Here is a 72,089-nt window from a genome sequence, read left to right on the forward strand (position 1 = left end):
GGAGGGTGGGTAGGGCATTCACTATTTTAAACCTCACTGCCAAAGATTTAACCTCGAGATGAATCAAAGTTACGTTGTAAAGGTATATATATATACCCAATACACAAATGCACGATAAGCACGAGACTATTCCCGCCAACCTGAATTACTGTAGAGACTGTTAAATTAGCGATACTGTAAAGACTGTTATTATCGTACCGAGAATAATTTCATTTGTAAAACAATCAAAACACGAGATTTTCGTGTTAGAAATAGATCAGTAAAGTACATGTATGTCCATTAAATACAGTCAATATCAATTTAGTTAACTAAAAATATTTTCCTTGAATAAAACAATAACTTTTAGCCCGCTTGTGGCTGGTGAGTGTGCCTCTGCGACCAGTGCAGACGTCGGTGCAGGCTGATCATGATCTGCACTGTTCGCTATTCAGTCTGTAAATTTTCAGTGAACACCCCTTTGAATAATAAGTGATACTGCCCAAACTGATGTCTTTCAAAATCCCGAAACTTTACATCTATCAAAACGAACTTTACTCATTTAATCCCCGCCTGTGTCACTGCATGCAAACTCAAGAGGATTATTAGAAAATTGCAATCTAATTCTACATTTGTTTGAATCAAACGCTATCTTGATATATGTTAAAGATGTAAATAATGATATAATTGAGCCTTGCCATGAGAAAACCAACATAGTCTGGTTAGGATCCCTGCTGTTCGCTAACAGTTTCTCTTTGTAATAGACTTTGAAAGCGAACAGCATGGATCCTGACCAGACTGCGCGGATGCGCATGCTGGTCTGGATCCATGCTGGTCGCAAACCCACTATGTTTATTTTCTCATGGTGCGGCTCATATCTTTCTCTAATTCCATCGCATTTGCACATTTTACTTTGACTTTCCATGTAATACAGTCAGGCTCTTTGTTACTTTTTTTTTTCGCAGTTTTCATTCTTGTAAATTAGCCTCGATTCAAGTGCCAGTGAAAGGCCCAATCTTTTCTCTACACAGTCCAACCGTTATAACTATCCAGTCATGTTTCTACCATGAAATATGATTCTTCAAGTGTCTTTGGATACGGGTAATGTTAACATACGTATGACCAACATACCCATACTGTGCCCCTGGGAAGCAATTACATAAATAGATGCATGCTTGATCGCACGTGCATCTTTCACGGCCTAAGTTAATGCAAAGTTATTGTTCCGAAGGGTTTAGAGAATATTTGTTTGTTTTGGGGGAAGATCTAATTTTATTTCACGAGTGAGCAATTAGTCTAATAATTTACTGAAATAAAATATAAAGTATGGTCTTCACGAGAGGTTAAGCTTAAAACAAGACTATTGTCCAGCAATTATGTTTGCTATCGGTTGTGACATAAATATATAATTAATACTGTAGCTCCAATTTGTTCTATGAAACTCTGTGACAGGCTATGGGACGTACGGGTTCAAGTGTTCCTCTTAAACTCCAGTAAGAAATATTGTTTAATAATGTAAAACAGAAAAAGTTCATGATTGGAATATGACTAAATACGCACGTGTATCCAGATACCTGATACTTTCAGCATTTCAAACTGTTAGAACCTAGAAATCAGGAATAGATTAAGTACTAGTATTCAACACGATTTTATCAGCTTCCTACAAATTATTCATGGACATAATCAATTGATAAAAATTTAGTGAATGAGCCGCTTTTAGTTTCAGTGTTAGAACAATATCCATTTGTAAAGTTTAAAAGGATTTTATCAGCTTTTCATGATTGTTTTTCATCAATATATGTTTTTCTTATTACTCTAGGGGGTTATAATAATTTGTCACTAGTTGCAGATGTAGATGAGAATATTGGTTCGAAGGTAATTGTTTTGGCGGTAAAGAGGTTCTGCCGAGTTGTCTCAAAAACAGCTACCCGCGAGCCGGATGTTCTCAAGTGCATCTACAACCAATGGTAGATTGTGTTCCTTGACTACAATATTTTACAAATTACAGAATTAAACGAGCACAATGAGATACTTTCTTTGTACCACTATTTTTTATAGTAACAAATTTAAACAAAGCAAAGGAAAAATGTCCGTAAACGAAAATGACGGCATGCCGTTTTTCGAAGTTCTGACTTAGTTTTATCAATATGTTTTTCCGTACAATAACTTTTATTAATTAAAAACATACTATACAGGGAACAAAGTGTACCAATCAAGACATTTGATTTTGATCAAGTTTTACCTTTTCAACATATTACAAATGCTGAAATCGTTAGTTGTAATTAACGGCACGAGAACATCTTGTAAGGGGCAAAATGGGTTTTGCTGGCATAGGTGAAGTCACCGGAAACGCCAGTCTAGTGTGTAAAAATATTTTTAACTTTTCCAGATAAATACTGGCTATTATATATACAAATTAACCTTTTTGAACAAAGCTAGTCAGGGTCCCGTTTATTATGCTGATGGTCAAGATAACTGAGACTGAAAGACCTGTTCATTATGATACTATCTCGATCTGGGATGCTGTATTCGGCTCGAGTGGATTTTGCCAGATAGGATCTCACGAGGCGCGCAAGCGCCAAGTGTGATCCGTCCTTGCAAAATCGACGAGAGCCAAATACAAAATCCCAGACCCAGCTACTGTTGTAAAGCCCAGTTTATTATATACCTCCACCTTTTTTATTTTTGTTTTGATATCGAACGAACTCTTCATTATTTGTCTTTGTCAAAATAGAAATGAGTGAAGTTTTTGTGTGTGCTATTTATAAAACTGCGTCAGGCCATGCACATTAAATGAATAGTACGGCAACATACAATACAAAAGGTACAATACAGAGTTTTTTCTGCCTGTTCATTTACTTGTGGAATACAAGCAGTATTTACAACAGAATTTATATAGGTATCTAACAAACTGGTATACCATCCAGCAGCAGAAGGAAGCAATTTTAATTTAGAAAGTGTCTCTCGGCGATATATGACAATTTTGTGTCGATTCGCCGTAAAACCCAACTCACTCACTCACTATAGGTTAATATATTGCAATAGCTGACAGCCTGCTAATGCATTGGCAATTGCTTACACAGGAAGCAAGATAAAAAAGCTTCCATCGGATTTGAAAGCTTTGTTGTTTTACTTTGTTTTTAAAGAAAAAAAAATCTTAATACCGAACCGTCGAGACGTACCGAAATAACTTGATCAGCATGACAGAAAGATAAGTAATGAAGAAATCTCAAAGTTCGTTAGTTATCATTAAAATAACTTATAGTCAGGCACATTTCTAACTTACCAGCGTGTCTCGGTTGCTAAGTGTAATGTATGGTCCAAATTAGTTTTGTTTCCATTATATTTATCATAGTAACAATTTGTTGGAAACACATTATGAAATTCAAGACTGAGTCATATTCGATTTCTTTGTTTGTAGACAGAATATTTTTTATTTATTGATGCGTTTATATAGCACTTTTTATTCGTGATACAATATTCAGAATTCAGTTATGTCGTGAAAGATTTTCCTACTGGTTTTTAAGGCGAACACTTTTGAATCCATCGCCTGCTATAGTATTTCATAAAACAAATGGGTCAACCTGAAATTATACCGCATTCACAATTAAGTTTCAACTGATTTGTAGAAAACATCATGGTACTTTTGAAATTGTTTAGTCCTTGTACAAACCTAAATACAGTAGCATTGGAAAACAATAAACAAATAACAAATGCTCACCAATGTTGTTTCACAGAATGACGGTAACGAACAGATCGGGTATTTCTTTCACAGAAGTTTTCATAGCAAAACGATCAGAAAGAAATGTGTATGTAAAGAAGCTTCATACAAATAATACCACAGTTTGTCCATTGCAAGAGACATGTGATGTTGATATTGACAACTGATTTTCCTTTAATCCGAGGAAAATTCCATTTTCAAGTTGATTCAGTATTGATCTTTACCGTGGGGAAAAGGAGTTAAGTTGTCGTTGAATGTTCTTTTTGAAATTTTAATATCCGATTTTCAAAGTTTTCTTTTTTGAAAGACGCCAACTTGTTTATAATTTGTTCAGATCACACGTTCAATGTCGGGGAAAAGGTCACCCTTGAAATTATTACACCAATGTTGTCTACAGGAAATTCTAACACGATCCTATTCATTTTCCTATTAAACAAAGAAGGCTGAAACAGTGGATTTTTATACAACATTTCACTGTTCTACCGTCACAATTATGACGTCATAGCGTCAAACGGCATAGCGGCGCGCTGGAAAAGAAGCCGACTGAAAACGGGCAACTATTTAATGAATGCCGTCAAGGATGTACTTTAAAGTCCTTGGTAACGTGTTAGAATCGAAATAATATATCTCATTTAAAGATTTGCTCTTGAATAAAACCATTGTTTGTCGTTCAAATGCTGCGCCCTCGTGATATAATTCCTTCGCATCTGAACTCCAAACAATGATTTATTCAACGACAAATCACTAAATGAGATATATCATATAAATGCTATTTATTTCACTCGGAATTTAAGGTGAATTCCCGTCCTTTTCTAGCTGCATCAAATAATTACTGAAACGTGATTTAAAGATATCTTTAAGCGACAATTTTGTACTTTAACTCTCACGGTATCATAACAACAAGTTCAAATTGTATGACATATATTTTTTTTTATCCCAGCGCGCTCATCCGAGGCCTGAATTTGCCTATACCCTTATTAATCCACGGGTTATCATTCCAAAGCGTTTATTTACGCGGCCTAGAATACGGACTTTATACAAACATGGCTTATTCTATTATGTTAACAACGTAAGTTGCTTAAATTTTTAATTTTGTTTTTCATATTTGTCATAAGCCACTGAAAAAAAAATTCACTTCTTCATATCCTACCTACCGACTGTTTTGTTGAAAGCTCTTGTTTTGTTTGTTTTGGGGTTTAACGCCGTTTTTCAACAGTATTTCAGTCATCATAACGGCAGGCAGTTAACCTAACCAGTGTTCCTGGATTCTGTACCAGTACAAACCTGTTCTCCGCATGTAACTGCCAACTTCCCCACATGAATTACCAGTGGTGGAGGACGAATGATGTCAGACACAATGTCTTTTATCAAATCGTCACGGAGAACATGCGCCCCGCCCGGGGATTGAACTCGCGACCCCGCGATCCGTAGACAAACGCTCTCCCTACTGAGCTAAGCGGGCGGAGAAAATTACTTAAAGACCGCTTTAGAGGTCTGTAATAGCTTACAGGTCACAGATCTGTCCTACTTCTGTTATTCACAAACATCTAAGTTTTTCGTCAACAGTTAATTAAATATTAGTAAATCATACAAAAATACATTCGTTGCTAAAAGTATTTGTAGATATACATATTTTAAATAATCTACAGAACATGTAGCGATTTCACAAATAAAACGAACTCATTTTTCTAATCACTTTGCCCATATTATTATAAAATTATAACCCCACCCCACCCCTACTTTCACCCTTTGAAGAAGAGAGGTATGGGTACGCTAAATGATACAGCCTCGCAACCTGCGCTTAATAATATAAAACGAGACTTCCTAAATATGATATAAAATTAAATCTTAATCATACAACCTTTAAAGGCTCCCAAAATTTTAAACGCCGACGTTAAAAGATACAGAAGTCGTTTATGGAGGAACTTGACCTTTACGAACCGTACTGAGGAGCTTTACAGAATTAGTAGTTGTTCCTTTCTGATATCAGTAGATTTTTGTCATCTTATTTTATTTATTTATTTTTTTTTTTTTTGATTTTCAAAGTTAACATACAATACTGTTCAGACAACTTCTCAGTTTCTCTTCATAGGTTTTTAAAACACAGCATGTGTCCATGTAAAGTTTTATCCACCCTCGCGTAAGTTTTATAAACCCTCGCGTATGAAAGAGATTCTGTGTCCAATTAATCTATATCTCGGCCTTATATTTTTTTTTGAGATATAGTTTGATGTAAGTTTGATATAAGCGTTCGTGTATACAGGGTCATGAGTTCAATTCAAGGACAGTCACTTCTTCCGTGACAAATCATATTTCGTCTTTCACTCCTGTTTCAAGAGCAAAATACGACATAGGCTGGTTAGTTTACTGACCGCTCGTACATAATTACATGCACTGTTGACAAAATGGAGTAAAATAATAAAAAAAAACGTTTGTGAGAACACTTGCACCTTAATATGCTATGACTAGTATGTTGCATGTTAACAGAATGCTCTACGTACACAGCTTGCCCTGAAGATAGTTTGTCATAAACTTGATAATGTCATAACAGCGGGTCTGTCATACACATGATTTTTTATTTAGTTTGAGTTTGGTCTTCACTGTGGGTCAGTCATACACTTCATAATGTTCTTTTTTAATTTTGAGTCTTCCCTGCAAAGCGGATCTGCCTTGCATTCGAAGTTGTTGTTTTAGTTTAAATTTGGTCTTCACAGCGGGTCTGTCATACCCTTGATAATGAATTTGCTCTTCACAGCGGGTCTGTCATACCCTTGATAATGAATTTGCTTTAGTTTCAAGTTTGTCCGGCACAGCGGGTCTGTTGCACACTTGACGATCTCTTGCGATGAGCAACAAAGCGTAAGACTCCGTGATGCTCACAAAATACGGACGGAGGGATTGGAATTTTGTCTTGCAACTTGCTTAGTCGGGCCCTGAACAGTTAGGTTCTTAGTGGTTTGACTCCACATAAGTTGTTGAGTACTTGGTGTACTTAAACCTTAGACTTACCCTTTTTAATATTATATGTTTTACATACATTTATGTTTTATATATACACACAATCTGGTATTATCTCCCTAATCTTAGAGCCTTTCTCAGCGGGGAGTTACTTTATTTATTTATATATTTACAGGTGCTCCTATTTTCAAATTGCTTTTTGTCCGTTTCGTATTGTCTGTTATGTAAGATATCTTGTCTTATATCTTGGTGGTGCTACTTTTCTACTCCCCCCCCCCCCCCCCCACCAACCCCACCTCAACATTTACACCCCCTCTTTTTACTATGAGTGAGGTTAAACACTAAAACATATGCTGGCTGGAGCTCTCAACTGGTGATTTTGCCTCCGGCAGTACCAGAGTGGTGCTTGTCTGACTACTTGTCTGGTTCCTTTGCTTTATCTGTGTGTGTATTGCTTGCATATGTATGTGTTTGTGCGTGCGTGCGTGCGAGCGTAGGTGCATGCGTTGGTAGGTGTGCTGGTCTTCTACGCATCCGTGCTTACACTGCTGTGGTTTGTAGTCTTTGGAGGTTGCGTTTTTAGAACGTGGACTTCCCTTTTAAATAGTCCCTGTTTTATGCCCTTCCCCTAACACCCTTACACTTTCTGTACCCATCCCCAACTTAGTATCTTGCACATAACTAAAATATACATGTCGGATTTTTTATGCAGCCCATCTGATATATTTTACACTACAGCTTCCATTTTTTGCGGGCCTACTTTGCGATGTTTGGCGCTGGCGGTGTATGATGTCCTCTTGCTCCCAGGAAATCAACCCTAACCACTTACATTTTTTGTTTAGTTTGTGTTTGCTGTGTACAGCAAGTCTGTTATATACTTGATAATGTCATTTTTAGTTTTGAGTTTGCTTTGTCCAGCTGGTCTGTCATACCCTGGTCAGTGCCATTTTAGGCTGAGTTTGCTTTGTCCAGCGAATCTGTCAAACACTTGATATTTTTTGTTTTAGTTTCAGTTTGCTCTGCACAGTAAGTCTGCTGAACCTGGTGCATAGCTTTGCAATCTTCCGGGAGCATATTCCAAATGGTGAGATCTTCCGGGAGCATATTCCAAATGGTGAGAAAGTCCTTGCAACCCCAACCATATATTGCAAGGGGTCGGACATCAAGTTAAAGGTGGTGGAGGACCGAGAAATCCCTTTGGTTTACTCTTCGCGGAGCAGGGTTTTGTAAGATTCTTTTATTTTTTTAGATAATTTAAAGGATACTTTTTCAGGGTCATGTGTGTGTGTGTGTGTATGTGCGTGTGTGTGCGTGCGTGCTTGCGTGCGTGTGTGTTTCTGTGTTCTCTGGCAAGACAAAATCGTGCTCCCAGACAAGTTATCTATAGATACGTATTTAATTATATGTGTATATAAATTTGCCCGAGTTTGGATTATTTCATAAATAAACGCATAAAAGTACAAATTAGAAACTGCTCATCAAATGGTTCACTGAAACTAATAAGGAAAGATGAGAGAGGCTGTCCATCTATCAATTTAGTAGGGGGTCAAACAAAGAAATGGATCCGTACTTCGTTTGAAATAAAAAAAATATGACAAATTTCTTAAATTCAGATTTAAACTAGGCCTAGAAGAATGTATCAGAAATAGATTAACACTGAACTTCTGAAAAGATGATATAAAAATATTAAACTTAGAAATAAGAGTTTCAACCGAGGCGCCAGAAACGCAGCATCGACGTTCTCATTTTCTGTAAAAATTCAATGGTTCTTGAAACCGTTTTTAAATGTTAAATTTCAAAGTGGCTTTAGTGCAGATTTACAGGTGTGTATAAAATAAAGATTAAATATGACACGTGTTTTAAAAGTAATAAAGCCAAGCAAACTGTTATAATACGAATATGTTAAAAAGTTTAAAGATTATTCCATGTTAATATTATAGATTTGGACGGACAGTTTGTAGGGCGGACTCAGATGAAGACGGTCAAACTAACGGTGAAGAACTGGGTGATCCAAACTGCACTTGAAGCATGGGGTTAACACCTGAAAGAAGCATTGGAATTTCGCATCCAGGTAGGCTATCGGTCACAACCACTTAACTGAAGCTAACAAATCTGAAATTATTGTTGCCGATTGTGCTTTGTGAGATTGAATTTGTCAATCAGAATTTACTTTTATATCTTTATGAACGTTCTCCTAACGTTAAGTACTTCGTAAAACAGATGTGTAACTATGATAGTGTCCATATTTAGTGACACTGAATAGCAAAGAAACATATGGTACGCCATAATTGTCTTCTGATACTGATACAGCACTAGAATTATATGTTGTACCTATATCAGTATATGAAGTGCCTCTACCATATCAGCAGTTCATGTACATGTATATAATGCGCTTAAATACTCTAAACGAGGTGCTTTTATCAGTATGTGCGGTGGTTTTAACTTTATATGCGGTTCTTTCAAATGTATATGCGGTGGTTCAATTGATTGTGCGGTATATTTAACTTTATATGCAGTCGTTTAAACGGTTTGTACGGTGCTTTCAACTTTATGTGCGTAGCATGCTGTACTTTTAACTTTGTATACTATGTTTTTAACTTTATTCGGATATGACTGTATCCGGAGTGCTTTTATCTATATATACGGCAATTTTAACTTTAAATGTTGTACTTCTAAATTTTCATGCGATACTTTAAACTACGTGTACCGTTCTTTTAACCTCATATGATACGCTTTCTACTGTATACGTTGACTCCAGTGTGATTTAAATAAGCCCCGAGCTTTCGTAACAGTCGAGCTCAAATAAGCTTCATTCTATAAATAGTAACATGTATTGCCATACTATTACAGTTTGTCATTTCTATCGTCAGGTATCTGCGAACCATACGATAGCCCGGAGTGTTTGGAGATGAACGCTTTCCTAAATTGTTCTGCAACGGTGTTTCAATGCAATGCCCTTGACAACAATGATACAGGTGAGATTAAATGAGTCAATCTCTTCAAAAGGAACACAACGAACGACAATTAAATGAAAAGCACTTATGAAAATCTGAAAGTGTACCGTAAAGGAAGAAAAGACTTAGTTTTCGCTGTAAAGAAAAACAAAAAAACAAAAAACCTATGGAGGCATATTTCTGCATACGATAATTTTTATGAGAATTTTATGAACTTTCGAGAAAAAAAAAACAATATTTATTTATTTGAATTTAGAAGAACGTTTTCGTGAAAGTATTTTCTGGTTATCGAGACTTTATATCAAGTACGTGCCCAGTACTGCATAAAGATAACTCTGTAAAGACAACTTCTGTACTCATGAAACGAAAACCTTTTCATGATTTTCGTGAAAACAACGTTTTGTTGCCATATTTCTGTAAACACTTTAGCAGATAATTTTCGAGTAAAGTTTTACGGTTTTCCTGAAAATAAACAATCTTTCATGTAATCTTTTTAAATTTTTCGCGATATTCTTTTTCTTTCTTCAAAGTTTATAAGACTTTCGTGATATTTTCAAGATTGTACGCAGAAAAAAAAACTTGTTTTCAAAATGATTCATTTTTCAGGAAAACCGGCATGGTTTCAAAAAATATCTTAATCATTTATTTATTATTGCATGCAGGAGTTGGCACAATCGTGATTTTTTTACTTAGAACAAGAGTTTCTTTTCATGAAAGGTTTTTAAATTTTCACGAAAACTATACGAATTTTCACGAAAACTATCTGCTTAAGAGGATGCAGAAATATGTCACCATAAACCCCTCCCCAAATTCTGAAGATACTTCAAAGCTTTTATATTCAGTTTTTCGGCGACGCCGTCTAAATTCGGTTTCGTTACCTATGCCACGTGAATTCAGTTTGCAAATCAAACTACTTGATAACGCATTATAGATAATTTATCAAAATGGAAGATTTATGCAACACTCTGCCTGATTGGACGAGAGTGTCAATTTCTTTCACTCTGTTAATTGCGCTACGCTGAGTGAAATGTAGACAAAGCGTTTATCCTAAACGACGCTGTTCACAATTTTAAAGCTAACTTTGGCTCAGTATATTTAGCAAGAAAATTGATATATCTCAAAATGATAAGTAAGTTTAATAAATATGATAAAAACCTGTTCAAATACCAACATATATCAAATTAAAGAAAGAGCTGAATACGGTCTGCGTATCACATGAATAAGGGTGTGATAAGAGTCTTTTATGTAGAGAAGTGCTTTTTAAAAGATTTTCCTTGTTACAATTGTCGTCTGTATATGAAAAGGTTTCTTGCTTTTGTGACTTATTAAGATTGAATATTAAAATGAGTACTTGTTTGCTTTGATATATTTGTTATAAATTATTTAACTGATTTATTATATATGAATATTTTTCTTTAGTATGGTATGCAAATATTGAACTCAGTTGAAATCTGTTTTATTATATATATGCTATATAATGACTGTATCTCATTACAGTTTATCTATGTGATATGGCTACGGTCAAACTTTGCTTATGAAACAGAAATATTGAAATAATTACAATTGTATGTTTTGCTTGACCTTCACTTTTTTATAGGTGTGACGTCATTGTCCAAAGATTCATGAATAGCGAATATGCTATTTGTTAAAGCTGGATCAGTTGGCCTATTTTAGAAATAAATAAAAATAATAAATAAAAAAATCCTTTAATTGATTTTTTCTCATGTATTCTAATCAAACTTGATTTGTAGTATCTTTATTAGGCCCGAGTAGTTAGAAACATGATGTTTTTGAGCCCTATTTAACCTAATTTAACGTTCAATCCTCGGTCCGAACCAACTAATGTCGGACAATTTAAAATCCACAGGTTTCAACCCAGTAAAAACCAACTAAAAAGTTTTAAAGTTAAATTTAAACACATATAATATAAATGAGTTTAATGAGTTTACAAAATAAAATATATTGTTTGAAAGAAAGAAAATTTACTGATAATATAAATCCTCACTATGTTACAGCAAAAAACGGGAAAAGAATGATAATGGCCACCTGTTCGTCTTGTGGAAAAATGAAATCAAAGTTTGTTAAAAGTACTATCACAGCAGGTAATTTAGATATTCATAAAGCAATGTTACCTTTATTACCTAAGAAAGGTTTAACACTCCCAGGATATAATTATTGTGGACCAGGAAATCCTTTAGATAACGGACCTCCTGTCAACGAACTGGATGCAGTATGTATGGACCATGACTTTTGCTATGATAGTGGTGTAAAAAAGGGTACATGCGACAAAAAAATGCTTTCCAACTTAAATAAAACTAAATCAAAAACATTTGGAGAAAAGATTGCAAAACATTTAGTTGTAAAACCTGTAATTAAAACGAAATACAAACTTGGGTTGGGACAAAAATCAAAAAACGGGAAAAGGGGGTAGAGCAAACTTTTACTACCCTCGAAATAAATTGGAGCGATGAATTAGCAGAAGAATTACACAAACCAATTAAAAGAAAATTTAGGAAACGAAGAGTGATAGTTAATGATATTGATGATACTTGGTCAGCTGATTTAGTTGACATGCAAGCCTTTTAAAAATACCATAAAGGAGTAAAGTACTTGTTAACCGTTATTGATATATTTAGTAAATATGCTTGGGTTATTCCATTAAAGAATAAAACTGGAGAATCTGTTACAGAAGCATTTGAAAAAATAGTTTCAGAAGATAAAATTCAGGGACGAAAGTCCCCGAAGACTGCAAGGATTCCAACAAATTTATGGGTGGATGAAGGAAAAGAATTTTATAATAAAAAGTTTGAATCATTTTTGAATAAAAATAAAATTAACATGTACCATACATTTAATGAAGGCAAAGCTGTAGTAATTGAAAGATTCAATAGAACTTTAAAAAGAATAATGTGGAAATATTTTACAGCAAATAATACTTATACTTTTTTAGATAATTTGCAGGATATGGTTGATAAATATAACAAAACAAAACATTCTAGTATAAAAATGACACCAACCGAAGCCAGTAAAAACTTAAATAAAGGTACGGTTTACTTTAATTTATACGGGGGATTAAAGACACCAAAAGAAAAAAGAAAAATTTAAAAATTTGGGCGATCGGTTCGTTTTAAGAAAAACTTAAAAAAAATTTAAAAAAGGATAACACCAAACGGGACAGGGGAAATATTTAAATTAAATAAAATTAAAAATACAAATCCCAGAACTTACACATTAAAGTTTTAAAATAAAGGAAAAAATTAAAGGGTTCTTTTTATGAAAAAGAATTTTTTTCCCTACTACACAAGGTTTTAAAATAAAAAGTTTTTAAGACGAGACATAAAAAAAACAAGCTTTAGAAAAAAGGAAAGGTTAAATGAAAAATTTAATGGGGGGGTTTTCCCGTTGGGTAAATTTGGAAAAAAATTTAAAGGGTTGAAAAATATTAATTTTTAATTTAAATATAAATGAGTAAAAAAAAATTTTTTTTCCCAAATAAGGGAAATGGGAAAAAATAGACCCAAAAAATTTACCCTTTAAAACAAAAACTAGCTGCGCTACAGAAAAAGTTATAAATTTTGTGGAAAATTTAAGGGGACCGGATTTTATATTACAGCGGGTTTGTTTTGGTTTTTTCAGCCTGCATTAGCACTTGTTCCAGCTTTTCCAAAAATTCAAGCATTTGCGGGTTTGCGGTTCCATCGGGAATTACCATTTACAAACCAGACAAAAATTTGACGACAAAAATTATTTTAAAAAAAACATCACCCACAAAATAAAACAACTTAAAACCCAAAGAAAGGATTGAATTTGGGTTTAAAGGCCCCCTAAGATCCGGGAAAAAAAATAAAAAAAAAAAAAAGGGTTTTATTCAAGATATTTTCAATTTTAAATTAAAATCAGGAAAAAAAAAAAAACCTATTCAACACCTTTTTAAAAATGCATATGAAGGAATTTAAACTTAAGGGAAATAAAAAAGAAAAAAAAGAAAAAGGGATTTGTTTTAAATTTAATTTAAATTTTAAAGTTTTTTTCTAAAAGAAATTTTAAAAAAATGAGAAAAATTTTTCATTTTAAAGGGAAATATTGTTTAAGGAAAAAAATTTACTTTTTTTTAATTATTAAAGAATAAATCCAATTTTTTAATAAAATTTCCCCAAACCCAAATTCACAAAATGGCAAATGTTATGGATCCACGTAAACCCCAAAGGTTCCGGTTCGCAAGTTATAATTCTTTTAAAACCCTTTTTGGAATTTTGCTGCTCAAAAACCCTTTCCAAATTTTTATTTCCTTTTCACTAATAATTTTAAACGCATAAAAAAAATGTTATTTCTGCAAAACGTTTGATGGTATTTCTGTCCTTAAACGTTTTATTTAACAACATTTAACGTTTTAAACAAAACAACTAAGGGCAAGGGTGTTAAAAGACCCCGAGGGGGGGCGGGGTTTTTACAATCTTTTTTTAAACTGATCATATTATAAAACCATAGGGAAAAAAACCCCAAAATTGATGGATTTTTTTTATGTTAAAAACCGCCCCCAAAAATATTTTTTTTAAAAACTTCAAAAAAAAAAACGAAGGAAGAAAAAAAAGGGGTTTTTTAAAGTTTAAATTAAAAAACTACACAAATTACCGAAAAAAGGGTTTAAACAGAATGTCTCAAGAAGGTAAAAAAAATTTTTAAACAGTTGATAACAATTAAAAAAAAGGGACAAAAAATCTTATTCAAAAATAAGATAATAAAAACCAAATTCTAAAACCAATAAAATTTTTGGGGTGCTTTTTTAAAAAAAGTTTTTTTTTTCTTAAGTATATTATATATAGAGGGGTTAAATAAAAAGGGAAGATAAAAATGTATGCCAAAATTATCTACCCACTTTGGGAAAGAAAAATGAATCCAGACAAAAATTCATATAAAAAATTCAAAAAAGAAAAAAAGGTTTTTAAAATCAAAACTTAATAAATATTTTGGTGAATATAAAATCCATTCTTTTGATAAATTCCCAAAAATTTAGATCCTTATCTTTTAAAAAATAATTTTTTTTGAATGGGCCCGGGGTTTTGGTCTATTAACTGAAAAAAAAAAAAATCCCTGAAAGATTATGTATTGCCCAACCAAATAATATTCAAAAACAACCAAAAAAAGGGGAAAATGGAACCGACTGTGTTACAATGAAAAAAAAAACATATAAAAGCAATTATGCAGCGTCTAAAGACCTTGGTATTTTTTGGGGTTAAAACAATTTTCCGAAAAGGGGGAAAACCCGATTAAAAAATTGGGGAAAATTTTCAAAAACTAAGGGAAAAAAGAAAAAAAATTTAAATTTTTTTGTTCTTCTTAAAGAAAATTTAAAAAATTATTTATTTTATTTTTTTTTTTTAATTTATTTTTAATTTTTTTTTTTGTTAACAAATTTTTATTTTCTAAATAAATATATAATGGAAATTGAGAGATCTAAAAAAACAAAAATTATAAAAATTTGAATTAAAATTACATATAAAACAAGATCCAAAGAACCCAATTATTTTTAAACTATAAACGCCCTTTTATGAAATACAAAATTCTGAATTTAAAAAATTTTAAAAAAATTTATAAAAAAAAACTTTTGTTTTAAAAATAATTTTGAAAAAATGGAAAAAAAATAAATTAGATATAAAAATCACTTTTTTTTCCAATAAAAAGGTTTTAGAAATTTTTAAAATACAAATGAAATAAAAAACTTTTTTTACGTCAACTTTTGATGAAATAAATAAATAAATTGGAAATTTGGATTTCTGAAGGAATGGCGGGAGAATAGATTTCATTTGATCCCTTATATAAATAGATATAAAAATAGTTTTTGGTGCTTAAAGGGGTTTTTAAAAAATTTCCCAAAAACCCATTACAAACCAAATAAAGGTTTAATAAAAAAAAAATTTGATTTTAAGGGGGGGTTTTGGGGGGGTTTGCATTTGGGCCTTTTAAATTTTTCCGGAAACAAAAAACTTTCTGAAGATTTTCAAATTATAAAAAAAAAAAATAAAAAACGATCTTGATTATACTGGAAAAATTTTTCCCCGGGACTTTAAAAAAATTTTACCAAAAATTGAATTTTAAATGATATATCTTTTAATATTTTTGGGGGTTTATAAAAACCCTACGGGAATTTATCCATTTTTACATACAAAATATCGATACGAAAAACAGTGACATTTTGCAAATTTATAATGATAAAATAACTGATGATACTGAAAAGGGGGGTTTAAACCCCACTTAGCCCCTTTTTTTGTTTGGAAAAAAGACTTTAAAGTTTAATTTGTTAAACAAAAAAAAAACAGGCAAATAAAAAACACTTCTGAAAAAGCGTCTCAACTTTTTAAACTAAGAAAGAAAAATTAAAAATAACTTTTCCCAAAAATTTTTTAACTATAAGGGGACCCAATTTTGTAAAAATCCAAAAGGGAAGTAAAGAAAATTTTAAAAATTATCAAAAAGGGTTTTTGGCAAAATTTTTGTTTTTATGCTGATTTTAAAAATAACTAAAAAATTTTTTAACTGCTTTCCCAAATAAACTGAACCCTCTTTTTTAACTGAACCATATCAAAACATATAATTGTGGTTAGGGTTTTAAAAATTTTGTTTGTTGTTTGTAACATTACCCAAAACCCAAACCCAGATTTATAGGGGTCCAACGCAGTTTATAATTTTTATTAAAAAATTTGTTTGAGGAAGAGGAAATTGTAAAGTTTTTATTTAAAAAAAATTTTTAAAACAAAGTTTTGAAAAAGCCCTAAAAAAGATAAAGGGTGAATTTAAAAAAAAAAAAAAGTTTTGTAGTCTGTAAAAAAGGAATATATAGAAGGTAAAGGGGCCAGACGGAAAAAAACAAATTTTTCCAAAAGGACCAAAGGCCGGGAAATCTTTGTAATAAAACGGGAAAAATTTCCAAAAGGAAAGGTGCCCTCAAATTTAAATTTTAAATTTTGACTAACACGAAAAATTTCCGGTTATTTTTCAAAATTTTAAGGGGTTATGACAGTAAATTTTTATTAGGGCAGCAAATGGGAAAAATTCAAAAAAAAATTTAAATGTTATTCCAAACCAATAAAAAGATATATGGCTTTATGATTTCCGACTTGGTCTTTATTGATTTTTTTCCCGTTTATTTTCTCAATCTTTTGGATAACCTAAAAAAAAATATTCCAGAATTTAAGTCCTTTCAACTAAATTTTAAATTTGTAAAAGTTTTGGGAATTATTAAAGAAAAAAGGGTTTTTACCCTTTGGTTTTCCCATGGATTCTTTTAAAAAAATTAAAGAAAAAAAATTTTCCCTTCTAAAGAAGATTTTTATTAAATTTTAAAAATGAAACACACATATCTGACAATGAATAAAAACATGCAAAAAAATATTTGGAAAAAATTTTAAAATTAAAAAAAAAGGGAGAATATCATATCTATTTTTAAAAACTGACGGGGTTATTTTAGCTGTTGTACAAAAATTTTTAAAAAAACCTATTTTTGGGAGTACTACAAATTAGATCCTGTCTTTTTTTTAATAGCCCGGGTTCCCCGGGGGATGAAATTTTAAAAATTATTTGGTTTAAAAAATTTTTTTAAAATTAAGGGAATGTATCTTTTTTTAAAAAAGGCTGAAGGAGAAAAAATTTATTTTTTCAAACGAACAGTAAAGAAAAACAAAAAATTTTATGGAAAATTATGATCCAAAAAAAAAAAAATACTTTAGGTACCGGGACACCAAAAACCCGGGTTAGGGTTGGGTCATGGGTAAACCCCTTTTACCCTCTGGAAACTTTAAATTTATAGCCGAAAAAAAATTAAAATTTTTAAAATTGAAAAAAGGAAAACTAATTTTATAGTTAAGGGATCGGGAAATCCAAAAAGAATTACAAAAAACAACCCAAAAACGATTTCCTTTTAGCTCCCTAAAAAAAATTTAAAAACCCCAACGAATGGCTTGGGGGGACATAGAAAAAAATATTAAAAAAATTTGAAAAGAAAAAAGAAATTTAAAAAAAATTTTCCCCAAATTTAATGAAAAAAAAAAATTATGTGGGGTTCATTAAAAAATCAAAACAATATAAAAAATTAGGGGAAAAATAAAAAAAAAACCCACAAAATTTATCTTTGACGAAGGCCCTTTGGGTTTAAAAAAGTATATTGTTTTAATACCAAAAAAGATCTAAAGCAAAAAAGCATTTGAAAAGGACTTTTTTAAGTTAATGCCCAAACTCTGTATTCGGAAAAACCCGGGGAAAGGGGGGGGAAATTACGCAAGAGGGTTAATATTAAAAAAATCATGTTGAAAACCTTTTTAAAATATGGGCCAAAACCCTTTTCTTTTGTTAGCCAACAATTTAACAAAATTTGTTTGGTATTCATAAAATTAAAAGGGAAATTTTGTTTTTTAAAAAACCCTTTTGGTTTTTGGGGGAATTGCTTTCTGATTTATCAAAAATTTTAATGTAGTTTTTGGATTATAATTTTTTATGAAAAAGTACGGGGAATTTTTAAAGTTTTTCCATGCAGGGGATTCTTTAGGTATAAAATTTAAAACCCCAAAGAGAAATAGGAATTAGGAAAAAAGTTTTTTTTGATATAATGTTTAGAAAACCCAACTAAAAATTTTTTATTTCGACAAAAAAAAAAATAATAAAAAATTTTAAAAGATAAGTCCCGGGCTTTTCCCAAATTGGGAATTTGGGGGATTAAGAATAAAATGTATTCATATTTTTAAAAAATAAAAAGAAAATTTGTTAAAAAAGGGAAAAGGGAATTAAAAACTTGTTTTTAAAAAAACCAAATTTCAAAAAATTACAAAGATATTTTGGGTTTTAAATTTTTAAACCCCAACTAATCACCCCTTTTTAAAGTTTTTCGTTCTGATAAACACAATGTTTCCAGTAGGGTTAAAAATAAAACATTTTTTTATCATTTTATACAAAAAAAGATATATTTTTGGGAAGGGGGGTTTTTGAAAATTAAAGGCCTATTTAAAAAAATTTTAAAATTAAATTTTCTTAAAAAAACTCTTAAATTAATTTTAAAATTTATAGAACCAAAAAAATGTTAATAAAATTTTCAAAAACTTTTTTAAAGAATTATATAAAAAAAACATCATTTTTTTAAAATTTTAAATTGGGCTTAATTAAAAAAAATAGTTCTTTTTTTCTTTTTTTTTTACATTTAACTTTAAAGAATTACTTTTTCTTTTTTTTTTATTTGTAATTTATTTCCCCTTTTCCTTTTTTCAAATTTTAATTGCATCAACAAGAAAATTAAATGAAATTTAAATTTAAAAATTTTTAAAATTTTACCTTTTTGGAACTAAACCAGGACTAGCATTTAGTTTTCCATTGAAAAACCCACTCCCGGTTTCTTGAGTAAAAAACATGTTAAAAAAAACCAATTTAGGTTTTTTTCCCCTTTTAAATTTGCGGAGCTTCCAGCTCTCGGGAGGACGTCCACTTTCTATTTTTTTTTTTTGTATTTTTTTTTCTTTTTTATTTACTTTTTCAAAAGTTTATTAAAATACCCATTTAAAATTTAAACCAGTTAAAAAATAAAAAACAGAATTTAAATTTTAAATTTTTAACAAAAAATTTGTTTTCATCAAAAAAAGTGCTAGTCACCCCAAATATGTAGAATCTGATGTAATTTTCCGCAAAAGGAAAATTTTACTTTGAAGATGTGAAAATCGTCATAAGGATGAATTTTCAAACTTGCCCCTTGATAGTAAATTTTATTTTTTTTTTTAACATAGTTTAGGGGTTTTGCCCCAAATCCAATGTCAAAGGCCTGGGCTATTTAAAATTTTATTAAAAGGTAAATACACTAAGAAAAGAATCAAAACCAGCATTCCCCCATCTAAATTTTAAAATGTATATGGGCTTTTAAAAAATTAAACCAAAAAAAACCCCGACCCCCGAAAAAAATCTTAATTTTAAAATTATTAAATTCCGGTTTTTTTTCGACTAAAAACAAATTTTTTAAAAATATTTTGGGTACAGCTATTTTTTTTTTTGGTTTTTTCGTTTAAAATTTTTAAAAACAACGATTTTTCCCAGATCCTAACTAAAAATGCATTTAAATAGTTCAACCGTTATTTTCATAGGTTAAAGGGACCGGGCCCCAAGGGCAAAATACTTTTCATTTTATGTATTCTGTGACTTTTTTTTAAACCGGGATCTTTTTTCAAAAAAAACTGTTATATTAAAAAAGAAAACTTCATGTTTATTTTTTTCTATTTTTTTTTCCAATTCTTCTTTTTTTTTTTTATTTTTCTTTTTAATTTGAAAAATTTATTTCACTAAATCATAAAGTGGGTTTTTTTTGTAGCATCTTAAAAGAAATAAAACTACAACAACCCCCTTTGTTCTAGCTTTTGGGTTTTTCTTTTTTTGGAAAACCCTTTCTTATTTTTGGAATTTTCCCTTGGGGGTTTAATAGTAAAAATTTTTTGAGTTTGGGCAGAATTTTTCTCCTTTTAGTGATTTCAACACAGAGTAAAGATAAATTTTTATTTTTTTTTTAATTATTTTATATTCGCTGATTATTTTTCTAACATTTCTGTAATTTGTACTTAATTCCGCGTTTTTAAATTTGGGGCCCGGGGTTTCAACAACTAATCAATTCCAAAGGGTTGTTTCCCTTAAAAAATTTTTAGCTATCATTAAGGGGGTTTAAATTGGTTCAGAAAAAGTAGTAATTAACTCTCCTTTTTTAACTGATTTTTAAACTACAAAGTCCAGTTCATTTTAAATTTTTTTAAAACTTTAGCTTTAAAAATTAAATTAAATTATCCTGAAATTTTTTTTTGTAATATTACTTAAGTCTGCTTTTACTTTAAATTATGAGGGGTGTAAAACATACTAACCCAAAACTCGAATTTTTTTTAAAAAGGCATTATTTTAGAATTGAGCTCTTTTTTAAGGTTATCAAATTTTCGTGTCAGGTTATCACCTCTTGGTGAAACTGCCTTTTTTCCAAATTTAGAAATTTTTAAACTGCAAGGGTTTTTTGGGAAATTTTTTTCTAAAAAAATCTGTTGCTTATTTTAAAATTTCAGTATTTTTTTATTTTTTCTGCTTTGATTTTTAACTGATACCTATTTTGGGGGCTTTTTTTCACTTCATAATCGTCTCTTTTTGTTTTTTCATGTTTAACATACTGCCCTTTTGTTCTTTTAGTTGAAACCAAAGAACTAAACAATTTTTTGCTTTTAAAAAACTTTTTTTTATTTGCTCCTCTTTGTGCAGATTTCCTCTAAGTTTTTTTTAAGGGGGTTAAATTAAAATTTCCATTTCTTTTTCAATTTTTTGGGGGGAAATTTTACTTTGTTTTTTCTTTTTAAAAAATTTTTTTTAATTCTTCAATATTTTTTTCTTGTGCTTTAGTGTCCCCCTTTTAAAACTTTTAAATCTTCAGATTATAGTCTTTTATTAACTTTTAAATTTTTTAAAAAATAAATCGTTTCTTTAAAAGCATCGTTTGGGGTTTTTGGATCTCCTAGGTTTTTAAGGTTATTACCTCCCAATCAAAGCTCTTTTCATTGGGATTATTCAAGTTTTTTATTTTTGTGAAGATACGATTTTCCCTTTCCTTTTTTAATTTTTTGAATTGGGTTTTTTTAGCAAATCACTTAAACAATATCAAATTTTAAATTTACTTTTTACTGTCAGGTTCACTTTTTTGTTCTATATTTTTAAAAACCCCCCTTATATTTACCAGTAAAGTTTTTTTTAAAAAACCCCTTTCCCTTTGGGGGGTCAAATATAAAAAAATCAATTTTTGATTTGTTTAAAAGCAAAAGAATTTGGGTTAAAAATTTTTTTCTTTACAAATATATCATTTTTCGTTTTTCCTGGACTTTTCAAATAAAAAATTAAAGGAAAAAGTTTTTAAAGGGTATCTTTTGGTGGGGGTTTTTTTAGAAGAATGACTTATAGTGTTTTATAGTAAAACTGACTTAAAAAACAACAACAGTTTTTTTTGACGTCCTTGGGGGGGAAAATTTTTGTTATTTCATTTTGAACTTTTTTTCTTCCCCTACAAAATCATCAAAAATTTCTACTTTTTGTTTTTTGGGGTTCAAATTTTCACAAAGGGGGAATTTGGGTTTTTAATCAGCCGAAATATTCCCAAGGGATTTCATTGGATTTTTTTTATTTTTTTTTTGCAATTCCATTTAAAAGTTTAAAAATTAAAAAAAAACTTAATTTTTTTAATGTTCAAGTTTTAGCATAAGGTAAATTTTCAAATATTTTAAGAGGGTTTTTGAAGTATTGCATTAAAGATTTGTTTTTCCGTTTCCAAAAATCCAAATTTAAAATTCTAAAAAAATGAATTTTGGCAAAAAAGGTTAAAAAATTTAAAAGTTTTTCGATTTTCACTTTTTGTATCCCAAAAAATTTTCCCTTTATAAATTTTTAAAACCCTTTCTTACAATATCTTACATTTTTACATTTCTTCCTATTTTTCATTATCTTAGGTTTTTATATAAATGCAATCAAAAATTTAATTTAAAAAAGAAAAGAAAAAACTTAGTTTGGGCCAAAAGTGAAGCTCTTAGGGGAAAAATAATGAAGGAAAAAAAATTTAAAAAAGCTACAAAACGGGACTTTTATCTGAAAATTTTTTAAACCCAAAACGAAGGAATAGAAAGTCAAAAAGAACTTTAAATTTTCAATCAGTTTAAAAACTTACCCCGCAAAAAAACAACAAATTTGAGTAAATAGGTGATGAAATTAAAGTTAATTAAAAAACAAAAAATATTTAAGGTTTTCCACAGCATTTAAAAAACCAATTACATGGGCTCCCCGAAAACGGTGGGTTTTTTATATGGATAAGGACCCATGGGGGGTGAGACAAGAAATTCCAAAAATTTCCTGAAGAATCAGAAGAAAATCAAACAAAAATTTTCATTTGATCCGAGATATTAAATAAAAAAAAAAAAGATTTAGTAAATTTTTGGGTAAAAAAAAATAAAAACCCCCCAAGAAGGTTTGAATTTTTTTTACAGCAAACAAAGATCCAAAAGAAAAAAAGACTAGGGGAAGAAAAAGAAAATATCAAGAAAAAGGCATCAGAGGGATATAAAAAAAAATTGGGGTAATGATTCGGTTTTTAAAACTAGAAAGAAAAAACCAAAAAAAGGTTTTGATCGGGAAACCAAAAAAAATTTAAATTTTAGCCAAATCGGAAAAATTTTTTAAAAAAAAAAAGAAAAATACTCAAAGATACTCTTACTCAAGGGAAAAATTGGGAAAAGGGAAAAAATATTATAACCCCAAAAAAGTTTTTACCAAATGGAAATATGGTAATATAAAAAATTAACTTTTTTAAAAACTTTATGGGCAAAACAAATTTTAAATTTTAAAAGGAAACAAAGAAAACCCGGGAAAAAAAAATTAATACTGAAGTAGAGAATGATTTTTTTGATTTTTTTAAAAAAAATAACAATAAAAAAAAAACATTCAATTAATTCCCAAAAAAAATTTAAAAAGTTTAAAAGAAAAGTCAGGGTTTTCCTATCAATAAAAGTCTATGAATTTAAAAAAATAATTAAGGGGGCAAAGGTTTTGGGAAAGTTTGTCCGGTTTAAACCAAAAGAATTGGGGAATGAGTTGGAGTTAATTTGTTGGGTTTAATTAAGGGTTTAAATAATAATGAAAAAACTAAAAAATAAGGATTACATAATTGATAAACTATTTTAAAAAAGAATTCATCTTACCAAAAGAAAAATGAAAAGTTTTATAAAAATTATTTTTCTTTAATTTAGATTTTAATTTTTAAAAATTTAAAAATTTTGTTTTTTTAAAAAATAAATGGAACCCAAAAAAAAGTATTAAAATTTTTGAAACATTTAAAAATAATAACAAAAATTTCCCGAGTGATTTTTAAAAATCCCAAATTTTTGTTCTTTAATTTTAGTAAAAAAAAACTTATTTGTTTGGGGGGGTAGTATTTAAAACTATGACCACTTGGCATAAAATTTTGTGATGAAATTATAATTTAAAAAAATTCGTTTTTTAATAATGGTAAGGGTTTGGGAAAAAGACATATTTACAAATTGGGTTTTTAAGTTACACAGATATTAATAATTAAATTTTGGAAAAAATTTTAATTTAATAATGGGGGTTATGAATTTGAATTTAAATCAGACCTTTTTTGCCGCAGGGGACAGGGGGGCCAGGGCCACTCCCAAAAGTTTGGAATTTGATTTAAGAGTTTTTTAAGTTTGATTTCAATTAAAATAATTTTTTTTGGGTTTAGAAAAATCCAAAATTTTTATACTTTTCTTTGGGTTTGGGGGAGAAAAAATTTTTAAAAAAAAACGAATGGGGAAACTACAAAACCAAATATAAAATAATCCGGGAAACAAATTTTCATTTTAGGGGGGATTTTTTGTAATTCACTTTTTATGGGAAAATTTTTGTGATATATTTAACTGTTTAAATAAATGCAGATTTTAAAAAGAGCTTATTCCCTTTAAAAAAAAAAACCCCAAGAGTTGGGTTTTGGTTTAAATATTAAAAAATTCAATTAGAATATAATTTAAAATTTTTTGGTAGAATAAGGAATATTAAAGAGGGGTTTAAACAATTTTAAAATAATTTTAAAAGGGAAAATTTAATTTAAAAGGGAAAAAAAAACTTTTTTAAAAAAAATTTTAAAAAAAATAAATTTTTTTTTGATTAAAGTACAAAAAAGTTTTTGATAAAAATAAAGGAATAATTTATTTTGGTTTTGCTCACCAGGAAAAAAAATCATACAAAGGAAAGGGATCTTTTAAAACCCTTAAAAAAAAGAAATTGCTTTCAAATTCAGTCCCTCTTCAATTAGCACAGCTGGAAAAAAAAACTCTGGAAAAAAGCGGAAAAAAACCGCACTAGAAAGTGGGGAAAAAAAAAGGTTGGGAAAAAATTTAAAAAATTTTGCGTAAATTTAAAAAAAATTTTAAAAATTTTAAAAAAAAACCCCGCCCCCCGGCAAATTGGTAATTTTTTTGCAAGGGGAATTTCAAGAAAAGAAAAAACAGTAAAAATAATAATAAAAAAAATAAGGAGGAGGAGGATTTTTCTATGAGAATAAATAGGAAAATTTTCCAAACTGGGGCACGGAAATAAATTTAAAAGATTGATTTTAAAAATAAAGTTTTAAAATTTTAAAAAAAACTAAAAATTTTTAAATTTTTTAAAAAAAACAAATTTTTACTTAATAAAATAAAATAATAATAATTAAAATACATGTTTAGAAAAAAAACAAAAAAGGGGAAACTTTTAAAATATGAATTTTTAAATCCTTTCAATTTTAAAACAGATTTAAACGTCCCTTTGGGAAATAAATTTTTGCAACAAAAAAAAAAAGGATATTTTATTTCAAAATGATTTGGAACTCAATTTATTTGGGTTTTAAAGCTTATTTTGAAGGAAGTTTTAAAGTAAATAAGCTTTTCTAAAGGGAAAATTAGGGTGGGGGAGATCAAATTTCTTTAATTAAAATCAGCCTTTTGGTCTATTTAGTGGGAAAAAAAAATGAAAAAAAAGTTTTTATGATTTTTAAAAATTTTTAAGGGGTTTTTAAGTAAAGAGTTTTGGGTTTAATTTTTTGGGGGCTTTTTAAAAAAAACTGGAAAAAATGAATTTATCTATTTTGAACTACTGGGTTTTGAGAGCCGTTTTTTGGTCAAGCTGGATTTTAATTTTGGGGGTTGGGTTTTTAAAAGAAAGGTATTAACGAAGGTGGGAATGAGGGAAAAAGCTTTAAATTTCCTTAAATAACATTCATTTTTTCAGGGTTAGAAAATAAAAATTTTTCCTCCAATTCCCTTTTAAATAACAGCCAAAAACTTTTTAAAGGATGAGATAATTAATTTTTTTGAGCTGGGGGGAGACCCAGGTAGGGTAATTGGGAAAAAAATTAATTTTATGGGGTTTCCCCGTTTTTTTTTTTAATAATTTTGGGCTTAATTTTATTTTTGAAAGAATACAAAAGCAAAATGGCAAAAACCTTTGGAACTGTGAGCAAAACAACGATAACAACAGATTAAAAAAAAACTTTTAGAAAAACCCGGGTGGTTTTAAAAAAAAAACCCCCCAAAATGTATTTGTTTTTTTTTACAACGACCTTAAAAGTTTAATTTCACAAAAAAGAATCCCATTTTTTAGATAAATTTTAAAATTGATTTCAGCAGATATAGTCTTGCTTTTAGGCTCTTTCGTCTTGAATTTGGTAATGGTGGTTTTTTTATCCAAAAAAACCGAAAACACAAGTAACAAGAATAATGATGATGTAATAAAATTTTTTATTAAACAAAATAATAAACTAATGGGAATCTTTTTAAAAAAAATCAAACCCTTTAAAAGTTTATTTGGGTTTGTTCATTTTTCTTTTTAAAATAAAAAGGGAAATAACCACAGGGGGGAAACCCCCAAGCAATTACATTTAAAAATTAAATTAATACACTTCCCGCTTTAAAAAATCGTATTTACGCCCAAATTTTATTATATGAGGAAAAAGTTTTAAAAAAAACTATTGGAAATGAAATTTTTATTTTTTAAATAAAATTAAAAAATAAAAAAATATAAAATGACATCAAATTTTTTAATATAAAATTTTTAAACCCAAAAAGATACAAAAAAAAAAATTTTGCACAAGCTTATTAAAAAAATTCCACAACTTTTAGATTAAAAAAAATGAAAAATTACATGGAAACTTCCCTTTACCATTAACAAAAACACAAATTAATCAAATTTAAAAAAACGGGGTTTCAAATAAGAGGATTTGAAATTAAAAATTTCCAAAAACAAAATGAATGTCCGCAAGGTCAAAATGGTGGATTTTTAGGACTTTGGCTTTTTTTTTTGGAAAAACCCCTTTTTCCAAGGCCCGCGAAAATAGGTTCCAAAAATATTAGCCCTCTAGGCTTTGGACCCTTCCGGGGCTAGCCAGTACTGGGGTTTGAAAATACTTGGAAATGGATGAAATTTTAGTAGCTAATGATAAGAGAAAAAATGATTTCACCATAAACTACACCAATCAAAAAAAGCAACTAGTAGGGGGTCTGGAGTGATTAATTAACCCCAAAAAAAAAAAAAACAGAGGGGGTTTCCCCGGGGAGCGGCTGGGTTTGTCAGGAATACCTTTGATTAATCTTTGGGTTTAAATGGTAAAGGGGGCATTTGGGCAGGGTTTGGGAAATTTTAAAAATTCCCCCGGGGAAACCCAAAAGGGTTTGGGGTACAGATTGATTCTAAAAGAAGACCCCTTTCAGACGAAATTTCCCATAGGGAAAAAAAAAAAATAAAAATTATAACCCCAAAAATTCTAAATTTTTAAAATTTAACAATGGTAAAACAATTAAAAATTAAAAATTTAGGGGTGTTTTTTGTAGAAATAATTTATTAAAATTTTTTAAAATCAGAAGCAAAGGCGGGTGGGGAAAATCAATTTAAAATGGGCTCTGTTGGGGCGGGGAAACATTGGGTTTTTTACTTAAATAATATGTACTTTGTTTTTATTTTGGGCTTCCTCCGCCGAAAAAAAGTAATTAAAAAACCCGGGGGGTTTAAATATAACAGCATCAATATCAAAACAAAACAAGTAACCCCTTGTGGTTTATTGTTTAAATTTTCATTAAAAAAGTTACAAGATAAAATACCGTTTTATGATTTATTTTATAAAATTCTAAAAAAAATTAACAAACAAAGGAAAAAAATTTAACAAAAATTTTAAATTTTTTTAATAAAATGAGTTAAAAAAATTTTAAAATTATTAAAATTTTTTTTAAAAAAAAAAAAGCGTAATATTTTTTAAAAATAACAAAAATTTTCATACACGTTATATTCCCATACTACTCCCCCAAAAGCGTATACGGAATGACGTGCGTTACCCTGTAACGGGTTTCATAAATAAAGAAGATATTAAAAAAAAAAAAAGAACCCGGAATGAGTGCGTTTACAGTGTTTAAAATTACTATAAATAAAAGTGAACATTGTACATGGAAGTTCCACTAATTTAAAAATAATTGAAAAGGAAGTGATGGCGGTTAAAAGTGTAAACGTTACTTTTAGATTTAAAAGGAAAAATTTTTTCTTGGAAAAACCTTTTAAAAGATTTCTACTGTTGGGAAAGGGTGTTTTTTTACCCCAAATTTAACTTGTAAATTTTTCCCTTTGATTAAAATTTTTATTTTTGATTAAAATTTCCCGGGTTTAAAGCCAAATTCAAAAAATTCCCTTTTGTTTTTCAATTAATTTATAAAATAAGCCCGGTTTCGAAAAGGAAAGGGAAACTGTGTAATGTAAATCTCTGGATGAAAAAAAAAGTCCCAAAATTACAACCCTTTGGGGAAACTTTATCTTAAATTTTTAATAATAAAACCAATCGATGTGTACAAAAACAATATTTTCCCTTTTTTTTTTAAAAACGCTTGTCTAAATTTTTTAAGGGGGGGGGGGGTTTCATAAATTTGTCTTTGCTTGAAATATCCCCATTAAAAATTTTTTAAAACCTCCTCTTGTCCGAAGATTTGTAATTCTTCTTTTTGCTTTCTTTTAAAGTTTCTCCTTTTTTTGTCGCTTTGGGTTGGGTTACAGGGTTTTAACCAATTTTTGGAATCCTTTTTAAATGAATGTTTTTATCCATTCGTGGGATACAAAATCTTCTTTTTAATTATCTTTTACATGGGTTTTTTTTTTTCCCTCAAAAACTTTTAACCCGGGTTTCCGTTGTATTTTTTTCCCTAAAAAGAAACACAATCTAAGAATTACATAATATAAGCAGGTAAAAATAAATTAAGAAACCAAAAAAAAATTTTAAAATTAGTGAATGAGATCCCTCAAAGATCCGCTTTAAAACTTGAAAAATATGGCGAAATGGTTTTTTAAAAGTCCCTTTTAAATTTTAAACGTTTTCCCCTTTTTTGTTCACGTTGTATGTATTATAAGTCAGCAAAAAAAAATGGTTTTGGTGGGTTTAATTTGATTTGGTTTGGTTGCAAAATACGACCATTTTTCAGAAAATATCACGTAAATCCACACATAAATCCCCACATAAATCCCATATAACATTTTCAGATAATACGATAAAACGAAAGTGAAGGAAATATGTCAGTTATTTATAAGCTTTATAAAGGTCCGAAAATAATAAAAAAGTAAAGTAAATATATCAGTTATTTATAGCCGGGTTTTCCGAAAATACGTGAAAACGAAAGTAAAGTTAAAACCTGCGGATTTTAAATTGTCCGGCGTTAGTTGGTTCGGACCGGGGATTGAACGTTAAATTAGGTTAAATAGGGCTCAAAAACATCATGTTTCTAACTACTGGCCCGCAGCCAACTTTGTTCAGCTGGGACATTTGACCCCTTTGCTGTAATTATTCGTCTAAGGATAAACGAAACAAAATTGCAACCCTACGAAACCTTTGTGAAAAATTAAAAGAGAACCATTTAAATTAATAAAGTGCGGTGTTTAGTTTTGCAATTTGAAAAATGTTACATGAAAGATGAATGTTAGATGAAAAATTCATAAACTTCTTTCCTTATTACAATTCGCCGACCATCATTTTTAAAGATATTTCTTGTTAAATATATTTTTGTATAAACTATTCTGTGTGTATATAACATTCAAGATTCCCTAGTGCTCTGTACTGCCATCCATTTTCAATAATAATCAAACATTCACATTTAAAAGCAAATATGGTTACCACTCTTACGCTAAATGTTCTTTAATAAAAGTAAAGAATCGTCAAATTTTTAACGACTTAAAAATATAAGTGACACGCTATAACTGAAATTAAGTAAACATGGCAAATGTAAACAAAGAAATCCGGATTTATATTGCAAAGAAAGTAGGGGAGCACTGCCGCTGTTGTACTACAATGTATTTGTTTTGGGTTATCAGTTCACAATAATGCCGTTCATTCAGTTTTCATTCATTTATAAATTTTAGCTCTTTTTTTCTTGAATAAAATAATCAGTATACTACAACTATTTTTTACAACGTCTTTTATCATTTAATTGTCGTATATTAAGATTAATATCCTTGTTCGAACGAAAGGATTCTACAATGCATAATTGGATTTGATTAAACTCTCTTTCTTTTCAACACTATTACATAACAGTTCGACCTTGTGTTTGGTTGTTTTAAACAAGCGGACCTTATGCCACCCACCCGGTGTCGAAGTCCCGGGAAGAATATAATGTTTGAACTGTCTGCCTATCAGTCCGTCCGTCCGTCACACTTTCCGTGTACTCAGCTTCTCCTACAGTTCCCATCCAATTAAAATAAAACTTGGCATACATCATCATCTTGAAGGGATCATGAGCATATTTTTGGGACACATATATCTGGTTATTATTTTTGGAGATACGGCCCTGTTTTGTACTTTGAATACTACAACTGCAACAGAGCATTTCATATACTCAACGTCTACAAACTACATCCAAATGAAATGGAACTTGGTATACAACATCAGTACAAAATGGGCATGCTCATATTATAGAGACTTCCATTTCGGATTATTTTTTCTGGCATAAAGTCACCGTTAGAATAGCAGACTTAACTAAGTAATAACTTAAGTTTTTTCGTGAAATTTGGGCCAGGTTCTTTACTCAGTAAATATTTACGCAAGAACTCTGATAACGATGTGAATTCTAAATTTGTATTGATTCTTCCTACTGTCATACGATTCATGAAATAAGGGTAAAAATCGTAAAACAAATGTCCTGAAAGAAAGAGAAAAGACTATATAAAGACAGAAGAAAGTGAAAAACATATATTACAACGCAAAAACCATAAAACAATAAAAATATCTCTCACTTATAGTAAGTGGAGTAACATATCTTTTATGACCCGCCTTGAAACAACACTGGCCGGATATTGTTTACCCCTAAGCAATACAAATGTATTGTAATACACAATAAAAGTCAAAGGGTAATTTTAAGATATTTGTTACAATATAGTCAAATAATAGATATCGCAAGTTTTTAAAACGAATGATTAAACAATGTACCAAAACAAAAACATGCATTAATTTAAGAATACAGAATAATATAAACAAAGAAGGTTCGGAAAGAAGCAGAATTATCAGTTCATCAAGGCTATCTTTCAAATTAAAGTTTGGTCATATTATGAATAATAGAAAATGATTTTTCTTTTCTTTTTTTTTTGTTTTTTTTTTTCTTTTTTTTTTTTCTTTTTTTTTTTGTTTTTTTTTTGTTTAAAAATTATTAAAAAATCCCATATGAAGAAAAAAAGATGACCGCGTCGGAGATCGGACCCGGACCGCCACGGCAATAAAAAAGTCTCCAGATCGCAAAAAATAATTCTGGAAAGTAATAAATTATTCATCGTTATATTTCTTAAGAATGTGTTGAAACTCAATTACTGACAGACTATATTTTACGGAAACACATGAGAATTAGTTGCTTTAAGTACATTTTGAGATGAAAATTAAAAGCATTTGTATATTTAATTGCGAATTGAAGACTAAATCCTCCATAGCGTTATTTTAAACGACAGCGGATCTAAGTTTCGGCGTTTCTGAGTTCAACAATTAATTTGTTTTAGATCTAAATTCTCTAATTACGATCTTTTTTGTCAGTGTGAAGTTGCCTACAATTTATAGGCTTTGAGCTATAACAATTTATACCGCCAAAGTCAGACTGGCAGACGACAATATTTTCCGTAACAGCTCCCGAGTACTTACGGATAACGGCGGAAAATGCCGAATTTTTTAAGAAATGTTCACTGTACACACTAAAATGCAAAAAGGACCAAACAAACCATTATAAAATTCAAAACAAATTACACAAAACGAAAATTGGATAATTTTACTACATTTTTAGGGGTATCAAATTTTTGATTTTTTTGCGGAAATTATCTCATTTTATCTGTTATATTTGAAAAAGTCAGTTTTTTGATCCGTTTCCTACAGAGTCTATATGAACTGAGGTGGGTCTATTTAAAGTCAAAAAGGACCAACCAAATATTAAAATATTTTTATAAAAAAATATTCACAATATCCGGAACAAATTAAACTTTAATTTGTGGGGTATCGAATTTTTGATTTCCAAATAGAACTTTTTCTATTGAAGTTTAAGTATTTTTTTCCTTCTTTGTTTATATAGGCAAATTTATCGATTTTCCAAAAGACCGATGTTACTAAAAGTTGGTAATGATGATTGTGGACTTCTTTTATTATTCTATCAAGCATTTCCAGGAGACATGTGTCATAAACTGGATGGCATCTCTCTTGCTAAGATTAGAGTCTACGAGAAAATAAATGCTTTAAATCATTTAACATACCTGTTGTCATTTTTCCGGATCCAGTTTTTTTCAGGTTATCGGGAAAAATGACGTAACCACATGACTTCCGGTTTAAAATATACATATGTGGCGGCCTTAATAATTCTCAGAAACTAGAAGTTAAAAAAATTCAACAAGATTTGCGTTATCTGTCCGCATTATAGTTCCTCTCTTCTATTATGCTTTTTGATTTCAGATACATTTCCCTTCAACGTAAGCCTTACAACATCCTCTGTTCCGGTTGAAGAGATGACGTACATGTGCCAGGTTTTAGACCTTCCATCTGACAAGGACTATCATTTAGTAGCCAGCGAACCTTTAATTGACAATATTAATGTTATGCATCATGCACTTATCTACGGTTGTTCTGACTATGGTATGAAAAATGTATTTTTCCTGATTCCGTATTGAAACATCTGGACTATTGTTTTTATGGCATGACTGATCGATATGCCCAAGCCATAGTGTCACGTTTTGGCCGCGCCGCTGTGCCCCGTTTCTGACAACCACGTTTAGAAAATTTCAACTGGGTGCCGCGATGTGCCAAGTTGTCGCCACGCGCTAGCCATGTGATAGCCACGCTGTTGCCTCGTCGTTCCGTTGTGACACGATTGAGAATATCAAAGTTGGGTTATGCCTTGCTGCCACCACGCATTCGCCTCGTTGTCGCCACGTTGTTCTACGCTGTGTTTCGTTATGCCTCGCTGCCGCCACGCAGCAACACCACGTGCAGCTAAAACTCGTCTCGCATTGGCTGGCTGACTGACCTAAATTATAAATGTAGCTGTACTGGCGGCCATAACGTGACACTATTACCGAAGCAATATCAACCGTCTGGACGCGCTATGTTCACATTCTGTTACGTTTTTATTACGTTGTACCCAGTTTTCGCCAGGTTGTTGCCGAGTTGAAGGCAGCGAAGTTTGAACATGTCCGAAGTTAAAATTTCCAGTTCATGTTTTGTTACGTTTTATCATGTTTCAGCCAAGTTGGTCTACGTTGGCTCACGTTGTAACCACGTTTCCCAACGTAGCTATACGTGGCGGCCAAAACGTAACACTATGACTGGGCATTAGTAACGTTGCTAGTCAATAGTCTGCACATCAACCTGCGGCTCAATAATCTTTTTTTCGGACAAATAACCAGGCGACAAATCATTTCGTTTTAAAGTGGGTTCTGTGTTTGACTTTTGGGCAATATGAAGTGTACAATGTATACTTCTATACAATTTCACACCTGCGACACGTGCAGTGTTTTCGAGTCTTATTGGCGTCGCATTATTGCATGTCGTTTTCGACATTGTTATTTTTTCTTGTCATTATTCTCAAAGTGTTATAATGCGTAGAATGTCATTGCATTCTTCTCATAATGTCACTGTTTAACAAAATTGGCTAGCCTGCTGGCCGAAAATTTACAGTAAATAGCAAACTATCACACAAGAGAAGAGATGCATGGAACTTTATGCAATTTATGTGTGCAGTCTCAACTGTATCACATTACATGTGCTGCTTGTTTTAGGCTGAACACCACTAAATCCAGCTCTTCTTTATTTCATATAAAATCCACTTACTTCATAACGGTTTTTCGACATTTTCTAGCATATCAGATTTTCAGAGACTTATATTCCCATAAAGAACTAGATCGCTACTTTACAGAAACAAAAAAGAAAAGGGGGTGTTTACTTTTATATAAGAAAACTACAGTTCGGTAAATACAACCCGCTGAATTTACTACTTTTCGCTTCTTTCAATTTCTCTTTTTCGATACATTAAATTCTTACGCCGCCATTTTTACCCAGCAAGCGATAGGAACATGCCGATTTCAATAGAAAGCAAAGTGATACATACTGAAAACACGGTAGGGTAAAAGTAAGCACGTTGCTGTCGAGAAAATGCACTATGAAAGGAAAAAAGATTAGTACTATTTATATTTGGACTACTTGTGACTAGACCAGCGGAGGCTTACATTCTATTTGATAGTGATCAGCCTTTTATTCAGAAGAACATTGTTAGCCTTTAAATAAATTGATTTTTCTTTCAGCAAAGATCGAGCCAAGTCACCTTTCGCCGTATCAGTGCTTTATGAACACGATTAATGGTTGTAATGAGCTAATAGCTATCTGGACAGTAGGGTCCATGGGAATATGCTACCATGAAAACGCTGGGTTTAGAATTGGAAAGACCGGGTACAAGAAGGCAGTGATAGAGGTAATGCATGCAACGTATTGTCGACTAACAGTTTTCATAATGAATTGCATTCTTATATATCTTACTATAAAAAGTGACAGACTTGCATAAAATAGAATCCTGTAACCCGGGCCAACAACCGAAAACGTGCAATAACCGGTTATTGGACCGCTGTAATAAGTGACGTCATATTTGGCGTCATTTTCATTGTGTCGATCATTAACGCCGAGGTGTTAAATGATCAAATGAATTAAATAACAAGCATTTATGTTTGTAATGAACAACCAAGTAAACGACAATGACGTATCTTACGTGGGTTTTAGCCCAAGCCTGTTTTGGCACTTGGGCTATCTAGGTTAAGTATCGCTCATAACCAGAAAAGGAACATGACTGCCGTTTAATAACTGTATAGTATATCAACAGTTGCGGCTTTTAGAATGCAATGTTTGGAGTGTGGTTTAAGTGCGGTTTATATAATAAATTGCAAAGCGTAAAAACCTGTCAACAGCCACCAGAAGGCAATGTTTGAGATGTAAGAGGTTTTTTTTCTACTGGAAACTGTTTGCTTACTTGTCATCGATTCGGCAATATAAGGGATACTGAAAATTATTGTCTAACAATCATTTACACAAACACCGCCGGACTGTCCAGTGAAGCATTTAGCTAACAATTGTTGCCTTTTAGATTTGGTCAATGTAAGGGTTTATCGACCTGGGCAACTTGTTATCGACCTCATTTCTTAAAAGACAACAATAGTATAGTATTGACTGGTCATTAAGTTATATTGAAACAGTCTACTTACCACATTATTGACAAATTCAGCATCTCTTTAAGTAAAAATCCTTCAGACAAAATGTCTTTTGTTAAATCACCATGGAGAACATTCACCTTGCGCGGTGATCGAACTTACAACCCCTAGTTTCATAGTCTTAAAAAAATTGAAAGGCGAGTTTCAGCGAGCCTATCAGTTGATTTCGTCACGGAGCTACTAACGAAGTAAAGCCATCTACTGGATAATTATTATGTTTTATTGTGTATTTTAGACATTTGAATGCGCTTACCAATAGTCAAACGAAGCGCGGGAAATTTAACCCCTGTTAACCGAAAACATAGAGTTTCTGTTTAGTTTAATCATATAATATAGCGTAACGTTATGTAATTTTAGTCAATTAATTTTCCTAAAATATATTATAAGGAACAAATCACAAGCATCAAGGTATTTGATTGTATCCAGTTTTACGTAGAAAGTAAAAAATATTATTACATGAATAAACTAGCCTTACACAAAGCTTGGAAATTATTATGCTACGTTGCTCTAGTGTATTGATGCTGTAGCCGTAATAGTTACAGAACAATATAATTGAGCCGCACCATGAGAAAACCAACATAGTGGGTTTGCGATCAGCATGGATCCAGACCAGCCTGCGCATCCGCGCAGGCTGGTCTGGATCCATGCTGGTCGCAAACCCACTATGTTGGTTTTCTCATGGCACGGCTCATTATATGTTTTTCATATCTAGATCTTTTTAAGGTATATTTAAAGTATATTTAAAAAAACAACACAATATTATCGTGCACTTTTGACCAGTATCAGCCATACAGTTATTGCTTATCTGTTTTAAGTTACACTGGAATAACCCAATGAAGACAAACACCTATACTGATGGATCAGGACTAACTATTTACCTGATGCCCAATCTCAGAACTTACGATGCTGGGATGTTTGCGATTGGACAAATGCAGCTAGAAATTCCCCCTGGAAAAATGCGGCACACCGAAAACTCCACATGTAGCTCAAAATGCACTATACAGAGCATGACAGGCAATATAAACATAGTTGGAGCACTCAATCATATGCATTACCTAGGTATATGTTATAAAATCGTTCACTGGTTGTAGGTTAAAATGGGAATATCCGAGTATAGGGTAACTGTTTATGCTTTGCCAAGTTATCATCAAAATGTTACGCGAGAGCCGAAAAATCTTATCCACACCTACACCCAGTAATATAATCATTTTTTGGCACCCCATATTCAACAAATGTACGTGAAAAAGAAAATAAGTGTACGATTGTCGCGTAATCTGGAGATTCCCAGTACCAGTAATAACACAAGAAACTTCTGCTCAGAATGCAAGGACCATGTTTTCTAAAGGTCGTGGATGTAACCATTAGTTGCCACACAGAGCCATGTTTTACTTTCTCAAGTTGAAATTTACCCTGAATAGATACAGACTGTTTCGAACTGAAGGGTATTTTGGAATATATTAACAATCTTATATGGCACATAAACTTGTTAATGTTTGTTTACATACACTATATGAAGCAATTGTTCATTTTTTTTTAATTATGAAATTTAGATCTGATATACCTTTAATATCTGTTAGCAACACCTCTGAAGAGGAAATACAAACCTCAAAATGAAGGAGAATATGAGGGCCTTACATGACTGCATGCGAAGCACCAAGGTTTTCCAACTCCAGGGACAGCCGGGAATGAGAAACCGTTTCCTATCCACATTTTCACGAGGGTCGGAAAAAATAAATCTCAAAGATATTGTAAATTATAAAATGGCGCATGTATTTTATAACTTCAAAATTATGAGATCATAATGCGCACGTGTTACTTGTCTTCTCTCTAGTTTAAAAATAAGGTGCTCTAATACCGGGATATCCTTGTCTTTTTTCCCGCTAGGCAGGTATGAACGTATCTTTTCAACTAGAATAGTTTCTTACCAAATCAAAGAATTAATAAATACGTGTAATTATTCATCCTTTGACTTAATTAACCTCATTTTTGTGAAAGCCATGTACAGGAATTAGAATTCAGTCTACCCTGTGACGTTGCTTTAGCAATGTTGCACAGTACATAATAAATTAAATGAGCCGCACCATGAGAAAACCAACATAGTGAATTTGTGACCAGTATGGATGCATGCTGCTCGCTTTCAAAGCTGATAAACCGTTAGCGAACAACATGGATCCTTACCAGACTGCGTGGATGTAGTATGGTCGCAAATTCACTATTGGTTTTCTCATGGTGCGGCTCAATATTATATTTCAGGTTCAGCCGCCACGTCTCAGATGGTGTCAGAAGATGGGGAAGTGATCATTTTATCTCGTGAAGAAGTCTACAACTACGATTCCCCAAAATTTGTTGTGTAAGTATTAATATTCTCTGTTATTCGAAACGAACTTTTAGGTTACTTTAATGATGATTAAATAATTAGAATAATTCGCCACCCCGCGGAATATACCAATACTCACCGCGGTATAACAGTACGGGTTAACCTGTGTACGACGGCTTTTCAAAAATAACGTAGTACTTAGGTTAAACGTGCTTTACGTCCACCTCCAACGTATGAATGACGTCATATTCTTGGTAAAGGTAGCGTTTACTTGTTGCCGATTTTTGCGAAATTTCTGATATACACGTGATAAGTTAGAAATTAGCAATCTGAATTAATTTTCAATAGAATAAAGCGACGTCGCCGGTGTTACATAGCTGAGGTAAGTAAACGTCCCGTGCCAGTCAGCGAAAACGAAATTATAAAAAATAAACAAAAAAAAAATCCACACATTTTCAAGTCAGACGAAGGATTTCAAGTTACAATGATAAAGTGTGCAATTTAATAAGCACAATAGATGGTTTATGAATGCAGACGTCTACATTTTTTTTAAAAATTTATAACATAACATAAAAAAATATACTTTTTCAGTTTTGACGATCCGCTGGTCATGGAGCCTGGGTATAAATTGCAGCTTAAGTGTCACTATAGATCAACGTTACAGAGCGAGACGACGTACTACGGGCAGGGTACCTAAGACTAAATGTGTTTTGCTTTGATTATGTATTACCCAAAAACTAACTGGACTGCTCAGGGTATGTTTCATATTTACCATGTATGTACACGATTTTGTCTCTATAACTACCGTATATTTTCGTTTATTAGACGCATTCGCTTATAAGACGCACCCCGACATCGGACATTAGATCTTGGGTTTTCTTTTTCGCTTAATTTCCTTGTAATACACCTTATAAGATGAACTGGAAACATTACTCCTAATATTGCGTCTTATAAGCGGAAAATATACGGTATCGAAAGGGAGGAACTTTAGACTCATGTATGGGTGATGCGGGGAACAGAAAAAAAATCATATAAATTATCAAACCGGTTCTCATTTTTTAAGTATGTGAATAGATGGAGAATATTTGTTTAATTCAGTGTGTAAGACTGAAATTTATTTCATACTCTTCAGTTCAATACTGAAATTTATCAGCGAAATAAAAATTAATATTTTCACTGTTTGAATCATTGGAAATATCATTTTTGTTTTTCACTGGTACGGAACTATACTTGAATGCGAAAGAATATGAATAATAAATAATGGAAAATTTCTTTTCAAAATGTATTTCAATAAAGTTCAGTACAAAATCCTAGCCTACATCTAAAAGGTTCTACATGATCACTCCCAAGTCAAAAGCTGGGACATGATAGAAATGTTAAGGCCAATTAGGTCCTGAGGAACCTAAGATTTTGCCAAATACTAGAACCTTGTTGTGCAGAAAGCGGAGCTGTAAGTACTCTGCTCCTAGACTATTGAACTGACAAGACAAGATATTTCTACACTGCTTACAATACTTTTATAAACCATTTGAGCCGTGTCATGAGAAAACCAACATAGTGGCAGTCTACTCAGGATCCATGCTGTTTGCTTTCAAAGCCTGTTGCAATCAGAGAAACCGTTAGCGGACAGCATGGATCCTGACCAGACTGCGCGGATGCTGGTCGGAAACCCACTATGTTGGTTTTTTCATGACACGGCTCATTTCTGTTAACTCTTTGGAAGCTGATATTTTTCACATTTTATATGATATCTCTATCCGTTTGTCTTATTTTGTTTTATACAATGTATCTTTATTTTGATGTTACTTAATTCAGAAAGCAATTATTGTTTTTTCTTGAATTTGTAATCTCTCGTATTTTTCAAATGTACTTGCATTCTGTAAACCATAAAAAGACAACTGTGTAAATGTGGTATAATAATTATAATAATAATAATAATAATAATAATAATAATAAAAAGTGACCACAGTTTTAGCTTTTATATGAAAAAAGAATAGCTGTAAGCTGTATATTCAATCTGTAGTTTTAACTCTATACATAATCAACATCTTAAAGCTAGATATGTAGTCAGCAGTTCTAGAATTAATATTCAATCGTCAGGTTTAGACGGAATATTCAATCAGCAATTTTAGACTAGATATTGAATCTGCAACTTTAGGCTAGATAGATAGCCAGCAGCTGAAAAACATTCAGGTGGATATTCAGTCAGAAATTCAGTAAGCAGCTTTAGAGTGGATATTCAGTTAGCAACTTTGACAGCTTTAGACTAGATTTTCAAACAATAGCATTATGCCGGATATTCAAACAACAGCTTAAGGCCATTCATTAAATCAACTACTTAAGGTTGGATGTTCGATCACATTCTATAGGTTACTTCAGTTGTTACCATGGTTATTTCAGGCTGTACGTCAAATGGGGTGTTTGACTCTTGTGGTGTTGCTACGACAGGACAGGGCAACTGTGATGTTGATGAACTCGGCAATGCTACGTATGTACTACATTTGAGCTGCGCCATAAGAAAACCAACATAGTGGCTTTGCGACCAGCATGGATTCGCGCAGTCTGGTCAGGATCCATTTTGTTCCATGCTGGACGCAAACCCACTATGTTGGTTTTCTCATGGCGCGGCTTGTTTTATAACATTCTGGTTCATAATGAGATTACATGTAATTATCACTACAGAGTCTTAATTACTCTTTTTGAAAGAGTCGAGCTGGTAGTGCGAATGCTTTTAAGTTGTTGTGTACCGTCTCAAACTTTCAGACGAAAGTATTTAGGGCGAAAACAGGACTCCATAGTCTAAACAAATCGTTCACATATATTTGGTAAAACTCGCTTGTCTCAAAATATGTTCAAAATTGTATTTGTTGGAAGTGACCTTGGGTATGAAAACTACGACAAATATCCAGCAAAAAGAGCCATGTTCCAAGGATGCAATCGCTCAAATAAAAACCTCTAAACAATGTTTGTGTGGATGTATGATTGCTCTGTGGACAAAAATAGATTCACAATATACATATACACAACGTAGACGAAATATGTACTAGTTCTGCAACAGAGATATTGCGCGATATTAGGAACGCAATATTATTCCGCAAAAGAACGAGTGCATATGTCTTGACTGTTTTACAGATCTAATAATGTCTTTATTCCGTATGCATTCAAAAGTGTTATATAAATTATATTACTTTGTTCTGAAACCTGAGTAGAATTAAAAATATCGCCGCAAATGAGCATATAAACACGACGAATTACAATTTAATGACGTCACAAATGACCTCACGCGCTCGATATTAGATTTGAACGTCAATACGAAAGAGTATTGACGTCTCAAGTTTTACTGTGAAAACATGGAGATTGGAAATACGTGTGATATAAAATGAAAGCAGTGATCGAGGCGCCGCCATGAAACGGTCTCTTAAAGCACTTTATGTTAAATTTGTACGTTACTTTGCAAATTTCAAATTATGCATGAATACCGTAAAAGAAAGTTATCAAGCATTATAATTCAAGTTGAACATATAAAACACAACACAGCAAACAATGACTACAATCATACCTCGGCACGGTACGGTACATAACGGCTGATACAGTGGGACGCCATATAGTTTAGACTCTTCAAAAAGTTCCAAAAGTTTATTGGCCCTTATGAGCATCTGACATAAACATAACATATCATACAACAACATGGCATTTTAAACTAGATGTAATTATTGTCAACAATGTACGAGGAGGATGAGAAATGTGATTCCATATCCTAAAAGCAAATTTTACGACTGTTACGCCTCACCATTTTGAAAACAAAAACCGCTCCTGATTGGATGTTTGCAGACAGCGTGTCCAAGTTACCCTTACGAAATGGTCAAAAAGCTGCGAACTTGTCGCGAACATGCTGCGAACGTGCCGCGAACATACCTATTCGCAGGAAGTATTCGCGGGATATTCGCTGCTACCGCGATCGTGCCGCGATTGGTTTGATACTAGTTCGCGGGATATTCGCAGGAAGAGCAATGCTCGCGGCATGTTCGCAAGAAGAACTTAGAAGATTATAATCTTTTGGTAAACTGTTACTGAAGAGCTTTTATAAGGGCAGGTAATTGTAGATCAATTAATTTGTAACATTATTTGTAAGGTTACAGTATGAGTCTGATAAGTTAATTACAACCAGATATTCTGGACATGTTTAGAAGGAAATCTGTGTGCATTACAAACAGTTTTCATAAGTGATTCTTACAGGCTGATAGGAATATATACTTTTTTGTGGTAAGTCAGAAAATTTATGTTTAATATCTGTATTCATATATCTCAGTAAACATAAGGAATTTTGAAAATGAAATAGATATGCTTAACCTTTTGCAGAGCTGTATCAGATTATCTAAAAAGAAATATAAAACTAGCTTATTTTGGCAATTTTTAAGCTTCTTACGTCTGACAATTAAAATGTAAAACTATGACAGATTTGTAGTGATACATATAACTTATAAGCAGTGTGAAGAAAAACAATGGGATGAAATGAATACATGCATTCAGACACTTTTATTGAAATGACAAGTAACAGTTAAAATTCAAACATATAATATCATTAAAACTTTGTTTAAAATGCTCCAAATATGATATGAAAAAGTTCAGACATTGACAATTTGAATTTGTTACAACCTCAGTGTTCAAGTTTATTCAGTAAATTTATATTCCTGATTCCTACTAATTCATTTGTTTTTGCACTTTTTCTGTACATGCTTTTTTGTACACAATTTCTGTAGAGATGGTTTTCAGCTAGTTCGCGGCATGTTCGCAGCAACTTGTTCGCGGGATGTTCGCAGCAACTAGTTCGCGGAATGTTCGCAGCAACTAGTTCGCGGGATGATCGCAGCAACTTGTTCCCGGGAAGTTCACAGCTATTTGTTCGCGGGAAGTTCGCGGCAACTTGTTCGCGGCAAAACTAATTTGCATGTGAAAAGTGAACACCAAACGAACTTCCCGCGAACAATTATACCAATTGTATCAAAAGTGTTTGCGGCATGTTCGCCGGATATTCGCAGTAATAATCGCAGCAAGTGTTCGCGGCAAACTATAATATTTCCATAAGGGCAAACATTTTCAGCAGTACCATGGCCACGAGCGAAAATATTTATACATAGATCTGACGGACGAAACAGTTTCAGATCGCTACCGAATGAGATTAGATTTTTATCGCACCTAATGACCGATTAGCAAAATCTGGGAGAAGTCAGTACTGTTTATAGCATAGTGCGACAAGGGAGTTACAGGTGCATGCAGAGTTGTGTGCCAACATGTTTAGGTATACAGACAATAAACTGCCAAATGGCACCAAACTGGTTTTCGCATTTTTGCAGATTTAAAGAGTTCTGATTATCTTTAGAACAGTTTCCCTATCTTCATTGCATTTTCCTGCATCGTGAAATAATTGTACTATGTACTTAGGACATGTACCACAACAACAACTTGCGGTCTGATTTTTACCTTACTGTACAGTTTATTTATTTTACTGAAAATAGTTTTTCTTTCATCAAACGTGACTCTATTTACATTCACTGTGTTCATGCATTGCCTTTAGAAATTTAGCTTCCAGGAACGTTTTAATTATTTATTTATTTATTGTAATTTTTGGGCCTGAAGCACTCATTTTTGGTAATAATGTCCACAAAATAACATAGCCAGGCAGATATGATGTCTTGAAAGTAGAAAGCTGGTATCTATTTTCTAGATCGAGGGGTGCTTTGGCTGTGCAGCTGACAAGTAATTGTGTCCGCTTGATTTGTGCATGAATACACGGTCGGCAACACTGATTTACGTTATACGCAAAAGTCAAACTGTAAGGCTAGTCATAGTCATTTACTGTAAACCAAAGCGATATCTATCCAGATGTTAACGTCACATGTCTTGCTTCAATCAGTAAAAAGCAACGTTGCAAAATGAGCTGGAATTAAAAATGTTTTGTTTCGAACCGGCGGCTACAAATGAGCCGTGCCATGAGAAAACCAACATAGTGGCTTTGCGACCAGCAAGGATCCAGACCAGCCTGTGCATCCGCGCAGTCTAGTCAGGCTCCATGCTGTTCGCTTTTAAAGCCTATTGGAATTAGAGAAACGGTCATCGAACAGCATGGATCCTGACCAGACTGCGCGTATGCGCAGGCTGGTCTGGATCCATGCTGGTCGCAAAGCCACTATGTTGGTTTTCTCATGGCGCGGCTCAAATATCAGTTTTAAATTCGGTATCTCCTATTCTGTTCAATGAATTTGAACAAAACAAAGGTTAGAAACATTTCAACATTTTTATTACGTTTTCAGTCACCCTGTAACAGCGAGAAGAAATGAGCGTCTCTATGGTAACTGTGAACCGGGTATTTGCAAAGAAGGATGCTTGGATGTAGTACGCGACATTTTCAAGGAACCGTGTTTTCAGGGACAGACTCTTATAGCTATTAAGGAGTTCATGAATTCTGATGATGTCGGAACAAGATTGGGCATCATGGACTATTTCTATCGTATAGATTCATGCAACGCTGAACTTGCAAGAGAGCAATGTAGCAAATGGCCGCCGAAACCTCCTGTAGGTGGCGCTGTTAGTGAAAATATGACGTCATCCGCTTTACTTGTATTTTTCGCAATTTTCCTTTCTTACATGTAACCCCAACATAGCAGATATTAGCTTATTTCACATTTAAATAGAGATATGTGATGTTTTTATTTTTTATTTTTTTTTACATTTTGATCAGTTAGTTTAAAACATTGAAGAATATTACAGTATTTAATCGGAAAAAAATGTGCTACAAACCCTGTTATCTAGCCGAAATACAAAACAATCATCACGCGTGTTGTTTTAGTAAGGACCAGTGTTATAATACGCCCCTATGTAAAATATCAAATTATAAAACATTTTACTGTTTGAAGATGCAGATAGAAATATCTGGCTCGAGAGTAACTGTTAAGGCGGTAATGAGGCTTTGCCGAGTTCCCTCAAAACAGTTACCTGTAAGCCAGGTATGTCCATCCGCACCTTTCCCGGTAACATACTTTTTTCTTGCATACAGTATTCTCCATTATAAACCATTTTACTGTTTGAAGATGCAGATAGAAATATCTGACTCGAGAGTAACTGTTAAGGCGGTAATGAGGCTTTGCCGAGTTCCCTCAAAACAGTTACCTGTAAGCCATGTATGTCCATCCGCACCTTTCCCCGGTAACATACTTTTTCCTTGCATACATTATTCTCTATTAATTAAGTTATTAAATGAATGATTTTTATTTAAGCACTATTTTATAACTGTAGCGTATGAATTTACGGACTCATTTATAAATTACATCACGAGAGTAAAACAAAAACCTGAAAAATCTTGTTTGGGATACAAGAAATGATATTGCTTAACCAAATATGTGTGGTATATGATCTGTATGTTCCTAACACGTAGAAATAGTAGCATTTAGTATTTGATTCGCTATTTTTGTAACACAGATTTTCAAATTACTTCTTTTCATATTTCAGAAAGCACATATGAATTATACATCACTCTAAAGGTCTCGAGTGATCGTTGTAGAAGTTTCTGTATTTTGAAGATATCTCTGATTGTTTAAATACTATAAGAAAAATATAATTTCCGTACGAAATGGGTTTTAAAGTCAAGCCTTCAAGTTTCAAAAAAATCATCTTTTGAATGAGACCTGCCCCCCAAAATAGTTAAAAGTGGACGTTTTTATAAATTTTCTACAGTGAAAAGGATAATAAAGCATACAAACGATAATTTCCAAGCTTTAGATTTTTTCTTTATGGTAAGTTAAAGTCCTCAGTTTAGTTAAAGAACTGTAAAAAGATCCTCTGGAAGCATAGACTGCAACCAAAAAAGAATAATAGCAGGCTCGGTTTGAATGAGTCTGTTAATAAGAGGTAATGAAATGTGCAACACTTCTGTCGCCCCCAAAGCCCCGGTTTAAGCACAACTCTATTGCAAATCTACTGAATGGACTCCATGATCCTAAAGGGCCAGAAAAAATATAATAACAATGAATCCAAGTACGGGGAGACTTTTTACAGCCACCATACGGCACATAAAAATTGCTGTTGATTTTAAAAAAAGTACATAGCGTCATGCGGCAAATAGTATTCTAAACCGGAAGTCAGTTCGAAACGCCATGACGTCCCTTTGTTTACAGACGTAAATTTTCAGGCCTTTATTTAGTGATTTGCTCTTGAATAAAGCCATTGTTTGTTTCTCCCTGTCTGTTCTGGGGGCTTTATCTCACCCTGTCCCTCTGGTCAGATCGCTTTGTGTTTGTACTAGTAGAGGATGAATTACGCTTCCTGTATGGCTGTGGTTGCTTTATATAAAGCACCTTTGAACGTGTTTATCAGGAAAAGGGCGCCATATAGATCTGGTATAATAATAATAATAACTTGTTATACACAAATGATTTGTTTTCGTGAGTTATAAAAATAAACACGTATTGTATGCAATAATTCATATTTAGACGGCGTCGTTAGTCATGAATTAAGAGAGTGATCAAGATTTTTGCAGTCAACAATTCTTCTAAATGATTTATCAACACTTACTGATAAAATAATTGGAACATATTAATTATTTTTATTCTAACCGTGTGCACATACTTTGCATTTTGCAGTACTTCGTTTGAGATCGATACTTTATTCGGCGAATTATACGCGGTAAAAATCAATCACCTACTTGGAAAGCGTTGCCATTGGTGCTTTTTAATTTATAAAATGGACTGGTCTATCATTCAATTTGGACAGCATCGCTTATTATTTAAAGGGGTGTTCATTGAAATTTTACTTAGTGAATAACTAACATCCATGCAGGCTGATCATGGTCTGCACTGGTCGCAAAGGCAAACTCACTTGCCACTAGCAGGCTAAAGGTTTAAGTATAAACCAGGAACAATTGTGAAAATGTTGTTTTCAATAACATCTTAGGTTTGATATTAAAGAAATCAGAAGACAGTATTTATTCAAAGTTTATGAAATGTGGTATTCAAAGTTTATGAAATGTGTGAAGTTTCTACACATAGTAAACGACAGCAAGGCGACACTCGATCATCAATACACACCAGGACATTTCGTTTATATAGCAATTGCTGCGGATCGTGTTAGATATGGAATACATTATGCCACCTACTGGAATAGGTGATGTCACATAAGTGCATTATATTATGAACATACATACTATAGTATTCTTCCCAAGAATACATAATAACACCTATTCGTCGAAGATATTGTTATCTTATTTGAATAGCTGATTGTTTTTGATATCCCCAATATGAATAAATAAATGAATAAGTTGGGTTTTACGGCGAATCGACACGAAAAGGTCATATATCGCCGACCAACATGAATAGCTGATATCACAAAATTGTATACAACAGTTGAACTATAACATGCTAGACACGATTGGTTCTGCCTTTGCGACCAGTGTACAACATGATCAGCCTGCACATCCGTGCAGTCTGATCACGATCTGCACTGTTCGCTATTTAGTCAGTATCATTTTGGTAAGTATCCCTTTTAACAGTAACTGGTACTCCAAATTGGAAGATGGAAAAGTTCATAATAGAAATTTTAGTGGTAAGGGTTAAACGACACCCCACATAATTGTATCAGCAAACACGATCAATCACGATCCATTTAATCTAAAACTATCCCCTTTCAACAATACATTCAGCAACTATTTGTTATTGAGATTATCAAGATCAGATAATTATTTATTTTTCTCATAACGGACAGATTAATACAATTTACAATTCAATACCTGTACTTAAATATATTTCCCCTATGACTGTACCTGGGTATTGTCATTTTCATCAGCGAACGATAATCGCAAAATCATTTGATTATTATGCACGCCTATCAGAAAACTGTTCATTCGGTGAGATTGAGTTCATTTATTCCACATTCAAATATTTTTTTTTCTAATTTATTAAAGTCGCAATTATGCGCTCTAACATAATGATATAAGAGTTGTTATCATCATTGCAAAGTCTTTATTCTATTTTGCTGAAATATGAAACGATAATGATCCTTTCTATCTTATTCAGTTTAATTTTCTGTACTCCAGAAACAGACGATGTAATAAGGATTTCAGTTAAAACTTTTATTACCTTCACAGAACTTTTGATAAGAACATTATGTATGACATACATTACAGGGGTTTGGTTAAACATAGTGGATTCTTACAGTTCAGCACCACATAATTGAAATGATTTTGAAGAATTTCCCTATCCAAAAGCACGTCCCAAAGAACACCAAATGCATCATCTTCAAATACTTTGACAATTTAGAGTTGTGGTTTGTAGTTCGCAATCAGATATCATATTCAGAGACTAGGGAAAGGCGAAATTACATGTTGTAAAATTACTTACTAATTTCTGATTTTACTAATTAAATCTTACGGCTACAAATTTAATATTCCACCAAACAGAGGCAACATGGCTGACCTAACTATCATATTAAAGCATACAAACAAACACAGATTGCGTTCATGTACATTCTGGGCTAGCTAAGAAAATACAGAAGCTACAATGCAAAAAAAAGATTCTGTCCGAAAACAAGTTCACTCCATGGCGATTTCACTTAGAAATTTAATTCGTAAGCCGTTTACAATCGTTAGCATGCGGGATAATAGCCGGTTAGCTTATTCGAGCACATAGACATGTTGCTAAGTCATAGCACAAGGGTTCCTTTTAATTAAAAAAAAAGATCGACCGTTACTGCAGAAAAGATATAATTACCAATTACTGAATAAAATGTTTTCTTTTAAATATCATAAAGAAATAAAGCTTATTTGCATAATACTTATTCATTTCTCCATGACCTTAAAGCCAATTGTTATTTATCTTCTGCCCAGGTTCGTTAGGCCTTTAATAGTTTCCTCATGCTGATTCATATATATATATATATATACTTTGACAGGTGAAGTTGTTGCAAGCAGTCTATTATTATTTCATCTTATACAGGCTAAACATGTAATTATTTAGATTATGATATTGATAACAGTAATTGTTAAATTACCCATGCACATAATAAATTATATGAAATGCTCTTAATTCTGGTGCCAACATATGGTTTTTAAAAATTGGCGATTGTGTTAAATATGTTTTCTAAACATTTCTTCAACAGACGAAGTCGTAACAAAAAAGATCATTCTACTTTTTTACATATTCGTACGCCTGTTGTCACCTTTAAGTATGTAAAATGTATGTTTATGGTTTACAAAATTAAGACCAGAAATGTTTGTTCAATGTATTAGTGAATTAATGACTGCTCCCTGTATACTAATTTTACTTTCAGCTTCACCGTACCTTGTAATAATGATTTACACGTCACTGTGTTCTTCCATGCCTACTTTAAAGAATTGTAAATCACTACATTTATTAAACATCAAATGAGATAATAAAATATGTACAAACAAAAAAGGTGAACAGTCCATAGTCCGCTAAAATAGATATATTAATGCTTTGAAAATAATATAAATAAATATGAAATTAACAACTACTTTTGAAAACATTCACCAAAGCAGGTGAGTTAACAAGCCATTAACAATTAAATATATTCAAGACATATTTACTTGTCTTTTGAATATTCCGCCCACATCGTCCACATTGATACAAATCTCAGTTATATGAAACATATTACGTTATATATACAGCCTATATAAATGTTAATTTGTTTCTGCACATTTTGCTCTGTAGTTTCCAGGACTACTTTTAGTATTTTTAGTACCGCTTGTATCTGTGCTGACTGTTTGTCGTCCTATTTTCTGTGATATTATTGAAACAAAGATTGAGGCAACTCTACGATTTAGAACGAAGGAGACAAAAATGAAAACACCTTGTAAAGCATTCACACCAGCAACAATGAAAGAAAACCAAGTAATTCCCAAAGAACTGTCAATGATGAGTAAAGGCCAAGCAATGCCAACTATTGTACAGAGACGGAGACAAATATAAAAATGGTTACGATCTCGTGTACCGTGCACATTTGGAGTGGATCTGATTATGTGAAATGCCAGTGAGAAAAACACGATATTGGAAACAAAAAGCAAGCATGCTGGTGTGATGAATGTGAAAATAAAGATATAGAAATCCGAAATGAAACAATAATATTTTCCATATCCAATATCTGAAGCATCTGATTTCAATAGACTTGCAAAAATAGTTATCAAAACCAAAAAGATTGGAAAGCAAATTATGTAAAGTGAATATTTAAGAAACAAATAGTTATCAGATTGGTTTTGGGCAGGCCGATTGTAATAAAAAACCTTAAATGTATGAAATGAACAGATATTCATAGCACAAAATGAAACAAGCCAAGACAAGTGTACTGATATCCCGATTGCTACACACAATGCTGCATTCTGCGTGGCATTTATACCAAACTGCAGCAATGCTTGTGAAAAGAAAAGAGAAATACATAAAACCATTACATTTTTTCCTGCAATAGTGCGAAGGGATGGAATAAAACAATACGTGATAAATGTAAGAAAAAGACATACCAGTGAAATGATTGTGCAAACAAAAGAGAAAACGATGAAAACTGACTTGATAAGTTCGGTTCGAATAACCAAAATTACACCAGGTTTGATAAATGTTCTCGTATTATAAACCTCTGCACATATAATGATGATGTTATTAACACTTTTATATTCCCAATCTGAAAATGAAGCATTCGTGTTTTTCAGACTAATGTTATTTGACTCTATGTCTAAACACACTTCGCTTGCATTCAGTTTTACCTGTCCACAGGTAAGGAATGAGTCAACAGTGTAATGGCTGAATTGCTGTGATTCTATGTCTGAATTTCCGTTCACCTGAGAACGGACACATCCATTTATATCTAGTCTATCACTCATCTTCGTAATATCCGGAGTTGAGCGAATAAGAATCGTGTGTGGTAGTCCATCAATGTCTTGAATATCCGAAATATAGAATTGTCCATTCAGAGAATTTAGAAGAACTGTATGGACAATGCTTAGCGTCTCGGTTTTCATTATCAGTACAGTCAACTGGATTCGAAATATGTTCATCCGAACGAGATCTATAAATTGCTCGGAAACGTCATATTTTTCGAATGACATACAAGGTGAGGCTGCACATTCCAAATATGTTACAACGTGCTCCGTCCTTTCTCCAAAGGAATTCGTAATGTTGTTTACAACTTTTGCACAAAGTGTTTCAAAACTGACGATAAGTGTCATGTTACTTTTAGTACTGTTAAACAATGTTTGTGTCTCTTCCGCTGAATAGTGAATATTAAATGAAAGACTGTATTCATGTCGTACCGCAGATTGTAGAACCGGTTTACAAGTAGAATTAAACAGTTGAAATCCGTCATTACAGCTTAGCTGTCGGCATCTTTTCTGAAAGAAGCAAATTTAAATTGAAGTATATTCATAGGGTGTTTCGGTTAAAAATTCAAGGACAAGGAATGCCTGACAATAAGTTAATTTTATATGAATGTCATCCTCAACCTTTTCATAACGCTGAAATAATTTTTAAGATCAGACCGCCACTATTGAAAAAGATACGGCAGTTTGAAATTTAAGAACGTGGCTGATCACGGAAGTAGCCATTTTAGTGTGTTTATGACGTCATTTTCACATTTACTGTTGAATTCTTCATTTAGCAAATAAGCTTCTAGGTGGATTATTTTCATATGTCTTGGGTGTAAGATGTAAAATATGATAATTTCTTTCAATATAGCTGGAAAAAGCAGAGAAATTATTTTGCAGAAATAAATAAATACATCGCAAATATATATTTAGAAATTTAATACATCTACCAATTTTGGTTTCATGGAAACAAAATGGCCGCCAATTTGATCAAATGTTGAAATGCTTTCTCATTTTAAAGACGATTTTGGAAATTCTTTCACTTGTTAAAATGATTTAAGAAAGCGTGGCAGATGGAATTAACACAAGAATCACATCGCCTTTCTCTTTAACTAATATTCTAACGCAACGCTTGATGTTTGCCAATGTCTATGAAATGTATAAAGTAGTTCCTTGGATTGCTTATGCTTACGCAAGAAACATTGCACCTGTCAAGTAAAAGTTCGGATGGAACCAAAATTACCTGTTACATTTTTTTATTCTTTTAAACTATTGCAAGACTTTTAACATTATCAAATATGATTTAAGTATCTTTTTGTACTGTCGTTATCAACAACGTTTCATAAATTTCACTCGCAAAATTATTTTGATACATTCATAATTAGATTTGTAATGTAATGTGGTCAGCTGGTCATAAGAAAATCATTTCATAAGTCAAATGTATTGCAAATGTAAAATTATTTAAGCACTTACAACACATTTAAGTGTAGAACAAGGGTTGTGTTAAACATTAGCGAAGTCTGTTTTTGTTTATGTATATGAGATGCATATACATGTATATCAAAATTGCCAAAATTCAATTGGTTTTGGTTTTTAAAAAGGCCAATGTACAGAAGAAGACATTTACAGGTAATAGTTTAAGGAACATTGTTGTAAGTTCAACATTTTCAGCAAGTCTATCATGATATTCTAATTTTAATTCAATAAATTAAAGTTTAACGTTTTAAAGCATTAAATATTTGATTTTGCAGATCTACGGATCGCGGGGGCGTGAATTCAATCCCTATGGCGATGTAATAACAGACATTGTGTTTCAAATTATTCGTCATTCACCTCGGATTCATTATTGGAAGTTGACAGTTACTTGTGGAGAACAGGTTTTTTCTGATACAGAATCCAGGAACACTGGATAGGTTAATTGCCAGCCGTTACATAACTGAAATACTATTGAAAAATGGGGTTAACCGACCCCGCCTCTCCCCCTCCACCCCCCACCCCCCAGACACACACCTCAAACAAAAAGACAACAACAAACATTTCATTTTGAATACAAGTGCCATTTTCATATATTCATCATTTACCAAAGCATAATCGTATGTTCCACTTGTGCAATCCGGGATAGCTTCTGTCTCGATTACCTCATCTAGGTGTTCAAAGTCAGCCGGTGAAAGGGAGAATATATATTTGTACCCAGCAGCTGGCAGCACCATGGACGATAATACAATTACATCAAGCTAAATATAAATATATTAGGATAGACGTTTAATTTGAATTAGGCAGAGTTACATTTTTCTAGTATTTCTTTAAATCTTTGTTCTCCAAACATAACTCTTGATACGGTATGACAGTGTTTTATTAAATACTGAAATTAAGCCAAACAAAAAACCCCTATAAGTGATACACAAATAATTCTTTTCTCACAAACCGTTTATCTGTTAACTTTAATCTTATTAACATTGGTTTCTTAATTTTCGGTTGTTATAAACGACAGATCGGTTTTAAAATAATAAAGATAAATGTGTTTTAGTGAATACTATTGACTGCATGGAACCATTTAATATAAGGATTGTAAGTTTAACACTTAGACTCACCAGCTGCCATGGCGGAAGATTGCATTCGGCGCAGTACATATTTTTGTAAGGGTACCATCTGTGGTGAAATTCTGTCCCATTGCACAAATCTTCCAGAGTTTCGTTAGGTACATACCATTCCACAGAGGTGTTTGATAAACAACGTGACGTAACGTTATCAGACTCCATTGCAGGTAAGTCATGTTCCGGATTACAAAGAAAACAAGCAAAGTTTTTATACAACTTGTTGTCTATTCGATACTCGGGAAGTAACAATATGTTTACATCATCGGTTTCGCATATATTTTTAACAACATCATTTCTCAAATTCCGATACTTCCCGGTTTTGTTACATTTGTCAAAGACGTTTCTCACAGGTTTTCCGTAAACGGTACTATTTATCTCCATGTATCTTCTTACTGTAAAATTAAACTGAGATGGGTGAAGTTCTCTACGAACAAATTTCTCTCCACTTCTGAGCGAAGCTTTCTCCGAATCATATGAAGTAGGGCATAATTTGTTTTTAACTGGAACAAATGATATCTCATCACAATAAAGTTTGATAGCCTTAAGTAGTCGGTCTGCGTTTGTAAATAATTTATGTTCCAAATAAAATTTACATAAGACTTGGAATTTTAAAGTAATTGTAGATTTATTGTTGTTGCATTCATAGCAGTATACATTTTTGTAAGTATTCCCTTCTGTGCTGACAGGAATTCTAGATAAACGATCCGATGTGTCAGTCTGATTAGAGCATTTTTCTTTCTTACTTGATGAAATATCTTCGTTTATACATTTGTCTATAGTCTGGTACAAATGTGTTGTGAAATTACCATATCTAATGTCTTTAGTCGCTTTTAATTTTTCACTTTTATAAAATGATGAAAACATCATAGGGCTATAGCAAGAATATGGTTGTCTAGTTAATAAAATATCAGGACAACAACTTCCACTTTCCACACAAATGCTGTCACAGATACAGGTCTTACAGACAGGGTTGCCGTAAACCTTATCGGTGTTGTTTCTGTCCATCTTATAATTACAAAGCGTTCTTGTTCCACATACAGCTTTGTAATCGTCTACAATGTCGTTAAAGTCTGTAGTATAGTGATTCAGTTGAGTTGCTTTATTTGGAGTGGTGTTTTCATGGCTTACCCTGAAATCTGTGGCAAGAAAATCGTCTACAAATGTTTTAAAATAATTTAGATTGAGTTCTCCAGAAAACAATATAGTTATATTGAGCCGTGTTTCTAAGCCTAAAGTGTTTTCTTCTCCTATGTGTTGTAAAGAGTATTCATTGTCTTCAAACAATAGTGTATCTCCTTGACTACACACAAAGCAATAAATATTTTTAAAAGGCGCCAGTCGATCGGTTACCGGGAACGATTCACATGCCTGATTGATTTCTGACCCAAAATTGTTATTTGCCGGAATACATTTATCAATCAAAGGAACAGCTTGCATGTTGGCGTGACTGGGATTACATATATAACAGAACATATTTTTGAAATGTTTGTAGGGGGTAATAAAATTTGCGCAAGCCCAATCTATATCTTCATCGTATGTCTCCCAAAATCCGGAAACATTACACTTTCCGACACGTACTTTACTCAGATAATCATATTTTGGATCACTGCATGGATAACCAAGATTATTACCAGGAGGTCGGAATTTAATTCTACATTTGTTTGTATCAAGCGCATGCTTCATATCTGTTATCGATGAAAATGATTTCATTTTATGCTCAAAATCGTCTGCATTTTCACATTCTACATTTATGTTCCAAGAGATGCAGTCGAGCTCTTTATTACATTTCCCGCAGTATTTGTTCTTGTAAATCACTGAAGATTCCGTGCCAGTGCATGGCTCAACCGTTTCATCACACAGTACTATGACAGTTGTGTTTTCCTTATAACTATCAGGACATGTACCAACCATATAATAAGACTCTTCTTCAGCACTCTTTGGGTACACGTGCGTATTAATACAGCTGTAATCAGCATATCCGTAATGTGCTCCCGGGCAGCAGTTACCATAATAAACGCAAGACTGATCGCACCAGCATCGATCACACCCTGAAATATATAATAACTCAAAATTGCTCATCTAAACGATTTGTTATTACTGGTATTAGTGATGAGATGTAGACGCAATCATTATGATAGAATACTATTTCTATAAGCAACTTACCACAATATGCCGTGTATGTGGCGTGCCCGCCGTGAGCGCGACGTATAAGTTGGATACGGTGTTATTTGCCTGTGATATGTCTTCCTATGTCATACCCTATTATATGCCAAGGACCACAATGGAAATAAGGGATTCTTCTATCTCTTTTTTGTGTCATCCTTTGCTATATAATGTTGATGTCATGGTTGTGTCTAACATACATTTTGTTCATTGTTGTTTGTATATTTTATATGATGCCATGAAATTGTACATTGTATGCAGAAATCAATCAATCAATCAATCAATCAATCAATCAGTATCACAGCATTTATCGGGTAAAGAGCATAGACGTGCGTCGATTTGGTGTTAATATAAGGTTTTAAAACATTAGGGTAGCAAAATCCGTCCCTAAACTGTTTCTAAAAGGTTTCATAAGGGTGAGTGAACATTTACAACAAATATTCAATTTTCAAAAATCATAGGCATACAGTTTTATCAATCGAAATTAAAACGTCTTTTACATCTGTTAGTATTTGTGCTGATGTGCAACCATAACTGTTAAGTGTGTGCTAACTTAAGCTTGCCCTTAGTTATCTGGATTCACACTTTTCTTTTTAGTTACCTGCAACGATGCCATTTTATAGCTGAACGGTGTGCATACGTTATACTGATATTGCTTTGTTTCAGTAAAAATATGTTTTTGTTTCTTTGATAAATTTCACTGAAGTAAGATAGAAATGATTTTGATTTTGTTTTGGCAGCCGGAATCCTAAGACAGCACACGATTGTTTTTTTCTACTTGTGTGGGTGCGTTTGTATGCTTGTGAGTCTATAACGGTGCCCTACTGTTTTCTTATGTGTTGCTTGTTCGTTTTCCTATGTTATTCAGTTAGTCGTGGTTGTATGTTTATCTTTGGTACACGAGTGTTTGCGCTACTGTGGTTTACGTTGTAGTGTGACTGTTATTACGGAAGGTGGCATTACCTTTGTATATTCGTCCTTGTTCAGCTTTCCCCTACGGGTTCCTTCCCCCTTCCCCTCACCCCCGGCCCAATTTTGCCACTTACTATTCCCTTCCCCTCTATCTATATTTAGCATAAATTAATATGTACTTGTTGGATGTTTGAAGCAACCCGTCTGAAATTATTTTCCATTACAGCTTCTTTTTGTTGTGGGCCTACTATGCAAATTGGTAGCTCTGTGGTGTGCTTTTCGTGCTCTGTGCTTCCGAGAAATCTACCCTTACCTATTGTCTTTTGAAAATAAATTGAAAAAATACTGTTCTTTACGTTATCTAAATAGAACAAAACGGTTAAGCCCTCATATTCAATCGTAAAGCGTTATTTACTGATGTTGTAGTGCAAGGAATTAAAATAATCATTAATACAGTATTTCCTTATGACTTAAAAACTAAAGTTTTTAAAGTTAGAATTCCCTATGTATGATGCAATCATTTAGGAAATAAATGTTCCTATGTATGATGCAATCATTAAGAAAGGAAATATTTCTATTTATGAGGCAATCATTTAAGAAAGGAAATATTCTTATGTATGATGCAATAATTTAAGAAAGGAAATATGCCTATGTATGATGCAATAATTTAAGAAAGGAAATATTCCTATGTATGATGCAATTTTTTCAGAAAGAAAATATTAAGCAATCATAGTATTTATTTTTGTAAAGATAATAGGTAAGGGTAGATTTCTCGGAAGCACAGAGCACCAAAAACACAGCCCAGAGCCACGCATTTACATAGTAGGCCCAGACCAAAAAGAAGCTGTAATGGAAAACATATTTCAGACGGGTTGCTTCAAACATCCAACAAGTACATATTAATATAAGCTAAATATTGATAAAAGGGAAATAATTGGTAAGCGGCGAAATGGGGTCAGGGCGGGGGAGGAATCCGAAGGGGAAAGTTGAAAAAGGACGAATATACAAGGGGGAATGCCATGTTCTTTAAAAACAGTCGCACTACAACGTAAACCACAGTAGCACAGATACTCATGTACCAAAGATAAACACACAACGACGATCAACTGAATAACAGAAAAACGTACAAGCAACACATACGAAAACTGTAGGGCACCGTTATAGACTCACAAGCTTACAAACGCACCCACGCAAGTAGGAAAAAACAATCAAGTACCGTCTTGGGATTCAGCTGCCAAAACAAAGAGGAGCCACGAAAACTTACTAAAAGTAAAGGTGGAGGGGATGCAAAAAGTAGCTTAAATGCAAGGGAAAGGAGAGGGTAAAAGGGGCAGTGGGGCGGAGGAAAAACGCTTACAACAAAGAAGAAAACATACGCAACACACAATACAAGACAGACAAAACAACCTGTTGAAAATAGTGGCACCGCCTTCGAACGATCGAACACTTATTAAATACAGAAATCACACAATTCGACACTAAATACATGTACCGCTAAAACATACCTGTGAGACTTGGAAAGATTTCACCAGAAAATAAAAACCTGTTGTCAATATCAACACCACATGTCTCTTGCAATGGACAAATTGTGGAGTACTTTATAAGAAGCTTCTTTACATCCACGTGTCTTCCTGCTCGTTTCGCTATGAAATCTTCTGTGAAAGAAACCACAGTTTTGTTCATGTCTGTGATATCTAATGATGTCATTGTCGTGGGGCAACATTGGTTAGCATCTGGCGTATCTTTGTTTGTCTCTGCGGCAACCGTATTCGTCTGTTCAAGAATGAGACAGGTAACCATGGTAAGCAGTATGAAATATCCAAAAAATGAGTTAAAACTTAATTGTGGATGATGTACGATACCTTGAAGGCCCATATTTTAAATGAAATTCTATGATACACTTTGGGCAGAGATGTTATTGCTATATTCCAATAGACAACATGTTAAATAGTTCACATATTATATATATTAGAAATATTTTATTCCTGGAATATTGCTATGAGCGTATGTCTTTACACTGAGTGTTCCGATGCCTGAAACTGAATCTTTAAACTATTATTGTGACATATGTTACACCCCTAATGACCAGTGATTTACTGACAGATATTATTTAATATCAATTACAGATTGTTCCGTGGGGGAATTTCACGGATTTGAATTAATTATTTATAAAGATGATCGTGTGATATCAATCAGTTGTATTTGCTAATGTACACACACACCTTAATCTGTTAATAGAATATTCTAGTGTTATTCCAAGCTCAAGTTTGATAAAATATGGTTTTGAGGAATAGCATCTATCTCCTAACCCGAAGTCAAAGGACCCAGCATGAACGTTCGATGTCAAAGTACCGGAATAGGAGGTAGGACAAGCAGAAATTCGGATTATTTTCTTATATGCATAGCACTCTATGTACCGGTTACCGTTGCCCAGCGGTTAAGGCGTCCACCTCGGGATCGGGAGGTCAAAGGTTCGAGCCCTATGGGGAGCGTTCGTCCTGGGAATGTTTGCCATGGGACTTGTTCCGAAAAGGCCGGTTCGTGATCCGCGAGCTAGTTAAATGAATAGTTACCGACTTCTACCTGCATGGCGCCTGGCATTGAGGGTAATTGGTACGCACAATAAAGGTGGCTGGCCCTTTCAATAGAAGTGACACTATAATAAACAAGACCTTTACCATTACCTTTTATTTATATTCACATGATAAATATAAACAGGCAAAAATACAAAGATTAAGAAAAACACATAAACAACGGGGACAATACGAAGAAATAAAGGAACAGTCTGGGAACTAAACAAATTAATTGTGAACAAATCCTCACTCCCCCCCCCCCCCCCCCCCCCCCCCAAAAAAAAAAAAAAAATATGGGACAATGTAAATAAAAGATATCCCCACCTGGTACATTCCTTACATATGCAATGGTAACAAAAAGCACGGTATGTAAAATGAAATTATGCTCGTGTAATTATAAAAAGAACCATACACGTATGTACTTAATGCAATTAAAGACGACAGGGAAACGAAACAAGAGAAATACTATTTAAGGGTCGACAAGGCAGACGACAATATCAAAGGAGCTTAGAATTGCCACATGGAGTTTTCAACCTTTCCCATCGCGCACAAGCAATGAGGAAAGAATATATCCAACTTCAAAAGGGCTGAAAATCAAACATGCGATATTTCTTAAAAGGGTTGGGACATATTTTATCTTATTTAATTTTAAACTTGTCATGATCCAGAATCTCATGAAGTTTGTAAAAAACATCCGCATAAATAAAAGGTAAGATATACTAAAGTCGTAGAAGTTTCTTTAAAAACTATTAAATTATAAATCCGAATTTGAATTACGATAGTACAATTCAGTGAATTTCTACTATTTATCCTAGGGAGCTTCAGTTAATTAAAACTAACAATTCGGATACTGATGCTTCATTTTTAGATTTGCATCTCTCTATTTATTTGTTTGTTTGCAGTGTGATATCGAAATATATCTTCACCGATAAGGGAGACAATTGAATATTTTCACGAAGGCGGAGCTTGGGTGAAAATATCAGAATTGTCTCCCTTATCGGTGAAGATATATTTCGATATCACTCTGCAAACAAACAATTTTATTTTTATTTTATGCTAATTGGTGAATACCAACGAATTTTCTGTTTATTACATGCTTACATGTTCAAATAAGACCAATACTTCATGATGATATTAGGATTTATTTAGGCTACCGTGTTACATATGATGCATCCGCTAATTTACCATGGACACTCAGGCACATTAATATCGAATATTGGTGATTAGGTCCGTTAAATCAACACGACGCCATTTTGTTTTTGAAAACAAAAACTAAATTTAAAATATTTTGTTAAAAATGCACAATCCGCGGCCAACAGACAGAAGTTAAGTACCGGTAAGCAACTTTTCGGTCAATGCCGTCAGTTCGTTGAATAACCGGAAGCTTGCTTTGTTTACAAACGCTGAACGTCAGATTAAAGAACAAATTAAAACAACTCGAAAAACGTAAACAACTGGGGAATACCCGAAAGTCCTTGGAAAATCAAGCTGCAGAGTTAAATATCATTATGGATTTAATGGAAATATTGGTCTAGGAGCTGTATAGCATAACGAATAGGGGTGGAATTTGGAACACAACTGGCTGGGTGGGGAAGAATTTCGACGAAAATGCTGGCATATTACGTAAGGTTGAGCTGATGTCTTGTGATAATAAACTAAGACAACAACCAACTAAATGTGCTGTCGCCAGTAAAATCTACCGTACGATAGTGAGGAACCGACGTAAAGTGGAGGAAAGACGTATCAATAGCTACATAATTTAACGGCAAGGCCAAGCAACCAAGGTAACATTTCTAGAGCATTACTACTGTTATTTCTTTTGTAAAGTTTATTATAGCCAGCTTGCCCTATATAGGACTATCTAGCTGTACATGTTTCCTGTATGGCTTGAATGTTATGATAATAATAGGATACCAGCAATTATAAAGGCAACAAAGGGAGTTAATTATAGAATATATTTCAAGGGAGATAATTTTATCTGAGAAAAAAGAATGTCGGCACTGTGAGTGATATAGAGAAATATCTCACTGATATGTTTCAGTATTTCACTAGTAAGCATAAAATAAAATATTATACATACCACAATTTATGACAAGAGGGATGATTTTAATTTTAGTATTGTAAATTTGGATGGGGATGTACCCCAGACTACATCTTATGGGGTATATATTTCTCAATTAATTCGGTTTGCCTGAGCGTGTTTGTCAAAATGAAATGTCAAGCATTTCAATGAACGTAATCAATATATTACAGGTAAACTTCTTCAGCAAGGCTACTGTTATTACAAATTGCGTAAATATTTTGCTAAATTCTACTATCGTAATTCTGATTTAGTTTTAAAATTCAATAGTTTTTAAAGACACTTCTGCGAGAAGGTATTACTAATTTTTGTGTTTTACATGCCATGCCTTTTTGTTTCCATTACGTGTGTTAGAGATTCACCTGGAGAGGATTACTTTTATTTACACTGTCCCGTGTCTTTGGAACATGGTGGGGGTAAGAGTGAGGTTGGGTGCGCAACATAAACAGGCTTAAGCTCCCCAGTGGTGTTTTTGCCACTGACCGTTCCAAGGCGGTGCCCCACTGTGTTCCTTTGTTTGTTCGTTTTGTCCTCATGTGTTGGCTTTGTGTGTGTGTGTGCGCGCGTGTATGTTTGTGGTGTGCACGTCTGCGAACTGTGGACTTTGTTTTGGGGAGGCTGCGTTTTTGGTACGTGGCGTTCCCTGTTTGATATTTGTCTTTGTTTTTCATATATATTTTACTATAGCCCGTCAACGTAACACATCATAAACTACAACATATGAAGAACACTGTAAGACTTGTCTTTCGTTCTAATCCTTTCCGCCAACTGCTCTTGTAATGTAAGTATATAAATATAATTGTGTATATTGTTGGGAATAAGTATGTTTAAAACAAACTACAATAAATATTTGCTCTTATCTAGGTAATTTGAAATGTTTTTTTACATCTTTATAAGACTATAATCACGTCAAATACAAACAAGCAAACGTTTTTTTTTCCAGCTGTCATTCACTATAATTTAAAACAAATGAACAGATTTTCCATTGCTGAACTTTTATATTGTTATAAGACATTTTTCCATTTGTGACTTTCCAGTACCTCTGATTGATAGACTTACCATGAACTCATGCGCAGTTCATGGATTTCCTCATCATACCGGTATTCTGTCGTACGATATATATGTAAACTTATGGTATTTTGTATAACAATGTACATAGAGTAATTTCGAAATCTTAATCTTTTTCCAGTTTTAACAGTAGTTTCTGGGACCGCTTTCAGTACATGTTTTGTCTGTATATAGTGATTGTTTCTCTTTTCATTTCTTAAAACATGGTGAAACAAATACTGAAGCAACTCTGAGATTCAGAATGAATGAGATACAATTTTAAATCATCATTTACACCAATAGAAAAGAAAAACGAGTTGTCACTGAAAAGTAAAGGTCACGCATTTCCCACAATTGTACAAATTCGAAGCCAAATAAACATGGTCACGGTCTCGTCAGCATGGCACATGTGGTCTTTGGGGGACCTTATACAAATAAAAGGTCAATATACCACTATAAATACACACAATAATATCAATATTCAAGCACAAACAAAAAACATATTTTAACACAATATGAGCAGAGGATGACCTATCCCGTCCTTCTACATATAAAAATCAATGAATTTGTTACATAATGTAGATAAAGGAATCTTTATTTGATATGTCAAAATTAATGGACTTTGTGTGATATTACAACGTCATAATGACATTGGGCCGCTTAAAATGTAGTTACGTTACCACAGAGACAATAACTGAGTAATATGCATATTTAAACATTCCGTTTACTACGTTCTCATCCATTATCCATTCAAATTTTAGCAAACAAGGACTAGAAAAAAAGATACTAGTTGGAGCACTTTTCCTACAATACTTCATTAATACTAGTACATGTATTTCATTTTTAAGATGCATGAATAAGCATGTGGCTATTTATTGATCATTTTATGGTCTGGATTTTACAATCCAACAAATTTCAACATACTTGGTTTCTTCCAATAATATTAAGGAGAATATTCTTGCCTGATTGCATTATACTTAGAGCATATTATCACAAACTGGTATTTGTCTTCATTGTCTCAATGTCTTCTTAGAACCTAAAGTGCACTAAAACGTATATCAATGTGTGTCGATGCACTTCAGTTTCTCTATAGTTCTAGTTAAATCATAATTCGCAAAGAGCAATTTGAACAAATTAATAGTAAAACCAATACGTGACTTTCCTCAAATTTAAACACGATGTGCTCAGCAAAATCTGTTCATATCGATAAACAATGTTCACTTTGTTATGACCTGTATAAAAGTAAGTTCTCTCAATTTGATAAGATGTAGAAACAAGGTAGTGTTTCTTTTTAAATCTTTTACATCCATTACTTAATAACGATTTGGTAAAACATACATTATGCTTTGTGTCAAGTTGAATTGTTCCCTCGTCTCATCTTCTTCTTACTTAAATGTTTTGTAGAATAAAGTTATGAATGTTTCATACACAATCGTGAATATAATAATAAGTCATTTACCTGTGATATTCGGAAATATTTCGATATGAAATAAATACCAGTTATCACTTTCATCACCATGTTTCTTGCAATGAACATATTGAGTAATAGTTTTAAGAAGCGTTTGTTATATTCACGTTTCTTTCTATTTGTTTCATTATAACATTTGTTACACTGTTTACACTAATTTTAGGAGCATCCGTGGCTGAATGGCGCTTACTTCAAATCACTTGCCCTTCATCGATGTGGGTTCGAGTCTCACATGGGGCGCCTAATTCTTCATGTGAGGAAGCCATCCAGCTGGCTTAGGGAAGGTCGATGGTTCTTCCCAGCTACTCGCACGTGATGAAATAATGCACAGACGGGCATCTAGGGTCTACATCCACAATCAAAGCTGAAAAGTCGCCACCATATGACCTATTGTGTCGGTGCGACATTAACTGACATTAATCAACAAAAACAAACATTAATTTCACTAAATGTCCATTAGTGAAATTTCTAGACTCTGCGCGTTTTTCATAAATTATTCATTATTGTAATTATCTGATAAAGATAAATTGCGAATAAAATGATTCCAAAGTGTACATTGTTATTATTGTTTCTATTTGTTTCTACATCATTATCATAACTATCAGTTAAAGTTGCCTAAAGGTTTATAGAATTGTAGAGAGAATACTAGTATATGGGAAAGTAGTTTTCCGAATGTTGCCCATAACGAAAAATTAAACGTTTGCTGATTAGAAGCCGTATTTAAATTTCTTTCTCTTTTTTTATCCTTTTAAACTTTTGTGACAGTGGACTAATGAAAACAACGAATTAAGACAATGCTAAAATTTTGGTCTTCACACATATGGAAAGTTTTAACTACACACTCTTTCATTTCGGCATTGAATTTTTGCGATATTCCAAAGTCTTGATTCATTTCTTAATAGATGCTTTATCAATATCATATATTTTAATGAACTGACACGTGCTCCCTACTTTTTCCTCAACCATTATATATAACCAAACCATGGCCTTAGCAGTTGCTCATAATCTATTTATTATTTTGGAAATTTAGACACAATTTAAGGGGGTATAACATTTAAAAACATTACAATAACAATAAATACTCCAGCCAAGACCCAGACATGTTCCAAAACTAACACCCGGGCCTTGAATTAAGGCCCCTATTTAATTATATCATATGAATTTAATTCTTTGGAATCGATCCAGGCGCCGACCTGTATCTGGCAACGGGTCTCAAAATTCAAATCTCGCTGGGCCTACGATTGATTAGTTAGACTGGAAACAGTCATAACTACGCAGCGCAGCGTAAACAAATAAAAATGAATAAAACAAAACAATTAGCAGTTGCTTTGTATGTGAGTGTTTGCATTTATGGTCGGTCCGAATACTTATTAATGTAGACACATACATAACATCACACATTTTTTTGATATCATAATCCGTGGACCCTAATAACAACCCAATGATAAATCGTCACCGTAGCTCTTGAAAACAGTGGATAACTCTACTGTCAGTGAGCAGTTGTCGATTTCTTGCGCAGAGATGATGGAATTTTAAATCAGATATTGTGTAGTGTGAATAAATCTAAAACTATTCACTTTTGAATATAAATAAAGCAGTATGTGGTTACTGAAATACAAATTTCAGATATTAATTCATTTACTCTTATATTATCGTAGTGTACAAATAAATCATGAAAATACTCTCCGCTTTTTTTTATTGTCCTGTTACATTAATTTTAAGTTTGTGGGCATTCCATATTTATACTTAATGGGAAATAAGTACCTGCATGTGATCTATTACATCTAATCAAACCGCAGGTTACTTCTTGGTAAAGTTTCAAAACCTAGTTCTATCATTTATGTTTTATGAAAAAACATGTATATATTTTTGGATGCTTTTATGATATGATGCCATTTTTATTTACTTTCCACAACAATAATTATTTAATCTGCGAAGCTTTATTTTGTCATCGTCATCACAGCAACGAATAATTATACCATCTAATTAGTCGGAGGTTCTTATAACGCAAAACAAAGGTAATGAAATAAAAAAACGAACAGATTCATACAATTATCAGTACAATAACTGAGCTAAATTATATTTCCGCTTCCCTCCTCATGTTTTTTATCATGGGTTTTGTCAATTTTGATAAACTTAAAGTCTTTCTAATTAGGTTTATTTGTTCAGTTTCGTTCAGAGGGAACAACTTGAGTTAATTCATTCCAAGTCGAAATATTTTTCGAATATCGAAATGTGTTTTTGAAAACATTTTTAGTTTGATTTTGCCAAACACAACTAGGATAGCAATAAGTAATTTTGCTGCGAAAGCTTCTTATTGTTTTACTTCTAAGCTAAGCGTATCTAAATGTTAGTATCAAACTTACCAGTGCAATAGCATACAAATAACCCTTCAGACACAGGTCGGAAAGAAATATTCCAACAGAAACTACATGAGAAACAAATTTAACCTAGACTGTTTTACATTCTGTAACATGAGAGAAATGTTTTGTCATATTCGTGCTAGAGGATGACTACCACTTTATTACTGACTGATTCATTTGTACTTATTTTACATGGAGGTAAAGTATAATGATTGTCATCATGCTGTTAATTTTCGTAGATAGAGGAAATGTGTTGCAGTTCATTTGTGGATATGTGATATATTTCAAACTACAAGGTGAGATGTATTTCATATTCAAGAAAATCAAACAACATTTCTCTTTATTTTGTAACTGAAGGGAAGCAAGCAAAGAATTAAACATACAAAATGTACAATATATAATTTCCTGAATGAGTAATTTCAGTCATAAAACATAGCATTTCATCAATTTGTATCAAGACCTTATCACTCAATTTTTATACATTAAAATATTCATACCTGTAGGACAAAGACAATTAATTAATCAAAGTACTGAAAGTACAGAAAGGCTGGCTACCACAAAACACTGAATGAAAACTGTGCAGGAAAGATGCTTGCAAAATCTTAGAAATTATGGGCTTTCTATATTAAACTAAAGCGAGCATAGGGTATTGTTGTGATGAACCATCTTGATTAACTTGTGCATCCAAGTTAAAGTTCAATCGAGAAACCTAGTTTATCGGACGTAAACCTGGGTCTAAGAGAGTAAACTATAGTTTAAGCCCGTTATACCGTGTGTTCGCTCGAAAATTTATGTTAGTATTCGATAATCCTAGTGTTTTGACAAGAATTTAACATTGGATAATTTGATTGCCGAGAACCATTGTTTACGGACGTGAACCTATTTTTACGACCATGAACCTGTTTCTCGAACAAAACTATGATTTTTTTGGTCATTATCTTATTTTCACCAGCGCGAACCTATGTTTACGGTCGTAAACCTAAGTTCTCGATCGTTAACATACGTTCACGTTCGTAAGATATGGTTTACACTAGTGAACCCTGGTTTACTCCCGTAAACATAGGTTCACGCTCGTGAACTTAGATTCTAACATGACTCGGTTTTATTTCCAGTTAAACAAAGAAGGAAATAAACCGTTGTATATTCTGCGAGAAACAACGGTTGACGCACAAACCGGTAAGACAGCATAATAACGTCAATGATAACGTCAAATTGCCACATGACGTCCGATACATAACTCCTCGGGTAAATAAAGTCCAGCATAATATTTCTTAAAATATGTCAATGTGCATGTCAGAATGAAAACAATCAAGGCCTTCTTGTGATTTATCGTCTAATTTACCACGGTTCATCATTCATATGCTTCAGTATTTAACCACTCGGGCTAACGCCCTCGAGGTTCAATTCCTACACATCTGAAATCTGAACCGTGGTAAATCAGACGATAAACCACTTGAAGAACTTGATTATTTCTTAAATAACGGCCGAAATTCAAAGTTCAATTAAAAAACCTAGTAGAAACCTAGTTTCACGGGGGTGTTTTCGTTCGAAAATATGGATAAGTATTAGAAAAACCTGGTTTTACGTTCGAAAACCCTTGTTTATCTGTAATTGTTAATTCTAGTTTTCTTACCGTAAACCTGGGTTCACGTTATTATTGGACAATTGGCGTGCCGCAATCGTTTACCGGTATATGTTTCTAAGAAGCGATAATAAACATTGAGGGTCATAATATCAGATAAAATATAAAGTTAACAAGCACAACATCCATATTTCGATATGCAATCACCCACACACACATCATGTGTGAATGTATGAACATTGATCAGATGGAGCGATTTTCTTGTTGGTATGAGGGAAATTTTGAGCTCGAACTCCGCTGTAAACCGGACTGTTAATGATTTTCTTTCCCTAATACGATGGTTAGGAAAATTGAAGTACCCGTAATAATGTACTCCTTTTTTGGAGAGTATTCAGTTCCTACCATGAGATTACTTTAACTAATTTTCAGTAGGGCGTACGTTCGAGCTCCACTAGGACCAAACTTTTTCCATTATACCCCTATTTTTCGAGTAAGATAAACTGTTGTTTTTTTAAAAGACTTATCATTGATCTGTCATACAAAAGCGGAAATGTTTTATTTGATTAGACATTTCTTGCTGTTTCAAATTAATTTTACCTGAAGGGTGAATGTTTAGACAGCTTTGAAAATACTTAGTAACGTTTGTAAAAGTTCTTGATTTTGCATTTATTCTTTAGTTTACAAAATTTGGAATAAATGAAGGTAGGTACGTTTTACTTCTGCCCTATGGTTCTTCATGACTGCATAGAGTAAGACCATACTTTTCAATGAGTTGGAGCTTAATTTCCGTCCGATTAAATCCTTTTACTCGAGGTTCCCCAGAAATATTGTTATCGACAGTTTTAGTTTGTGTTTTATAATTGCTACGCAATATTTTGAGGTTTCGTAACCTGAAAAAAGTTGAAAACGTGTGTTTAAACAAAACTCGCTTACATCTACACCCCCACCCTTAAAGCAAATTGGTGACAAAGCGCTTTTTACATTATATCTTTCAGTATTCGTCAAAAGGTTTAAAACGAATTTACCAGACTAAGTATAAAAATAGCCAAAAAGAAAAAAAAAACAACAAAAAAAAAAAGAACAGGTATAATGTGGTAATTTGTTTCTTGTCACGTTACTGTGGCAATTCCACGCAGCGATTACGTCCCTACGTAGCTATAGCAAATGATCTGAAAGAATTGATTCTTAAAACTTAAGCCCTAAATGTAAGACCTGACATAACTCATATCACTATAAGTTCATTTTAATAGATATTTCATATTTCTTATTTTCCACGTTATGTCAGGTTGTTGAATAATGCGCAGTATAATTCATTAGGGAACTAGCGTTTGTTTCCTTAGCTGCTTACAGACCGAGGTCATAATCTAAAACGAAGCGGTCAACGTTGAGTTACGAAAAAGTTCCATTCATACGGACATTCCATTCATAGAGGTGAATTAATTTACTATCATTATGTTATATTTTCTAATGTTATCTTTCAAGTATTTACCGTTGGAAAAATAAAACATTATTATAACATATTTGAGCAACTAGATCTATTGAAACAATCTTTATACAACTCTATGGCAAAACTGATAAACGTGGCGGACTATTTAATTGCGCATGAAATTATTTTTGTGTTGTCAGTCTCACCACCTGTTGAACATTGCAGAAACTCGATACATGGTTATAATAGTCTGGCGAATATAGCCAGCCTAAAAATAAAAACATAACTTTAAATATGATAAACAATCACAGTAGGAAAATGTAAAATATTCATGAAGCAAAAACCTTCACTATTTCCTGAACATATGAACAAACAAGAACAAAATATATCAAAAAGCTTGGTAGCAGTAGTAAAAAAGCGTGGAAGTCTTCCATTACTCAAACCTTAATTGAAGGATACTTACAAGAAATCTCTGTCGAAGGTCAGAACGAAACCAAACAAACTCATAGCAGACTCAGCTGGATTTAATTTGTTCAAGACAGGTAATTAATGCGCAACACCTCTTCCAACCTTGCCAAACTGCACTTTATTGTAACGCACACATATATAAATAGAAGACTCCAGGATCCCAAAGGAAAATACAATATTTAAACATGAAGCCTTCCAAATCCTTACGTAGTTTCAGCAATCTTTACTCTATAGCATCTAAGACTACTTTTAGTGCCAGTCGTATCTGTGCTTGTATTTTCAGATCCTGTCATAGTTGAAAGAAACATCAAAGCAACTCTTCGATTAACAACGAAAGAGACAAAAATGAAAACACCTTGTAAAGCATTCACACCAGCAGCGATGAAAGAAAACCAAGTAATCCCGAAAGAATTGTCAATGATGAGTAAAGGCCAAGCAATGCCAACAATTGTACAAAGACGGAGACAAATATAAAAATTGTTGCGATCTTGAGTGTGTTGTACGCTCGGTGTGGATCGTATTTGGTGGAAAGCCATTGAAAAAAATATGATATTTGATAACAATATAAAGCTAGCTGGAGTAATGAATGTAAAAATAAAGATATAAAAGTCAGAAATGAAGCAATAGTACTCTCCATAGCCAATGTCAGAAGCATCTGATTTAATAAGACTTGCAGAAATATTTGCCAACACCAGAAATAATGGGAGACAAATCATGTAAAGTGAATATTTGAGAAATAAAGATGTGTCGGATTTGTTATTAGCAGGTCGATTTTCGAAGTTATTGAAACAAAAAACCTTAAATGTATGAAATGAGCAGATGTTCATCGCGCAAAACGAAGCTAGCCAAGACAAATGCATTGATATCCCTATAGCTACACATACTGCTGCTATCTGAGTGGCATTTATACCAAACTGCAGCAAAGCTTGCGAAAAGAAAAGAGAAATACATAAAGACATGATATTTTTTCCCGCAACTGTGCGAAGGGTTGAAAGAAAGGAATATGTGAGAAATGTAAGAAAAAGACATAACAGTGAAACTATTGTACAAACAAAAGAGAAAATAATGATAACAGATTTGACATGATCTGTTAAAACGAGCATAACTACAGCTGGTTCAATATAGGTCCTCGTGTTATAAACATCTGCACAAATTATGACAGTTTTTTTGGTGACCTTATATTCCCAAATTGAAAATGTAGCATTCATATTTTTCAAACTTATGTTATTTGAATCTTTGTCTAAATACACTTCACTCATATTTAAGGTTATCTGTCCACAAATAAAGAATGGGTCAATAGTATATTCGTTGAATTGCAGCGAATCTAACTCAGGATAAAAGAAGGCTTGGAAGAGAGGGCATGGTCTAAAATCAGGTATATCTCTTGTATTCTTCACTTTTGGCTTTGAGTGGACAATAATAGTTTTCTGTAGTCCATCAATACTTTGGATGTCCGAAATGACGAATTGTCTATTTTGTGCATTTACAAGTGTTGTATGGACCATGCTTAATGTTTCCGTTTTTATAATAAGAAATATTAACTCAATATTGAATGTGTTCGTTTGATCGAGGTCAACGTAAAAATCTTGGTTGATTGACTCACATGGTGAGATTAAGAATCCCTTTGACTTGATAAAATATTCTGTCGTTTCTCCGAACGAAGTCGTAATGATGTCTTCAATTTTTGTAAAAAGAGTTTCTAAATAGACAATAACAGTCCCGTTAGTTTCATTATTGCCATACATGTTTATATTGTCTTCAGATGAATAGTGAAGATCAAATGAAACGGTGTACTGGTGTTGTATTGCCGATTCTAAAATGGGTTTACACGTAGTATTGAATAGATGAAATCCGTCATTACAGCTCAAAGACCGACACCGTTTCTGAAAGCAAATAAATGTTTGTTTAAAACTTCTCATCCACAGTTTGGATATATAAATATTTTAGGAAAATGGCGGCCATTTAGTTTCCATGGCAACATGTAAATTTCCAACAAGTTTAGCATAGAATATATATATGATATTGAAAGATGAGAAAATTGGTGAAAATAAAAGTAAAATATTTATAAAAATACAAGAAGGATGTTCATCTTCTACATTAGTTTGAAAGTATTGCAATGTTTACTTATTATCCATAAATATCACTTCATTTATTTCATATCAAAATTATCTGCTTGGAAATTATACATGTATTTGCTTTCTGAAAGTACGCGTAAACCTTTTGCAAATAACCATTTATAGATCATTAAATAATAGCGTAATATTCTGAAGCAATTAAGCCCTTTATACTGCTGTACCCTAGTATTTAATTCAGATATCGAAGTCATTTTGATGATATACACTGTCAAAATATTGAGCTATTACCAAAGTATAATCGTATGTTCCTCGTATACACTCCGGAATAGACTCTCTCTCCGTGACCATGTCTAGGTGTTCAAAGTCGGCCGATGACAGGGAGAATATATACTTGTACCCGACAGGCGGCCGCGATCCATCGGTTATTAACACATTCACAACCACCTTGAGATAACCACAAAAGATTTACCGTTTGTTTTATTTCAGATTTTAGATATAGAGAATAAGTGATTGTTTTTTAAAGCAAGCTGTAAGTTTTATTTAGGCAGTATATTGAAAACAAATAAAACCTTCATTTTAAAAAAGAGTAAATGAATCTTATTTTCTTTCCAATTTGATGTGAAAATTATTTAAATAACCCTAAATATCATCTATTTACAATTTCTCACAAAATCTGTCAATTTCTAAATTTTCAATCAAATTTTGGTTCAAGAGTTTTAAGATTTAGGAAATGCATATTGATTATACAAAGATAGGAGATATTTTACTCACCAGCTGCCACGGTGGAAGATTGCATTCAGCGCAATACATATTTTTGTAAGGATACCATCTTGGGTGAAATTCTGTCTCATTGCATAACTCTTCCAGAGTTTCGTCAGGTACATACCAGTCTACAGAATTATTAGATAAGCAACGTGACGTTACTTTATCAGAATCATCGGCGGATACATCATGTTCCGGATTGCAAAGAAAACAAGCAAAGTTTTTATACACATTGTTGTCTATTCGATTTTCGAGGAGTGCCATGAGGTTTTCATCTTCCGTTTCGCATATATTTCTTATCAAATCACTTTTCCCATACCTGTACATGCCTGTTTTGTTACACTTATCAAAAACATTTCTCACTGGCTTTAACGCGGTGGTACTATTGAAGGTTACATCTGTTTCTACTTTAAATTCAAACTGAGATGGATGACGTTCTTTTCGAATAAACTTCTCTCCTTCTAGGAGTGAAGCTTTTTCAGAATCAAA

The 72,089-nt window shown here is 32.6% G+C and overlaps 3 protein-coding genes across 3 annotated transcripts in view; 1 reads left to right on the forward strand and 2 right to left on the reverse strand.

Annotated features, from left to right (window-relative positions):
* Positions 1 to 8,591: 8,591 nt before the first annotated feature.
* On the forward strand, positions 8,592 to 44,990 carry LOC123538670 (DBH-like monooxygenase protein 1). Its single transcript, XM_045322955.2, has 9 exons — positions 8,592 to 8,726; positions 9,526 to 9,630; positions 32,114 to 32,293; positions 33,958 to 34,124; positions 35,727 to 35,970; positions 37,165 to 37,261; positions 37,820 to 37,983; positions 39,629 to 39,716; positions 43,540 to 44,990. The coding sequence occupies exons 1-7, from the start codon at positions 8,684 to 8,686 to the stop codon at positions 37,923 to 37,925; spliced, it is 942 nt and encodes a 313-aa protein (XP_045178890.2). The 5' UTR covers positions 8,592 to 8,683; the 3' UTR covers positions 37,926 to 37,983; positions 39,629 to 39,716; positions 43,540 to 44,990.
* Positions 44,991 to 48,544: 3,554 nt separating this feature from the next.
* Positions 48,545 to 54,723, reverse strand: LOC123538669 (uncharacterized). Its single transcript, XM_045322954.2, has 3 exons — positions 52,676 to 54,723; positions 52,166 to 52,318; positions 48,545 to 50,612 (listed from the first exon to the last, which is right to left on the reverse strand). Exons 1-3 carry the CDS (start codon positions 54,590 to 54,592, stop codon positions 48,915 to 48,917), a joined length of 3,768 nt encoding a protein of 1,255 aa, XP_045178889.2. The 5' UTR covers positions 54,593 to 54,723; the 3' UTR covers positions 48,545 to 48,914.
* A 14,243-nt stretch (positions 54,724 to 68,966) lies between these two features.
* LOC128550604 (uncharacterized) overlaps positions 68,967 to 72,089 on the reverse strand; it is a 6,627-nt gene continuing 3,504 nt past the window's right edge. The window contains exons 3-5 of the mRNA XM_053529893.1: positions 71,610 to 72,073; positions 71,127 to 71,282; positions 68,967 to 70,646 (exon numbers count right to left, since the gene is read on the reverse strand). Of these exons, the coding sequence (XP_053385868.1) occupies positions 68,967 to 70,646; positions 71,127 to 71,282; positions 71,610 to 72,073 (2,300 nt within the window). The remainder of the gene's footprint in view (positions 70,647 to 71,126; positions 71,283 to 71,609; positions 72,074 to 72,089) is intronic.

This window comes from Mercenaria mercenaria, chromosome 18 (genome assembly GCF_021730395.1).
Source record: "Mercenaria mercenaria strain notata chromosome 18, MADL_Memer_1, whole genome shotgun sequence".
Taxonomy (NCBI): Eukaryota; Metazoa; Mollusca; class Bivalvia; order Venerida; family Veneridae; genus Mercenaria; species Mercenaria mercenaria.

Excerpts from the sequence above, each read along its gene's own strand:
- LOC123538670 (XM_045322955.2), top strand. The coding sequence starts at position 8,684 with ATGGGGTTAACACCTGAAAGAAGCATTGGAATTTCGCATCCAG. Across the intron at positions 9,631-32,113 it reads CCTTGACAACAATGATACAG|ATACATTTCCCTTCAACGTA; the intron begins GTGAGATTAAAT and ends TTTTGATTTCAG. Across the intron at positions 34,125-35,726 it reads ACAAGAAGGCAGTGATAGAG|TTACACTGGAATAACCCAAT; the intron begins GTAATGCATGCA and ends ATCTGTTTTAAG.
- LOC123538669 (XM_045322954.2), bottom strand. The coding sequence starts at position 54,592 with ATGGTTGGTACATGTCCTGATAGTTATAAGGAAAACACAACTGTCATA. Across the intron at positions 52,319-52,675 it reads ATCTTCCGCCATGGCAGCTG|CTTGATGTAATTGTATTATC; the intron begins GTGAGTCTAAGT and ends ATTTATATTTAG. Across the intron at positions 50,613-52,165 it reads GAACATACGATTATGCTTTG|AAAAGATGCCGACAGCTAAG; the intron begins GTAAATGATGAA and ends TGCTTCTTTCAG.